The 72,089-nt window shown below is 39.1% G+C and overlaps 1 protein-coding gene and 1 long non-coding RNA gene across 2 annotated transcripts; one reads left to right on the top strand and one right to left on the bottom strand.

The window, feature by feature from the left end:
• Window positions 1-28,854: 28,854 nt before the first annotated feature.
• LOC130434767 (uncharacterized) lies at window positions 28,855-30,535 on the bottom strand. The gene is made up of 3 exons (XR_008908716.1): window positions 30,273-30,535; window positions 29,475-29,561; window positions 28,855-29,353 (listed from the first exon to the last, which is right to left on the bottom strand). It is a non-coding gene; the product is annotated as an uncharacterized LOC130434767 (long non-coding RNA).
• A 1,679-nt stretch (window positions 30,536-32,214) lies between these two features.
• Window positions 32,215-56,693, top strand: psmc6 (proteasome 26S subunit, ATPase 6). Its single transcript, XM_056764354.1, has 15 exons — window positions 32,215-32,355; window positions 32,626-32,787; window positions 33,209-33,288; window positions 33,400-33,439; window positions 33,518-33,570; window positions 36,823-36,890; window positions 38,743-38,857; window positions 38,950-39,037; window positions 40,616-40,677; window positions 40,857-40,980; window positions 41,081-41,142; window positions 51,788-51,908; window positions 51,989-52,069; window positions 55,143-55,214; window positions 55,403-56,693. The coding sequence occupies exons 2-15, from the start codon at window positions 32,703-32,705 to the stop codon at window positions 55,519-55,521; spliced, it is 1,170 nt and encodes a 389-aa protein (XP_056620332.1). The 5' UTR covers window positions 32,215-32,355; window positions 32,626-32,702; the 3' UTR covers window positions 55,522-56,693.
• Window positions 56,694-72,089: the final 15,396 nt, after the last annotated feature.

Raw genomic sequence — 72,089 nt, 5'->3', positions numbered from 1 at the left:
TGATAAATGAACGATTTGTTGTATTTTGTTGTAAAGGACGCGACAACTTTGTTTTTCCTACAACATTTCAAATGCTATTAGATTGTTAATGATAATCTTAAATCCTTAATTTTTATATTTTTATTAAACCTTGTTGTGCAAGCACTGTGGAGCTTGTGCAGAGGCAGCAGCTTTTGCCAGAGGGGAACTGGAATCCCCTGGTTGGGCCTGGGTTCCCCTGAGGTTTTTTTCTCGATGGGAGTTTTGGGTTTTTTCCTCACCGTTTGCATATTGGTTTCTGCCTGGCCGGGGGGGCTGCTTTAGAATTCATACTTGTATTCAATGTGTCTCATGTACAGCTGCTTTGTAACAATGAAAATTGTAAAAAGCGCTATATAAATAAAGTTGAGTTGAGTTGAGAGTTCAGTATTTTGTTGTATGTTCATTTTATTAAATAAACGAATTAAATAAAGGAATAAACAAATGATTTCTAGCGATTGAGCTTGGTTTCGCAGTCTAAATTCAAAATATTGGAGAGGCAAGTAGCCAAATATTGGTTCTTCTCTATTATTTGCGAATTTGTACTGGAAGTTAAGAGCATTTTAAAATTATTTTTAAGATCTATACTTATTTGTGAAATAATCACAAAATTAATCTATATTACTATTGCAATACATGTTAATTTATTCCATGTATTTGTTTGTTTGTCAATTGAAATTTTGCAAACAGCAGAAATAGAATTAGGATTAAAATTGCTTATCCTTACATCTGGTGGATAACCTTAGTAGTACAGCCTGTTTTACATTGATGTTGTTTAGATGTAAAAATAAGTTTCTGTACATTAATGGTTCATAAGATTGATGTTTGCTTTGGTATACACCGCAAGGGACTGTGGGTGAAAATGAGTGTTTATGCATTATTTTAACTATTTGAGTTTCCAGAAGGGTCTTATCGAATTGAAATATTCTATTTTGATTTATGTTTCAAAACTAATATTAAGATTTGTTTATGATAGAGAAGGGCAATGATAAACATAATAATTAAATGTATTTTGGGATAATAAGACAGATGAAAAGAAGAAGTAAGAACTTCATAAATCACTTGAACCCCATTCACACAGACCGTTGATCCCAGAAAATGCCTTCTGTGTGAACGCAAATGCATCCCGGATTGATCTGAAAAGTGATTCCGGAATTGGACCTAGTATTATTAACAGGATAAGTCCAGGACAGCACCCGGACTTGTGTGTGAACAAAAGGCAGAAACAATGCCATAAGAAGCCATGTACTGATGACACGCATTTATAGTAAAGTGTAAATAATATGGCTATGAAAACATATTTAAGTGAGCAATTATGTTCATAAATTAACCGAAAACTAAAAAATACTATTTGTCACAAAATCTGAGTATGGAACACCATATTGGCCTCACATAACTATCACACTGTCATGGATGAATGCAAGAGTCAAAACCACGAAATTTAAGCTTAAATGCAAGAATAGCGTTGTAACTTCTTTATAATCTTGCACTTTTGTACATTGTGGCAAGGGGGGCGTGGTTTAGCGCGGTCTGCGGCAGGGGGGCGTGTCGGGAGAACGCCGGTGAGTAAGCAGATCAACGCTATATTGAAAACACCTGCTTCTCGTTCTAGTAATTGGCGAGGAGACGCATTTAAGGCTCGAAGGAGGAAGCAGACAGTGAGAGAGAACCAGGCTGGGAAGACACGATACTCGGGAGGTACCCGAGCAGAAAGATTCATCAACAGAAGAGTTGTAGAACGGACAGAGAAAACGGGTCGTTGAACCCGGAAGTGTTATTATTTTGTGTGTATACGGAATTAAACTTATGTGCTTCCCAGCCAAACCGACCCCGCCTACTTTCTTCCTTCACAACGAACCTTGTTACATACATCATATTACTGAAAAATTATTATACCGTGCCTTTTGTATTGCAACTAGGCTATGTTGAAAAAATACTGGCAAATTTTTACTTCGCAGCGTTCTTTTATATTTTTTCATTAAGGCTCATGTAAATTTACAGCGAATAAACCTGATCAATTTGCTTTTATTTAGTTTCATATGACATTTTATATTTAATTTATATTTTCATTTATATTTTATTAAGCTGGTTTGGCTATATCCTACCTTGCATTCTTGTGCCTCAATGCAATACGTGGTTCTGCATTAACCAAAAAAGATCTAAATAAAAATGTTTGTTTTAAAACTGACGTCTTTGCAAAAACCAAATATATATGCTACAGAATAATAACCAAAAAGGAGAGATTATTTAGGCCTGTTTGGCACTAAATAAAGGAAGACAGTAATAATAACAAATTGCACTATTTAGCCACCTAAAAACACCTCAAGGAAATATCCTTTACTGTGATCTGCCCAAATGTCTACAAAGACATGCATTCAAACACACACTTGACATACATGCATTTCATCTACATTGATGCAAGTTTAGTGTAGTCTACTGAAAAGACTTTTTATATTGTTGTATGTTTGTAAGCTTTCCAAATGTTGATTTGGGTGTGGATGTGTAGTACACATGTGACATTGTATGTTGTATTGTTTGAAACACTATTTTCTACAAAATATATTCCTGAAATAATTGAAAAGTTAGTCTCATGTCAAGGGAAGTTAAACTAAACTTTAAATTTAGTTTTTGAATGGATTATGTACGTATATACCAATATGTCAATGTTTACATAATCTATTCAAAAACTAAACTTAAAGTTTAGTTAAACTTCAGTTCAAAACTAAACCACATTTAAAAAATGATTAAGACAGACAAATTTTACAGTAATACCATACCTAAACTACATTTCGTTACACTGTACTTGTATATGTGTAATGACAATAAAGTTGAATCTAATCTAAAAAAATATATGCTGCTTATATTCTGCACTTAGATCTAGATAAGTCTAGGATAAATGTTTTACTATAATTTAAACATGGACCATGTAACATATACGGCAGTGAATTATAAACAGAAGTAAGTGTTATTCATGTTTATAAAGAAATTTACAATAATGTAATGTTATATGTTGTTAGTGTTTTTCAGTCTGTGTTTTATAAGTGACAGCGTGTCTTTGATTGGGGGAAAACCTTTGCAACTGAATCCTGAAATCATCAGCCACATTATGTCGCATTACAGGAGCCAACGGGGAAGCCAATGTGTTCAACTATTTCATGTTATTTATACACAAGTTAAACTTAATTTCACATGTGAAATAAACAGTTAATGCAGAAACACAAATAAACATGTTACAGTTTAAGAAAAATGTAATTCTCTTCAATGCTATATTCACAAGTGGTTGAAGTTGACTGTTGTATTGAAAATGTTCAGTGTGTTAAACTGAAATTAAGTAATTCAGTTTAAATAATTTAACAGAATCCACTGAAAATCTTCATACATACCTCATACAATCTACCACATGAAATTTTCCATTTAGACCTACAAATTTTTTATGTATTTAATGTCTCATGTTACTTTACAGCAGCAAACTGGACAAAAGTCAATATGTTCAATGAAGGTGACTTTCATTTCATGTTATTTTTACACAAGTTGAACTGAATGTTTCATGTGAAAGAAACAGTTTATTTAGAAACAGACAGAAACATGTTAAACTAGAAAAATTGAGCATAAAATTTGTTGAACAAATTTACATTTTTGTCCCCTGTTAGATGGTGAAGCGGCATCTGTTCGACAGCTAAGTTACGTTCACTAAAGATTTATGAAGTCAATGTGTTCAATGAATTACAGTTGAAAGAAAAAGTATGTGAACCCTTTGGGCTTACTTGGATTTCTTCATAAATTGGTCATAAAATGTGTTCTGATCTTCATCTAAGTCACAACAATAGAGAAACACAGTCTGCTTAAACTAATACCGTACAAACATTATACGTTTTCATGTTTTTATTGAACACAACTGTGGCAAGGGGGGCGTTGTCATGATTCCGCTATCATATTATCTTTATTCTTATTCTTGCAGCGGAGTCATGACTAAGTCTAGGGTTTTGTGTGAGAAGGACATGGCATGGCTTAGATATTGGCTGTCATGCGCCTTCTCGTGTCTCGTCTATGGCCCCGCCCCTCTCGTCTCCTCGTTAGCTTCCCTTGAGTGTTTTATTACCCACACCTGCCTATTGTAATTATCCTTTGTTCGTCTCCCCATTTAATGCCCTGGTATTCTCTGTCTTGTGCTCGTTGGTTACTTGTAACTTTGCTCGTCTGTACTGCTGTACCCAGGATTTATACATACGCTGTGTCCCAGCGTTTCTGCTCCAGCACTCTGTTCCTGAGAGTTTTGTTACCCTACGTGAGTTTTTCGTTCCTGTTTGGCTGTCTTTGTTTATCCCCTGTATTTTACCCCATTGTGGGTTTTTGTTTTGTGTTTATTAAAATCTTTTGTTACCCCGTACCGCTGCCTGCATTTGGGTTCTCCTCTATCTCATTACGTTCCGTGACAGAACCAACGAGCCACTAATGAACCCAGCAGGCAGCAGCTCGTCCCAGACTTGGTGGCAGTCAACCACCAATGAGGTCAAGAAAGGCAACGGCCCTTTTCCTCCCCAGGGTGATCGGACCCTGGAGGATTATGCACGAGGATCTGTGGCTAGGCGGGGCTTTCTCCCAGAGGTCCTGTTGAACTCTTATTTCCTTGCTGGCCTCGTCAGTCCTCCTCCGCTGGAGGAACGGGAGAGGATGATCCGGGGGTCTTTCCAGGATCTGGTAAAGGATCTCGCTTTCAGCGGCCCCCAGGACTCCTCCCATTCACACCTGTATTCTATCCCGGAGGACCGGGTTCTCACCACTGGGATGGTAAGGCTCACTAGTCCCCCTATCGCTTCTCTGCAGCCGTCCACACGCCCTGTGGTCCGTTCAAGGAAGCATAGGAGGGGGCCGCCGCCGTCAAGCCCGGCTGCCCAGCCGGTCCCGTCCGGCACTCCCGGGCCTCCCCAGCCGGTCCCGTCCGGCACTCCCGGGCCTCTCCAGCCGGTCCCGTCCGGCACTCCCAGGCCTCTCCAGCCGGTCCCGTCCGGCACTCCCAGGCCTCTCCAGCCATGGTCCGTTCCGGCAGTCCAGCAGGGGACTAGGACAGTTCCTCCAAGGACTTCCCCTGTCAAGCCCTCTGGGGCTCCGCGCTCTGGCGTGACCCCACGGGCTAGGACTTCCCCACCCAGCCCCTACCCTTTTGGACTGCCCCCTAGGAACTCTTGTTTTGCCCCACCACCCCTCCCATGTCTGTTGTTTATATTATGCCACCCTAACCCAAGTGTGATATTTGCCTGTCTGCCCCTGATCATGTTTTCCATGTTCTGTTGGTTTTTGTCTGTTACCCAGTCTGTCTTGTCTTGTTAGTTACCCCTTGGTGAACACCTGGAGGTGTTCATTTGAGGGGGGGCTTATGTCATGATTCCGCTATCATATTATCTTTATCCTTATTCTTGCAGCGGAGTCATGACTAAGTCTAGGGTTTTGTGTGAGAAGGACATGGCATGGCTTAGATATTGGCTGTCATGCGCCTTCTCGTGTCTCGTCTATGGCCCCGCCCCTCTCGTCTCCTCGTTAGCTTCCCTTGAGTGTTTTATTACCCACACCTGCCTATTGTAATTATCCTTTGTTCGTCTCCCCATTTAATGCCCTGGTATTCTCTGTCTTGTGCTCGTTGGTTACTTGTAACTTTGCTCGTCTGTACTGCTGTACCCAGGATTTATACATACGCTGTGTCCCAGCGTTTCTGCTCCAGCACTCTGTTCCTGAGAGTTTTGTTACCCTACGTGAGTTTTTCGTTCCTGTTTGGCTGTCTTTGTTTATCCCCTGTATTTTACCCCATTGTGGGTTTTTGTTTTGTGTTTATTAAAATCTTTTGTTACCCCGTACCGCTGCCTGCATTTGGGTTCTCCTCTATCTCATTACGTTCCGTGACAGGCGTGGTCTGACACGGTCTGCGGCAGAGAGGCGTGTCGGGAGAACGACGGTAAGTAAGCAGATCAACGCTTTAGTGAAAACACCTGCTTCTTGTTCTAGTAATTGGCGAGGAGACGCTTATAAGGCGCGACGGAGGAAGCAAACGGAGAGAGAGAGACGGCCGAGAAACGTCTCCCAGGAGAAGCCTCGAGACGTTGTGTCCAGGACTAAAAGGAAGAGCTATAAATAGACAGTGTGAATGTTTGATGCCGGAAGTGAAACCGGAAGTAACCAAATAAAAAGATACTTGCGTTTCTCAGTCACGCCGACCCCGCCTCCTTTCTTCCTCAGAGCTTGAACTTTGTTACACTGGTGCCGAAAACCCGGGAAGAAAGGACCATGCAGTCCCCGCCAGGATCGCCGTTTGCGGAAGTAATATCCTCACTCGCTGGTCTCCACCTGGAACACCATCAGGCCCTGCTGCGTCTTCGAGAGGATCAAGAGACACGATTCCAGGCCCTCGTCCAGACTCAGCAGGAGGACCGCGAGTCATTCCGGAGCTGGTTGAGCCAGGAGAGAGGCTCATCACCATCCACGCTTTTTGGGACGGTACCGCTGCATAAGATGGGAACCCAGGACGAGCCGGAAGCTTTCTTGGACTTGTTCGAGAGGTCCGCGGAACTATCCGGATGGCAGCCGGACGCTTGGGCTTCCCGCCTTATCCCAGTCCTGTCTGGAGAAGCCCAGATGGCTGCCCAAAAACTCCCGGTGGCGAATCTCATGATCTACGCGGACCTCAAGAAGGCCATCCTCCAATGGGTTGGCCGGAGTCCGGAGCAGCATCGGCAGCGGTTCCGATCCCTGGAGTTCGGGGAACGTTCCCAACCTTTTGCCTTCGCTCACCAGCTCCGGGATGTCTGCCGCAGATGGCTGATGGCCGGGGCCACTACCGTCGATACCATCGTCGACCAGGTGACGCTGGAGCAGTTCGTGGCGCGGTTGCCCAAGAAAACCGCCCAATGGGTCCAGTGTCACCGCCCGACGACGCTGGCCCAGGCCATCCAGCTGGCGGAGGACCAATTGGTGGCGTGCCCAGGGGTCGGCGCGACCCCAACATCTTTTTTTTCTCTCTCTCCCTCTAGCTCTACCATCTCGCCTAGACCGGTGCCACTTCCCAGGTCCAGGGGGAGCTTCTATCCGCGTCCGGCGCCGCGAACCCGGTTCCCATCCGAGGTGGGACCATATGGAGCTCTAAGGTCCCAGGAGGGACACCCCCACCGGACGGGCAACGCTCCACAGAATTCTTCCCCTTCGTCAGCCTCTACTCGCCAATTCGGGGGTCTGCTTCCTGCCGCTGGGGCGGCGGGGACTCCTGGGCCGGCCTGTTGCCGTTGTTGAGACCCCGGACATTTTGTCGACCGATGTCCTATGATGGAGGTCGGCATGATGATCTGGGTTCCCGACAACCCTCAGGCTGCCCTCGGTCAGGATGGTCTGTACCATATACCTGTGAGTATTAGGGGGGGTATATATCAGGCGTTGGTGGATTCAGGGTGTAACCAAACCTCAATTCACCAAGGCCTGATTCAATTTGAGGCAATGGATACGAGCCGCGCGGTTAAAGTAAGTTGTGTACACGGGGACGTGTTGAACTACCCTTTGGTGCCTTTGACCATACAATTCAGGGGACAGAAACATAGTGTAGAGGTGGCTGTTAACAAGCACCTCCGGCATCCGCTAATTTTGGGAACAAATTGGCCTTCATTTTCGACATTGTTGGGACACTTATGTGCGGATGTTTCTGGGCGAAACCAAGAGCGATGGGGGGGGTGGTCGCGCAGTTGGGAGAGGTGGAGCCGGGACCTCTGACGACGGCCCCAGAGGAACGGAGCACTGTGGAGAGAAGAAATCTCTCCCAGGGCGATGATTTTCCTCTGGAGCAGTCTCAGGACGAGACGCTCAAACATGCGTTTGATCAGGTCCGCAAGATCGACGGACAACTTCTCAAATCCTTCTCAATTTTGCTATTTTGAAAGACCGGTTGTATAGAGTGACCCAGGACACTCAGTCAAAGCAGGATACAACCCAGTTGGTCATACCGAAGAGCCGTCGGGAAATGCTTTTCCAGGCGGCTCATTGTAATCCAATGGGGGGTCACCTGGGACATTCCTCAACTTTAAATCGCCTAACTGCCCGTTTTTTTTGGCCGGGCATTCACGAGAACGTGCGCAGGTGGTGCGCGTCTTGTCCTGAATGCCAGCTGGTAAACCCACCGGCCACCCCAAGGGCACCATTATGCCCGCTTCCGCTTATTCAGGTCCCCTTCGAGCGAATTGGTATGGACCTAATCGGGCCGTTAGAGCGATCTGCACGAGGACATCGATTTGCATTAGTCATTGTGGACTATGCAACCCGATATCCTGAGGCAGTGGCGCTGCGCAATATCTCAGCAACGAGTGTTACGGACGCCCTGTTTCGATTAATCTCCCGTGTGGGAATCCCTAAGGAGATTCTCACAGATCAAGGCACGGCGTTTATGTCACGAACACTTCGCGAACTGTACGGATTATTGGGGACTAAGACGATTCGGACCAGTGTCTATCACCCAAAAACAGACGGACTGGTCGAACGTTTTAATCGTACGTTAAAAACCATGATCCGGAAATTCGTACACGAAGACGCCAAAAATTGGGATAAGTGGTTGGAACCTCTGTTATTTGCGGTCCGCGAGATCCACCAAGCCTCTACGGGGTTTTCCCCCTTCGAGCTTCTCTATGGTCGTCAACCTCGCGGGGTTTTAGATCTCTTAAGAGAAGCTTGGGAGGACGGACCTTCCGCGAGTAAAAACGAAATTCAGTATGTCCTGGACCTGCGAACAAAACTCCATACACTGGGGCGGCTCTCTATGGAGAATTTGTTACAGGCACAAGACAGACAGAGCCGACATTATAACAGAGGCGCCAGACTATGAAAATTTTCACCGGGAGAGAAAGTGCTTGTATTACTCCCAACGTCCACTTCTAAACTACTCGCCAAGTGGCAAGGACCATTTGAGGTCACACGACGAATAGGAGATCTCAATTATGAGGTTGTACGATCGGACAGGAGTGGGGCACATCAGATTTATCATATCAACCTCCTCAAAAAATGGAGTGAGTTGAACTCCGTAATGCTGGCGACGACAGTGAGTAGAGTAGATGATCTCGGGCCAGAAGCGAACATAAAATTGCAATCTCTCGCTCTGACTCCAGGGGGAGATCATCTCTCGTCCTCCCAGTTTACAGATGTTGTAAAATTACAGGCAGAGTTTGCAGATGTGTTCTCACCCCTGCCTGGCCGCACGAACCTCATAGAGCACCACATTGAGACAAAACCGGGTGCGGTAGTGCGCAGTCGCCCATATAGGTTACCTGAACACAAAAAAATTGTAGTTCAGAAGGAATTAGAAGTTATGCTGGACATGGGGGTAATAGAAGAGTCCAATAGTGACTGGGCGAGCCCGATAGTCTTAGTACCAAAGACCGACGGCGCGGTCCGGTTCTGTGTGGACTATCGCAAGGTGAACGCTGTGTCGAAATTCGACGCATATCCAATGCCACGAATTGACGAATTACTTGACCGGCTAGGGACGGCTCGTTTTTATTCGACATTGGATTTGAAGAAAGGATATTGGCAGATCCCTCTATCTCCCTTATCCAAGGAGAAAACAGCCTTTACAACGCCGTTCGGCTTACACCAATTCGTCATACTTCCCTTCGGGTTATTCGGAGCCCCTGCTACTTTTCAGCGTCTCATGGACCGTATACTCAGACCCCACGCAGCATATGCTGCCGCTTACCTAAATGACATCATCATATATAGTAATGATTGGCAGCGGCATATGCAGCACTTGAGAGCGGTTCTGAGTTTGCTGAGGAGAGCGGGGCTGACGGCTAACCCGAAGAAGTGTGCGGTTGGGCGAGTAGAGGTAAGGTATCTGGGCTTCCACTTGGGTCACGGGGAAGTGCTTCCCCAAATTGATAAGACTGCAGCAATTGCAACCTCTCCGAGACCCAAGACCAAAAAGGAGGTGCGGCAGTTCCTGGGGCTGGCGGGATATTATAGACGGTTTGTACCCAATTATTCGGACCTCACCAGCCCGCTGACTGACCTCACTAAAAAGGGGGCACCAGATACCGTCCAATGGTCGGAGCAGTGCCAGCAGGGGTTTACCCAGGTGAAGGCTGCTCTATGTGGCGGGCCGTTATTGCACTCTCCCGATTTTTCACTCCCTTTTCTGTTGCAGACTGATGCCTCTGATAGGGGCGTGGGCGCGGTCCTGTCCCAGGAGATAGAGGGGGAGGATCGTCCGGTGCTGTACATCAGCCGCAAGCTGTCTTGGACTGAGATGAAGTACAGCACCATCGAGAAGGAGTGTTTGGCGATTCGGTGGACGGTCCTCACCCTCCGTTATTACCTCCTGGGACGGGAATTCACGCTTTGTTCGGACCACGCACCCCTCCAATGGCTCCAACGCATGAAGGACACCAACGCGCGGATCACTCGTTGGTACCTTGCTTTGCAACCATTTAAATTCCAGGTGATCCACAGGCCGGGGACTCAGATGGCGGTGGCCGACTTTCTCTCCCGGAGGGGGGGGGACGAGGCTACAGGCCGGATGGGGCCTCGGCCTGAGTCGGGCGGTGGGGGTATGTGGCAAGGGGAGCGTGTCGGGAGAACGACGGTAAGTAAGCAGATCAACGCTTTAGTGAAAACACCTGCTTCTTGTTCTAGTAATTGGCGAGGAGACGCTTATAAGGCGCGACGGAGGAAGCAAACGGAGAGAGAGAGACGGCTGAGAAACGTCTCCCAGGAGAAGCCTCGAGACGTTGTGTCCAGGACTAAAAGGAAGGAATCTTACTCAACGAAGAGCTATAAATAGACAGTGTGAATGTTTGATGCCGGAAGTGAAACCGGAAGTAACCAAATAAAAAGATTCTTGCGTTTCTCAGTCACACCGACCCCGCCTCCTTTCTTCCTCAGAGCTTGAACTTTGTTTCAACAACATGTAAACATTCATAGTGCAGGGTGGAAAAAGTATGTGAACCTTTGGGTTTAATAACTGGTTGACCCTCCTTTGGCAGCAATAACCTCAACCAAACGTTTTCTATAGTTCAGATCACACCTCCACAACGGTCAGGAGAAATTTTGGACCATTCCTCTTTACAAAAGTGTTTCAGTTCAGCAATATTCTTGGGATGTCTGGTGTGAATCGCTCTCTTGAGGTCATGCCACAGCATCTCAATCGGGTTGAGGTCAGGACTCTGACTGGGCCACTCCAGAAGGCGTATTTTCTTCTGTTGAAGCCATTCTGTTGTTGATTTACTTCTATGCTGTGGGTCGTTGTCCTGTTGCATTGTCCATCCTCTGTTAAGCTTCAGTTGGCGGACAGATGGTCTTAAGTTTTCCTGCAAAATGTCTTGATAAACTTTGGAATTCATTTTTCCATTGATGACAGTAATCCGTCCAGGGCCTGAGGCAGCAAAGCAGCCCCAAACCATGATGCCCCCTCCACCATATTTCACAGTTGGGATGAGGTTTTGATGTTGGTGTGCTGTGCCTTTTGTTCTCCACACATAGCGTTGTGTGTTCATTCCAAACAACTCAATGTTGGTTTCATCTGTCCACAGAATGTTTTGCCAGTAGTGCTGTGGAACATCCAGGTGCTCTTTTGCAAACTTCAAACGTGCTGCAATGTTTTTTTAGGACAGCAGTGGCTTCCTCCGTGGTGTCCTCCCATAAAGTCCATTCTTGTTTAAAGTTATCCTTATTGTAGATTTGTCAACAAAAATGTTAGCATGTGCCAGAGATTTCTGTAAGTGTTTAGCTGACACTCTAGGATTCTTCTTCACCTCATTGAGCATTCTGCGCTGTGCTCTTGCAGTCATCTTTACAGGACGACCACGCCTAGGGAGTGTAGCAAACACACCTGAGCAAGCTAATCAAGCTGTTCAGTATCGCTAGAAAATCACAGGTGTGCAAGTTTGATCAGGGTTGGATCTAAACTCTGCAGTGCTCCGGCCCTCCAGGGTAATATTTGAATAGCCCTGGCCTAGGGTTTCTCATACTTTTTCCACCCTGCACTATGAATGTTTACATGTTGATTTAAAAAAAACATGAAAACGTATAATGTTTGTGCGGTATTAGTTTAAGCAGACTGTGTTTCTCTATTGTTGTGACTTAGATGAAGATCAGAACACATTTTATGACCAATTTGTGAAGAAATCCAAGTAAGCCCAAAGGGTTCACATACTTTTTCTTTCAACTGTATTGTTCTGTTAAGTGTGTCTTTTACATTGTGCTTTCAATAAAAGGTTTGCGAAATCATCCAGCAAAATCATTAAAATGATTTCCTTGTGTAGTTTCTTACACCAATTAGACAAATGTCTAGCTTGAACTATGAATTTACTTGTTTATAAAGGACAAATCTGAGCGTAAGCACTGTTGGTAAATGAGGCCCATGGAGATCTGGAAAACATCTGCTGTGTAAAAACCTCTGCTCAACATCTTAGAAAGAGCTGTTGTACATCCTTTCTAAATCATACACATCTAACAGACGTCTTCTAGAAGTCTATGTGACATCTGACAGCGGACATCTTAGAGATGTAGGGCAGATGAAAAAGCAGACATCAAATAGATAAAACTCAGGCTGGTCAAGCAATAATTTAGGCTTAATAATTGTCTACACATGTGAAATAACTTAAAGTAGATTAAATGTACACGGTTAGAACACAGCTCATTCACTCATCATGCGAAAAATCTAAACAATCGTCTTTATGACTACTGCTATTTCATACGTAAAACAAATAACACTGCCGTGCCTAATATCACATACATCATGTTTTACTGCTGTAACGGGTTTACCAGATAAATAAAAGAACATCTTTTATGTTTTTATCGTCTAAAATTACTAAAGAAAATGCCATTTCCGCATTGAAAAACCCTTTTATATTAAACTATATTACCATGGGTGTTTTGTTCAATTATTCAATTAAATCTCAGTCTGTTTTATTCTGACCATTGTGGTTCTTTATTCTGTTGCTTGTCTTGTCTACAACATATCAGTGAACATGGTGCCATCTAGTGGATTCTCATGAGGAACAGTAACAAATAATGGATTTCACATTCCTCATGATGACAACCATTAATTTTAAAGTAGGCTATAACTATCGAGATATGAAGCAACTAGAGACATGATAAAGTTGTAATCCTGTTTTGGAGCGTCCACCACATTTTGGAGCTCCGGCCCCCATTTGGAACGCTCCGGGTTGCAGACATACCCCTTTCGCAGATCTCGAAACTTATGAGGCGCGGAAGTTGACAAAAGTGAAGCGAATGCCGAGAGAGGGGTTGAGTGTGCGCGAGATGGGTTGAGTGTGCGCGAGAGGGGTTGAATGTGCGCGAGAGGTGTTGAGTGTGCGCGAGATGATGTGAATACGCGCGAGAGGGTGCGAATACGCGCGAGAGGGTGCATACCATAAACGTGCGCAAGAGGGAGTCGAGAGTAAATTATTCTGAAAAAGTAATTAATTACTAGTTACTCATTACATATTCAATAGTGTAATTAGATTGCTGTCCAAAATTTTCTGTCCAAAAAGTATTTACTTACTACTGATTACTTTCTATATCCTACATCAACCTTGATAAGTTAAGTGATTCAAGGATAGACATGAAACGGCTTATTTAATTCATTCAAAATAATAATATTATTAACTGACCAAAGTATTACAAATATGAGCACAGATTTTAAAGTAAGACTTTGAATTTTGATGTCAATTACACCCAGTGGTGTAGTCTAGTTTTTTGTAGTGAGTATACTCTGATTCCCCCTAGCCTACTCATCCGTTCCAGGTCGACAACCCATGAGCACCACCACACTCACGAATGCAAGGATAGAGTATGCCTCTATATGTAATCAAGAAAGATTTATTGCAAGCAAGATTTCAATAGCCAATGACAGCTGTGGGACTTGCTGGTTTTAAATCAGTCAGTTAAGAGTTTTATTTATGTATACAGTCACTAAAGTACAGGTTTTATCAGCTGGCAATTTTCAATGCACATTAGTGATCGACAGGAAAAGCTATTAAGTATTTCTACATAAACCCATCCTGCTAAAAATAGTATTGCATACATTCTAGTGGTTTCAATTTAAATACCATTATGAAACACATTTCTTTATAATTTTTTATTTTATGCCTTTTCTATTGATTCCCATCTGCATCTCTTGTGTTTTGGGCAGGGTTCTATTGTTTTTTAAGCAGGGCAACTACATAATGTAAAGAATATCTTGTGAATGTATAAACTTTAGATTTTGATTTAGTTTGACTAAGGCCAAGTCAGAGACATACAGTAAATAATATTGAAAAAAAATGGTTAAAATCAAACTCTGATACTCGTCCCTAATAACTAGATTTTTCACACACTTGAAGTGTGAGAGTTGCATCTATTATTGACATTGATAGTTAACTATAATAATTAAGAATGAACATTTGTGCAGTTTTATCAAGCACCTGTTGCACCTATAGATTGCTGGCAGTGTCTCTAGCTTGACTTTCACAAGGCTTGTAAGGAGTTCTCATCTCTTATCATCTAAAACAATTATAAACAGTATCTCTGTAGTATAAGTTATCTCTCCCTTTCTCCCTCATGTATTGATTCAACACACAAACTAACGTTTGTGAAGTTGGCTAGTTAGATACAATTTAATATGCCGGCAGTGACACTATGACTTACAGTTATTTTAATGATAACAAATATGCTTGTTTTATTAAAGACTTTGCAGTGGTTTTAAAAGTGGGGTGAGTTAAAGGCAGAAAGTATAATACACGGGCGAACAGTGTGCGCATTGCGACCCCGGAACACTCAGCCTGGGTTATGGTCGACGCAGTCGCTAGTTCGCCTGGGTGCGCGCGCCAAATATGACGTCATCGCGGAGTTAGCGGAAGTTCGTATGGAAAGCCAAAGTATCCATAAACGCCTGGTAGGGCGTCTTCTTGCACAGTGGCACGTCAAAAGCGTACGTTTTGACCGCAAACGCGCGTCATTGACGTGTGATTTTCCATGTAAACGCACGTTCTCGACGTGCGCTTCGAGTTGTCGGGAAACGCGCGTCGAAAACGTGCGCTTTTTGTATCAAAACGCGCGTCCTTGACGTGTGATTTGCTATTGAAAACGCGCGTTCTCGACGTGCGCTTGGGAGCTACCGAAAACGCACGCTTTGAGTGCGCGTTTTAACCTGCCAAAAACGCGCGTTTTCGACGCCCGTTTTTGGACGGATAAACGCACGTTATGAACGTGTAGTCAGGTCAACAAAGCATGCAGTGAAAACGTGTATTTCAAGTGTCCAAACAGGCGAAAAGAACGTGCTCTCTTCATGTCGAAAGCGTGTGCTCATTTTTTAGCGATTCAGTGTGTCATGTTTTGTCCGCTAGGTGGCGTAAGGACTCTTGTTGAAGACAACCAAAATAACATGGAATTATCGAGGACAACTGAGTGTAATGATGTGAGCTATTATAATAAACGGAAAGTGGATCATGATTGTTCAGTTATTATAAGTGTAATTTAGCTCCACAAAAAAGACAGAGCCTAATGAGGCGCCGTATTGAGTTTAAATCAAACTGCGCTTATGAATACATATTTAACAGCGTGCATACACATATATACATTCCTCAGATTGACATGTATTCTTTTGGATGTTCAAGCAAACACATATGAAAAACATGTGCGCACTTATGAGAAATCCATACCAATACATCTTATGTTAGTAATGCATGCATATACACTTTTTCGCGCAAACATATAAATTCGATGCGTGAAAACACACATACAATACTCGCACATACATATAAACTCTGCGGACACACACGTCTATGCGTATATACACATCTTTTAAACACTCGCACATACTGTACATACAAAATATGACACGCTTTAGTTTGCATGCATAGTGTTTTCATTTATGGATGTGCGTGATATTTTCAGTGTAAACGGAAGGTAATTCAGTGTAAACGGAAGTCTTCTTCATTTAGATCAACATGAATCTGAGAGCGATAATAGCTTTAACGTTTATTAGTGCTTTGCTTGCTTTTGCACGTTGAAATGAAGATGATATAGCCGATTTCTTTAATAGCGTTTTAAAGTGCCAAACACCGTGTCCAATTTCAATTTTTTGACATTATAATGGGTTCTAATGCGTTTCTAATGTCTTTTGTGGTGTCGCGTGATTTTTTTGCAACCAGAAAATAACGTTCCCAGAACGTTGCAGGCTGTTTTTTTAATTACCAGAAAATAACGTTCCCTGATGGTTCTTTTTTAATGGTAAAAATATTCAAAGCTGGTAAATGTCAGTGACATGTGCAATACAGAAAATATAAGATGGCATTAACACATGTTATACTGACCAAATTAAATGAATAAATGAACTCTTTAATGGCTGAAAATAATAAACCAGTTAAGCTAAATGAAAATACAATTATATAAATGCATGTGTATTTCTTAAGTGTGGTTGTCTGTGTTACTGTGTCTGCGCTCGAGCACGTGCTTTCCGCGCACTCCCGCCATTTAAAAATAAGTGGTAATTTTACCTCACTCACTAACACATTAGTTTAGCGGTTTATTAATTCATTTAAAAAAACATCCCCATTTGAGAGTAAACTTATATTTTCGTGGTTTTCGATTTATTTGACATCTAAATCAACAGACCATGATTTAAGGACTAAAATTCGGGGCTTTTGATTGTTATTTCTAAAGACTTAGCCGCGCAATACTTCTCTGTTGAGACAAGAATATTGTTAGCGTGAAGATAATTAAATGTTTATTCTTTATTCTCAAAGAAATCTGCTATAAATATTCTGTTGAAGTCATTGGTTATTTTATTTAAATATCTAAAATGTCTGGTGTTGAGGTTGGCCAACACACAGTGTACTTTTATTATAAATTATATATACTGCGCTGTTTAAATCAGCTACTTCAGTAATGAGAACGGAATTAATAGGCGAAAAGAATTATATAATGCATTGATTTCATCCTCCATGTGTGTGATGATTTATTTTACTTATTTTAATTAGATTAGACAAGCGATGGATAAATGGATGTATTCATTACTGACATGTTGTTAGGCCAAACGGACCCGAGAAAAATATTTTAGGCTAACGTTCTGGGCTGGGTTTCCCCATAACGATTAGCTCTTAAGAGCCTTTTCTACGTGCAAACTTACGAACGCTCGCAGCAATTCCACGAGCGTTTCCCAAAAATGCGCTTAACATGAACGCGCGAGAACGCGCTCTACGTGCTACTTACGAGTCGCTGTCCATTCGCGAAGTGAATTTGAAATTTAACCTTATATGGAATCGTATTCTGAACGTTTAACCTAATAATTGTCATCTGTTTTGGATTACCAATCAAGACATTCAAGTCTATATAAAGCACCTACATACAGGCGGAGACACTAACAAAATGCCTGAACAAAAAAAAACAAGAAAAGATACCTTTCAAAAGGATGAAATTAATGTCCTCTTAGAGGAGATAGAGAAAAACAAAGATATGGATATAGTATGGATAGGACACCATACTAATAAAAACAAAACATCTCGGAGGACATTGCTACCAAACTAACTGCAACCAGGGGTGTTCAAAGGTCAGGGAAGGAGGTCCGCAAGAAGTGGCAGGATTTTGCAAGCCTGGCAAAAGGAAGAGGGCACTGCAGAGGACTGCAATTAAAAAAACAGGTGGTGGGACCAATGAGTCCCCCCTTCTTACAGCCGAGGAAGAAAAGGCATTGTCAATACTTGGCAAAAGTGCTTCAGATGGAATTAGTGGTGGTATTGACATCCATGGAGGAGTAGGGATAACTCAACCTGAGCCTGAGCCTGAACCTGAGTCAGGTCCTTCATGCTCAGAGGAACCATCAGTTTCATCTGCCATCTCCGAGCACCTACCATCTCCTAGTCCTCCAAAAAACCCTCCCAGGCCACAGCCTCCATTTTCAGTGGTCCAGACTGCAGCCACAACAACTCAGCAGTTTGAGATGTCTGTAGCTGTAGTCAGGACCTAGTGCAGCTGGAGAGAGAGAAACTAGATGTCTTGAAAGACATTAGGCAATGCCTTCAAGAAGCCAATGAGAGAGACAACAACTTCCAACAGCAGCTCATTGAGCTCAAGAAGGCCAAACTGGCCTTAGAAGAGAGGAGGCTTGCACTAGAGGAGATGAGTTTTGCAAGGCCCTCAATTTCTGTGCCAATTATCTTGCCAGAAGACACAGGTAATGTGATTTATTGTTTCAGTAATTTGTGCAATGTGAAATGTTTTCTATATGTAGTTATGACTCATCTCACTGTACAATGTATTTTGCAGGTTGTGGGGAACTGAATAACCCAAATTAATAAAACTATGCAATGTTTTCTATTAATAAAGCTATATGCAGTGTTTTTGATGTCCATGTCTTTGTTGAACCATGCACACGAGGCCTAAGACCATATGAAATAATATAATAATTGTTATGAGTTCTTCCAAATGTTGCTCAAGTAAATGGCTAATGGTTGATGATTTTTTTAGTTCATATATTTCATTTAGATGTGTTTTTTTATCTTGTTTTCCTCTTTTCATTTATTTCATTTATAAATTCATGTAAACAAAAAACGAGTACAATAAAGTGTACAATAAAGTACAATCAAAATATTATTATATTCCTCGCGTTGGAGTGTGTTGAATCTAGATAAAAGTGTAATCTGCCGGTTGTCCTGCAGGTGTCCTCATAAATCTGTCTTCTTACGATGCACTTGGGGATGTACGATTACTCCAGAGCACTCGTAGATCTACGAAGATTTTCAAGTGCTACTTAAGCTACGATGCTTTTGGGAAACAGACCGTAATATTAAGATCAATCGTACGATCGTTTTTACGATCAATTTAGGCTTACGATGCTTTTGGGAAACGCAGCCCTGGTCTCTTTCCCAGAAAGATTTTGGTTATCTTAACGGAAATAAAACGTTAGGTTCACGGTTTCTATAACGTTAGATTAACGTCCCAGAACGTTATGGGAACCAAAAACTAACGTTCTATTAACGTAAAGAAACTTTCCAGGAGAACCAAAAACGAACCTTAGAAAATAACGTTATGGGAACCAAAAACAAACGTTAGGGGAACGTTGGGAACCAAAAATTGTTAGCTGGGTTGCACAAGCAAAGTACTTATAAACGTCAAGGCAATTATCTCCCTCAGATTAAAGGTGATCTAAATGAAGAAGACTTCCATTTACACTGAAATGCCTTTTGTTTACACTGAGAAGTTCACCCACATATGACATATGTATGTATGCATTACTAACATAAGATGTATCGGTATGGATTTCACATTAGTGCGCACATGTTTTTCATATGTGTTTGCTTGAAAATCCAAAAGTATACATGTGACCAATGTATATATGTGTATGCACGCTTTTAAATATTCATAAGGGCAGTTTTATTTAAACCCAATACGACGCCTCACAGAGCCCGTCTTGCGTATGAAACATGAAACTTTTCTCTAAAACGGGCTTGGGGATAGCCAATGGATAAATATCTTTAATCAAACCCAACACTTTTTGTAATAGTTGTGAGGTCCAAATGTATAAGCCACATTTACCACATTTCTCCCTGAGATTCAGCCTCTTTGCTGTGGTGCTTCGGCTCATTATAAAATAATATTATAATGCAATGCGGTGGTTAATGCCATTTAACACAACACTCTAACATAAGCTAGAATGCGAGTCGCTTGTTACGTATGGTTCTCACGAGCAGGCGAGTATAATAATTGATAAAATATATATTAATTTTTATATTCTCACAATAATTACACATGTTCTTTATAAAATATTGAGAACATATTATGAAATGTTCGACAATCGAACATCCTTGCAGCATCTTTATATATTTTATTTTGGGAGGTGCGTTTGGAATATTCATAATCCACACATCAAACCACTTTGGAAATCCTAAAGGAAATTGTAATGTTAACTTCTAGTTCATTGATTAGATTAACCCAATTTAAAGCGATTTCTTCATCAGTCTGCTGTCCTGTGAAACTCCTCTTTGATAGATTTGTGACCAGAAAACAATACAATCTCTGAGAGAGCGTGAGAGCGAGGTACAGTTTCCTCCGCATATACATCACAATTACAATGTTCTCTGCATCCACTATGTTATATATGGATATAAATAAGTAAAACAATAAAAAATGTAAGTAAATATAAATAAACATAACAATATATATATAACATGGGCGCCGTAAAGGGGTGGAAGGTTAGGACGATTCTAAGGGCCCAGCCTGATTTAGGGCCCAGAGGAGCAGACCCCCTTTTTATTTTCCTATTTCTTTTCTCTTTTTTTAATACATACATTAAATATGCTAGGGCCCCTCGTGCACTAAATGTGTATTTTGTCCGTTTTGATCATAGATTTAATATTTAAAAAACAAATAATGTATTTACTGTTTCGGTCACAACCCTCCCTGCTCCCTCTCACAATGGTTCATTCCACCTGCGCTCGCTAGTGTAGCGTCTCTTGCTTATTGGACTTGCCGCAGACAGTGACACACGCAGACACGTCACATCAAAAGTCAGGGAAACAAAAACGGAAAGAAAAGAAGTCAAGAGAAGACAGAGAACGCCAAAGTCGACAGTATGTCACACAGTTTTTCAAAAAGAAAGGTAGCTTGCCATATTCCTGTATTCCAAAACTTATTTTTGTTGCTACATGACCTGCTTTTATCTAGCGAGCTTAGTAAAATAATTACTGAATTATGATTTACATCCAACAATAATAACATCTCTGCTGTCTCCGGGACGGGTTATCATGTCTCGTAGACACAGATTCAGCGGCTGCTGCACACCCACGTCCCCCACCCCCCGTCCCCGTCTCAGCCGAACAAGGTGAGCCTGAGCGCGAAACTTCGCGAAGATTGAAGCCTCTAAACACGTCTTATCTACTGTGTTCGCCACATGATGATAACTTCGCAAAACAAAAAGTAATCTACACGCTTCAAAAATTACAAAATTAGTTTGCCGTCTCGTGTGTTCTGTGAAGTGACAGTGCGGCTGCTAAGATCGATACTGTCAAACTTGACGTTCTTAATATGAATAAAATGCCCCAGAAAAATATAATATAAAATTGAATAAAACGTGTCTCTACTGTAGCTGATGTTTCCTGAATGAGCAGTTTGACCCAGCTAAAGCTTGTTCATGTTAAGTATATGTCAATACATAATGTTCTCTTGTGCTTGCAATTGCAATTGAGATAATAAATGTTCTCCCTTTTATGTAAACAAGTACATATTTCTAAAAAAAAATCTTGTTTTTGTAGGCTTTGTACTCATCTTTAGACATTTTAACTATGCAATGTGCTAAGTATCTTTTTTTAAGAATACAGGGCATGTTTATTGGGTTAAATTTTATCTGTAAAAAATGTAGGGGGCCCAGAAATTTTGGTTTCCATAGGGCCCAGAATTTCTGGCGGCACCCCTGTATATATATATATATATATATATATATATATATATATATATATATACACATTCATATATACAAATAAATATGGAGACGTGGAAAAATCCTCTCCCGACGTAAATTTCACTCCCTAAGAATTAATGCAGCCATACTCATCTAGGATCCAGTATAAAAAGCCATGCCAGTCCGTGTCTGCATGATGAAATGTTCAATAAATGAATGTACAAACAATTTCTAGACATGTAAAAGAATAAAAAACGAATAAAAGTGAATTTTTTATTTTGAAAATCATTTGACAAATCTTGTTTGCGTTTTCTCTCCACAGTTTTACTTGTTTTAAGTACCCTAAACTCCACAAGACTAAATATTTTTCATATAGAAAACGCATTGGTCTAAGAATTTTTGATATTTGTTCTTGAAATAAGACAAGAAAACTCAGCAAGTAAAGCATTTTTCAGCGTGAATTAATCTTACGCTTTAAAAGGAGGAGACCGAAAGATACTTTGGGTTTTCCGAAGAAAAACCTGCAAAGGACAAGGCCGGATTCTCGAAACTGTTTTTAAGATTATGTAAAAATGTTATTAAGATGAATCAATGAAAGTTTTGTCAGAATGTTCATAAGTGCGATTCTAGAACATTTCATGATAATTTCTCAATATTTTATAAAGAACATCTGTAATTATTGTAAGAATAGAAAAAGTAATTAATATTTTATCAATTATTATACTGGCCTGCTCGTGAGGACCACATGTGTAACAAGCGACTCTCATAGCTTATATCAGAGTGTTGTGTTAAATGGCATTAACCACCGCATTGCATTATAATATTATATTATAATGAGCCGAAGCACCACAGCAAAGAGGCTGAATCTCAGGGAGAAATACAAGAGGTCACATAAATGTGGCATATAAATAGTACCTCACATCTACCTTAGAAAGTTTTGGGTAAAATTAAAGATAATTATCCACTGCCTTCCTCCACGGCCATTTTAAAGAAAAGTGTCATGCTTCATACGAAAGGCAGGCTCTGTCTTTTTTGTGGAGCTAAATTACACTTATAATAACTGAACAATCATGATCCACTTTCCGTTTATTATAATAACTCACATCATTACACTCAGTTGTCCTCGATAATTCCATGTTATTTTGGTTGTCTTCAACAAGAGTCCTTACGCCACCTAGCGGACAAAACATGACACACTGGATCGCCAAAGAATGAGCACACGCTTTCGACATGAAGAGAGCACGTTCTTTTCGCCTGTTTGGACACTTGAAATACACGTTTTCACTGCATGCTTTGTTGACCTGACTACACGTTCATAACGTGCGTTTATCCGTCCAAAAACGGGCGTCGAAAACGCGCGTTTTTGGCAGGATAAAACGCGCGCTCAAAGCGTGCGTTTTCGGTAGCTCCCAAGCGCACGTCGAGAACGCGCGTTTTCAATAGCAAATCACACGTCAAGGACGCGCGTTTTGATACAAAAAGCGCACGTTTTCGACGCGCGTTTCCCGACAACTCGAAGCGCACGTCGAGAACGTGCGTTTACATGGAAAATCACACGTCAATGACGCGCGTTTGCGGTCAAAACGTACGCTTTTGACGCGCCACTGTGCAAGAAGACGCCCTACCAGGCATTTATGGATACTTTGGCTATCCATAAGTTCGCTTTGTGTCCGCGCGAACTCATTTCGCGTGGCGGCGTGCACAACTTTTTTTGTGACTCGAGGGAACAGTTCGCGCGGCGCCGCAGTCAACATGAAAGCTTTGAAGAGATTTTGGCTGAACATGTACGCCTGTACAGACATCTTTTATCATCAGTGTGTCTGTTTTTTATTGTATTCAGAATAAAACAATATTTATCAACATTGCTCTTTTGAACTGTTCTTATATCTTCTCATTTTATATAACATAAAGACATCAATGGGTTAATCTATGGCAATGTACATTTAGCAGTCCCTAACCAACAATATAGAACAATGTAGAAAATGTGTCTGCATTATGCACACATTATTTTTGATGTAAAAATGTATTAAATCACGAAACAATAGTTTGAAATGCATTTCCCCGTCCATCACACGCATCTACTTCACAAGAGCGATGTATTCTACATCTCCACGTTTTTTGGCATGCAGTGGGAGAGTCCTTCCATCTCCTTTTTAGCCCTTTGTTTTATAGTAGCAACAACACAAAATCTCCTACGTTTCGACGCCATTCTGAATTATCTGACGTAATTCCGGTAAAATTCCTACTTTTCTTCTACATCCTGCGGATTTACAGGACGATTATGTTTGTGCGCCCCCTGTCGGTCCAAAGAATATCTCAACGGCGAACGCGTCAAGCATAAACGTCTCGACCGCTTGGGGAGTTGCGCGCGCGGTCAGCGGAGGCTCGCGAAGCGGAGCCAGGCTCGACCATAAACAGGAGGAGTGGGGACCCCGCGTAAAGCATCGCATAAGCCTCGTCGGGCTCATTATCTGTAACACCTGCTGCAGCTGCACGAAGCGCCAGTAGCTTCGAGGGCAGGCTTACGATAACACTTTTAGTGTAAATGCTGCCTTTAATTATCTCCTTTGGTTTCATATCTCCTGGTTGCACCAAAAGTCAGTGCGTCGCACTTTTCTGACAAAAACGATGTGGTTACGTAACCTTGCGCTTTTTTTAAGTGGGTATACGGAAATTCTTGATCTTTTCTAGTGGGTATACGGCGTATACCTGCGTATCACGTAGACTACACCACTGATTACACCATTGCACACGCATATATTTCACAATGTATTTAGTTTAATTACATCAAAAGTAACAGTAATTAAATTGCAGAAAACATATGAGTAATCCCTTACTTTACTTTTCAAGGGGAAAGTAATTAAATTACAGTAACTAATTACTTAGTAACTAGTTACACCCAACACTCCAACACCCAAATATCTTTGAACATCATTGCACTGACAACAAGTGCACTTTAAAAGAATAGAAATAGAATTATAAAACGTGTCTTAAACATATTTAGAATTGCAGGATTCCTCCGTTGACCAATACCGTATGAGTTAGAATGGGAATTGGTCAACGGAGGTATCCTGCAATTCTAAATATGTTTAAGACACGTTTTATAATTCTATTTCTATTCTTTTACAGTGCACTTGTTGTCAGTGCAATGATGTTCAAAGATATTTTACAGAACTAAACACTTGCGTGACAATATATGATGAAAGTATGCGCTCCAGAAATTTGAACAGCATGGATCAGTGGCATAGGTTAATGGAGGAACACTGTTGTATACAGTGTTGGGTGTAACTAGTTACTAAGTAATTAGTTTCTGTAATTTAATTACTTTCCCCTTGAAAAGTAAAGTAAGGGATTACTCATATGTCTACTCATTAAGCTACATTGGCTTCCCGTAGTCGCTCGCATCAAATTCAAGACTCTGCTCCTGGCCTACAAGACTACTACTGGTTCGGCACCACCTTATCTTAAATCGTTAATGCAGACATATGTACCTGCCAGATCCCTACGCTCTGCAAACGAACGACGTCTTGTGGTGCCATCCCATAAAGGTAGAAAATCTCTCTCGCGCACCTTCTCCGGATCTGTTCCACCTATGTGGAATGATCTGCCCACTGCTACAAGATCTGCAGATTCTGTAGAAATCTTTAAGAAACGCCTGAAAACACATCTCTTCCGCCAACATCTGACTGATCTGTTCTGACTCTTTTCTTCTCTACTCTTTTCTTCTCTACTCTTAAAAAAAAAAAAAAAAAATGTATGAATGGTTCCGTATACTGTGTTAGGCTATATGAGACTAGTCTTTTTTTCGATTGCACTTATGCTTTTGTTGTACTTATGCTGTCCTAATTGCTTCCATTATCTACCCCACTTGTAAGTCGCTTTGGATAAAAGCGTCTGCTAAATGACTAAATGTAAATGTAAATATGTTTTCTGCAATTTAATTACAGTTACTTTTGATGTAATTAAACTAAATACATTGTGAAATATATGCGTGTGCAAAAGTGTAATTGACATCAAAATTCAAAGTCTTACTTTAAAATCTGTGCTCATATTTGTAATACTTTGGTCAGTTAATAATATTATTATTTTGAATGAATTAAATAAGCCGTTTCATGTCTATCCTTGAATCACTTAACTTATCAAGGTTGATGTAGGATATAGAAAGTAATCAGTAGTGAGTAAGTAAATACTTTTTGGACAGAATAATTTGGACAGCAATCTAATTACACTATTGAATATGTAATGAGTAACTAGTAATTAATTACTTTTTCAGAATAATTTACTCTCGACTCCCTCTTGCGCACATTTATGGTATGCACCCTCTCGCGCGTATTCGCACCCTCTCGCGCGTATTCGCACCCTCTCGCGCGTATTCACATCATCTCGCGCACACTCAACCCCTCTCGCGCACACTCTATGGCAAGCCAAGAGGGTCACAATTACGCCACAGATTAAACGCGTTTGTATCGGAACGCCGTTTTTGACGGCGTTTTAAACAGTATTTGCGCCGCAAAATACGGCGTCGCGATTCCAAACGCCGTAAAAAAACGCGCGAAAAGCCGTTCATAACGCCGTATTTGACGGCGTTTTAAGGCGGCCGAAAAGCGCCGCTTTTTGCGCCGCTATCTTGCCATATGACGGCGTAAAAAACGCCGTTTTGGTTGCACAGAGCGCGCGTCTTTTACGGCGTTTCGTCTGTTGTATAATGAGCCCCTCCCACCGATTTCCAAAGCCAGTAAATTTGAACCGTTGTCAACCAATCCCTGATGAACTGAGCCAGACCAGACCAATTTACCACTGATCATTTCACAGGATTTTATTATGTGCGCAGTGTTTGCTAACATTTGACAAATTATTGCTTGCTTTCTGAAGAAAATATTTATTCTAATAATCTAAGGTAATCTAAGGTTACATAATGTCGTCAACAATTATATAAAGGCCAACCAATCCCATTGTATGTATCTTGCTTATTACATAAGCTATAGCACGTATTGTCTACGTAAAATGCAAAAAAGCAATCGGTTGAAATATTGCATAATAGTATCATTGTACAATAAATCATTCTTGGTACAAGCGGTGTCAGACAGAGTAAAACCTAAACTGCCTTCCCTTTGTTAAATTGTAGGGTGTCACGTAGCATGCTGAGTAGCACCTTCGACCCGTAATATATATTGTTGTCTTTTTACGGTTCGAGTCCCGCTTGGATCACCGGTCATTTTTTACGTTGTTGGTCTTGATCTATTTATCTGTATCACCGGGTAGTTTTTAGATTTATATTTCAATACTTAATGTGTGGTCAGTATGAAATGAGAGTCTGGAATGAGAGATCTTTTTATAAAACGGATCTGTAGTTGATTTTGGCGCTGAACTCACACATCAGTGGACTTTCATGCTATAAACAGGACGAACGAACAGTAATAAATGTTGCATTCACGGATTTAGCAGACACCTTTATTCAAAGCGACTTACAGGGGTAAGTCCCCCTTTATGCCCATATAATTTACCTAGATATAGTTGCCAGTCATCCTCACTAAGATTAAGAAATTTACTGGCTGTTGAAATCAGCGGGAGGGGCTCATTATACAACAGACAAAACACCCTAAATGACGCGCGTAAAAAACGCCGTTTTGGTTGCACAGAGCGCGCGTTATTTACGCCGTCATAAAGCAAGACAGCGCGCAAAACACGGCGCTTTTCAGGGCGCAGTAAAACACCGTTAAATCCGGAGTTATTATGAAGGAAAATCAGTAGCAAAACTTTAGAGGAGGTAGATTTTAAGTTGTTCACTTGTTAAGTAAGTATTTCTACGGGTATACTAAAATGTACACTCACAGCCCCTATGTGAAAACGTGTAAAATAAAAAACTTAAATTGAATGTTAAAATTTTCACTCGTGGACAAAACTGACTTATCTGTCTTCTGAATTTGAAGTTGCAGAAAAATAGTCACAAATGTGTAAACTGGCATTTATAAAATACATTGGTAGATACAAATGTTTTGCACGTATTTACACGTTTTCCTATTCAGATCTGAATTGCCACCACAAATAGGCATCTACAACCTCGCCACCTGTCATTGCAGTTTCAAATCATCTCGCATTGACTTTTGCAACTACTTTCGCGATAAACCCTTTGCAGAATTAACTTTAAGCTAAGAGGCAAGAGAAGGACCGGCATTTGATGACGTCATGTGGCTGATCCACACTGCCCCCTAACGGCAGGAAATTCACAATGAAAGGATCTGGCAAATAATAGTTTAACATTTTTTTAAACTATAAGGTTTTGATATAAAGGTCCTACTATAGATAAATTATAGGAATGCTAGAGTGGTAAGCTATAGTTTTTGAAAACCATGGGAAAAGTATATAATATGAATTATACTATGCAATAAGGCTACGGTTATTTTTGGATTTACTGTGGTTTTACTACAGCTATGAAGTGTATAATTGTAGTACAACTATTTATTTTGTGTTGACCATTTAATATGGTCTCACTGGAAAGATGGAAAACTATATAAGTATGGAAATGTTATCTGCTTCTTTTTGTGTAACGTTGGTTAAAAAGCATTTGATAAAGGTAGTGCATATATGTATTTGATGTGTTAAAATAATAAATGTGCTGTTGCTATTAAACATGTTTGATCCAGTATTGTATTTAAGGACACATTGGTTTGCCTTATTTAACAATTATGAACGGCGGGTCGATCGTGGATAAACCAGCGGCTCATGGCGGACCACTAGCAGAAATGTGGCGACTGCCGCTGGTTGACCGCTGCAAAAATGATTAGCAAAACCCGGTGGACCACAGTCAGTTGACGCCGGTGGCACGCCAACTTTACCACTGGGCCGCTGGCCTTCTATTAGCTGGGGTAAGTCTGAATCATTTAACCATCTTCCCCCATGGATAATTCAATTCGATTTTATAGCGCTTTTCACAGTGTGTTTTGTTCAAAAGCAGCTTGACAGAAGAAATATATTTAAAAAAAAAAACACATAAGGTAAAACACAGTGCATGGTGTTTGTAGAACAAGCAGTTTCGTTTTAATAAAGCTATCTTAACGGAATTTAACGAAACTAAGCTAATTTAAGATATAATTTTATTATATTAATGCACTCTAAAAAAAGGCTGGGTTAAAACAACCCAATTTGGGTTATTTTGGTAACCCAACGTTGGGTCAAATATGGACAAACCCAGCGTTGGGTTATTTTAACCCAGCCAGTTGGGTTAAATCTTTGACCCAACATGCTGGGTTGTTTTATTTAAATCAACTTTTGCTTAAAAATTACATTGATGGTTTAAAACAAACCCGAAATGTTTAAAAATAATAATAACAAAATCACAGAGGAATACTCGAGGCATCAGTAAGAATCAAAAGTTTTATTAAGGATCAAAATGCAAGACAAAAGGAATTCATAAAAACATGCAATATGTTATGCTCAATGAACAATAAAATGGCATATAAAACACTTTGATGAAATGTATGTTTATACATATTTAAAGAAAATTAACTTCAATAAATTACATTAGTTTAGATTTTAACATATACATTTAACAAGGTTATTAAAGTGGCACAAGTAAATATAAATAGTTAGACAACTTAACACTTCAAAACACTATAAAAAGTATTTTACTAAACCCTTGTTGATAGAACCGCATTTATATGATAAAATATAAATCTATGCACAAGTTTTCTATAAAAAAAGAAATAAACAAGCGTTATGGATGTGAAAAAGGGACACCGTAACTTTCCTCTTCATATAAACTCACAAAACATTTTCAATAGTGTTAGTTCTTTCGGTTTCAGCACTGCTTAACCTAAAATATCCACGGAGCAGTCTTACTAAAGAGGATTCTTTTCCTGGGAGTTTGTAGAAAACAGTTTGGTGTGCACTTTTGGAAGTGGATGTCCAGCAGGAGGGTTTCTTTATCAATTTGTTCATCTATAAAGAGACAAGAAAAGAGACAAGAGAAGAATGTAAGGAAACTGGCCTAACCAGAGCACAATGGATTATAATAAACATATAAAGAAGTACATTAACATTTTACCTAAATAATGTTTACCTTTAAGCCTGTTATGAAAACATCCAAGTTCCAGTTGACATTCTCTTGAATAGAATGATCCATTAATATTAGCTGTTATTCTGCAACCTGTCAGTGGGGGAAAGAAGAAGAGTGGGATATAGTACAGAAAGTGAAATACAGTCTTAAAAAAATAATATTATAAACGTTAAAACAACCCTTCACTAATTCGACACACTCGGGAATAAGTAGAAGTCTAAAAAGAGCACCAATTGTTCGTCTCATATACCCAAAATTAATTATATCGCATTGTTAACCACTAACGTTATAAGAGCGGCTACTCCCGAAGCAATGGCCGAGATAGAGCTGCTCTCCACGGAGCCACGACCGCTGACAGCGTCTTAACAAAATCTCAAAGAGGCGTTATGTTTATATATAAATCACGTATTTGTGTTCTTAACAACTACATTCTCCTCTAAAAGACTCTTAAATCTAAGTTCCCTCACCGAACCTTAGCGGTATTTATAAAAAAAAATGAGCTGGATGTTTGCTTTTGGCACGACGCTCTCGTGTCGACCTTAAACTAATATCAAGATGCGTAAGTTACTGACTCACACAAGTCACACATTTCAGAGGAAATGTTGACCAAAAAGGAAGTTTAAATGATTAAAAAGCTGTAAATTAGAACAACGTGGGCATAACGTTACAGACTAGCTATACAAAGCTAACGAAGCTAGATTGTAACGTTACTTTCAAACCTAATGTGAACAGCCAAATTTTGCATACTTTTGCATTTTTTTTACAGTAATAGTTTTATACATTAAAAACTCGTAAACATACCTTTTATTCTCCGAATAACAGCTTTCCGAGATGAAGTGGATCAAAATGCCCGCGAAGGTAGAGTTTGTCTGATGCGTAGAGGAGTGGGAGGGGTTTAATCTCTCAACTGTCACTCAATTGGACCCGACTGGTAACCCAGCGTTTGGGTTACTCAAAAAATGACCCAACACTAAGAAAATAACCCAACAAAATGACCCAACAGGCTCAACCCAGCTGTTGGGTTAAACAAATAACCCAGCATTTTTTAGAGTGTAGGAACAAATATTTCCCCCGGCAGTTCACCAAGCATTCAGTTGAGACATAATTATGTTTGCGAGACACATACATTCTGATGTGCCCACTTTGGATGTTTCAGTCAGAGTAAGATCATTTTTGTGTATTAACATCTTGGAATAACCCTCAACATCGATCAAGTTCCTCACTTATACTTTCCTTAGTATACAGTATGTTAATGAGCATCCCCACTCAATTTCCCACGGTCTCGCATATGCTTGGCTGCATGCGTGGGTAACTGGGCCAGAATCCTATATCCATGTGCTGAAATTTAGAAAATATTGCATAATCTTTTTCCATTTCAAAAGGAAACGCGGCTGTTCATTGTATGCTTCTTTGCAGAGACGATATAGCGTCAGTCTCGTCACGGTGGTAAACGGCAAGGCATTTGGCATTGACTTGGGCTTTGTTAGCTATATTTAATAAATAAGTCCATGCTTGTTACATTACAATCATTGCGCAACATTATTGCACATCCTTATAGTCAATCAATGTTTGTAATATGGAAACCAAAATCACCTGGGCTACTGATAAAAGACATGCATAGACTTAAAGGCCCGTGTAAGTCGCTTTGAATAACTGTGTCTGCTAAATCCGTGAATGCAACATTTATTACTGTTCGTTCGTCCTGTTTATAGCATGAAAGTCCACTGATGTGTGAGTTCAGCGCCAAAATCAACTACAGATCCGTTTTATAAAAAGATCTCTCATTCCAGACTCTCATTTCATACTGACCACACATTAAGTATTGAAATATAAATCTAAATACTACCCGGTGATACAGATAAATAGATCAAGACCAACAACGTAAAAAATGACCGGTGATCCAAGCGGGACTCGAACCGTAAAAAGACCACAATATATATTACGGGTCGAAGGTGCTACTCAGCATGCTACGTGACACCCTACAATTTAACAAAGGGAAGGCAGTTTAGGTTTTACTCTGTCTGACACCGCTTGTACCAAGAATGATTTATTGTACAATGATACTATTATGCAATATTTCAACCGATTGCTTTTTTGCATTTTACGTAGACAATACGTGCTATAGCTTATGTAATAAGCAAGATACATACAATGGGATTGGTTGGCCTTTATATAATTGTTGACGACATTATGTAACCTTAGATTACCTTAGATTATTAGAATAAATATTTTCTTCAGAAAGCAAGCAATAATTTGTCAAATGTTAGCAAACACTGCGCACATAATAAAATCCTGTGAAATGATCAGTGGTAAATTGGTCTGGTCTGGCTCAGTTCATCAGGGATTGGTTGACAACGGTTCAAATTTACTGGCTTTGGAAATCGGTGGGAGGGGCTCATTATACAACAGACGAAACGCCGTAAAAGACGCGCGCTCTGTGCAACCAAAACGGCGTTTTTTACGCCGTCATATGGCAAGATAGCGGCGCAAAAAGCGGCGCTTTTCGGCCGCCTTAAAACGCCGTCAAATACGGCGTTATGAACGGCTTTTCGCGCGTTTTTTACGGCGTTTGGAATCGCGACGCCGTATTTTGCGGCGCAAATACTGTTTAAAACGCCGTCAAAAACGGCGTTCCGATACAAACGCGTTAAATCTGTGGCGTAATTGTGACCCTCTTGGCTTGCCATACACACTCAACCCATCTCGCGCACACTCAACCCCTCTCTCGGCATTCGCTTCACTTTTGTCAACTTCCGCGCCTCATACGAAACAGTCGGGGGCAGGCTAGTATGGGTCACCTCAAACAAGTCTTTGAAAACACATCCAGCCCGTGCCGCTGTCGCCCCGCACAAGTACTGCAATACGCATAGAAGTTTTACTAGGAGTTGAGTATACGTTTTTTAAATATATTACGAGGCGAGCTAATTTATGATCTTTCACTAAAGCCACATTAAAGGCTGTTAATCCCACAACAGGCTTTGTAATAAATCAAAAAAGGTTGAAATATGTGTCCGCCCTAAAAATATAAATAATCTGCCATTATCTCTGCATGTAGATTACCAGTGAGCAGCATTCAGTATAACGCATCCATTTATGTCATCTTTTAAGGATGTTTTTTACCATTGTAAGTGCGCTTCACTGTTCAATCCAATAGGTGGCGAGAATGCACCGTTTCATTTGGTTTGCCATCCGCCATAAAACATCTGAAGAAGCGGCATCGCGGCGGTAAACATGGCGGAAAACAGGGAGAAAGGTTTACAAGACTACAGAAAAAAATTATTGGAACACAAAGAGATCGATGGACGTCTTAAAGAATGTAAGTATGTTTTGTAGCTGGGCTTCGGTTAGCTCACACTGTTTTTGATCAGCTTGGTAGCTTATCTACCGTTTAGTTTCCGCTGACTTCCCTGTAAGTCGCTTAGTCATGCAGTACCGAGATTCACTTACGTTAGCTGCTAATGATAACGGCTTGAATGAACAAATAATACGCATGTTCTGTTCTTTTCTGTTCTGTTCTGTTACATTACATTACATTACATAGCATACGTTTATGGATTCGACAGATTTTATTAGGATCTGAGTGGGAAAAGAACAGTTGATTTATTCAGTTAAAAAATAAAACTAGCTTACAATGACTATTTAGCATATCTGTATTTTGATTGTGTTCGCAACTTTTAATATATTTAAGTAACTCAAAATGTCGTCTCGTTTACGATGCCGTGAAATGTCTGTTCCAGTACGAGAGCAGTTGAAGGAGCTCACAAAACAGTACGAGAAGTCTGAAAACGATCTGAAGGCTTTACAAAGTGTGGGGCAGGTAACGTTAAGGATTTTTTTAGGATCTAACCTAACGGTAGATGTTTTATTTAGCAACAATAAACGTGACACTTTGCGTTTTTTGTGCCATGATATTTTATTGTCTTTGTAGATTGTGGGTGAGGTGCTGAAGCAACTAACAGAGGAGAAATGTAAGTAATGTTCCTCTGGTGTGCAGCTGAAAGTGAATTTGCCACAGCTCTGATCTTATTGTTTTGTTATTTTTACAGTTATTGTGAAAGCTACCAATGGCCCCCGCTACGTTGTTGGATGTCGTAGACAGGTACTTAACAATTCATTATATTTTTTTTATGGTCAGAGTTTTTATTGGGTCAAAAATGGTCTTTGTGGTAACAGACGGTCATCCACTGGTAAAAGTGGCTTGCTCTTGAACTCTGAGCTCAACACTGACAATGAATCAAAACCATATTCGTTGCCACGACGTACAAATAACGTTTAAATGATGTTACCTTGTCATTCCCATATTCCTCATGATAAAACAACAGACATTGCTGGGACGTGGTGATTACCTCCTTAAGATGTAAATGGAATAGACCATATATGTCACAGCAACGTACCAAACAACGTTAAAAAAGCTTTTTTATAATTTTATAAATTATACACATGGAAACTAACTTTATATTAATTTGTCTGTGCACCGCTGTATCGGCCGCCGATATTAATATGCCGATATTGGATTAATTTAACACCATCGTCATATAAGCAAAAGCATGGAAAAGGCAGATACCGATGTTTTATTAGGGCCCTTTGATTTCCGTGAAGCGGAAAACACAGAAGGAATGAAGCAAACACACCAGAAAGTACCGCTTTACAGCTTATTAATTTTTTTTATTGCTTTTATTTGCTATTAATAGCGCTAAAAATTTACAGCTGCTGTTTAAATATGTGATCTACTTGTTCTACGTGTAAATGAGTGGTGTGGTTTTGTGTAACTTACTGTATTGGATTTTTTAGCGTCTGGTGGACGTGAACACAAACTGAATCAGCGCTGCTATAAAAGAGTTTACCTCAGACGCCTTTACAGTTTCATTTAAGTGTAGCTACTGTCAAACTTTGCAGCAAGCCGGCAAGCCCTCATAATTAAATTTCGTGAAATAATAGTCCAGTTAACCTCATAACAAACCTGCTACTAAAAATGTACATAACTAGAAATTAAATGTTAGTAGACTTAAAAAAGCAAAATAAAAAACATAAGATGTAAGATACTGGTATACTTATTTATATTGTTAAACACCAAAAAAAAGAAAAAATCGAACGGAATTTAGGAAGAAAATCGAACGGATTTAATAGGTCCCTGGTTTATTAATGAACTGCATGGAGGCAATGAGTTGGATGTTTGAATGTACTATTATTATCTCTGAGCAAAATAATTACTGTAAATAGCAACAGCATAGACTTTTTTTAAAGGGGTCATATGGCGCGAATACGTGTTTTTATGTGTCTTTGGTGTGTTAAAGTTGCCCATGCATGTATTAGACACATTTAATTGTATTATAATTGCAAAAATCAATGAGTTGAAACAAAAGATCAATTCTATCTAAAAGCGATTGCTCAACCAGACCTACCTGAAACGCCTCGTGTAACCACACCCCCACGAATGTACGTCATTTCGTGGTATGACTTGACTAAGTCCACCCAAATGTAAACTCAAGTTATGTGGGCGTACTTGTAAATCTCATTGTATCGTCGCTGCCACAGCTATGTCGTGGAGACGCTATGTGTTTCGTTGCGAAAGGAAAGCCTCTTTGTTTGCCCTTTCAAAAGATGAGACCAATAAAAATGAATCGTTACATTATATTTACAACACTGTTCCAGAAAAGTACAATCCAAATATTACAGTTTGTGCAGCGCATTTCACCGAAGATTGCGTCACAAACCTGAAAGATATCAAGACCGGCTATGCACGAAAGCTGTGGTTATAAAGTGGGGCCTTTCCAACCATTACAACTTCGCATTACAGGCGCTTCAGATTCTCAGCCTGTAAATATATTGTCATTGTTAAAGGATTTGCTAAGGACTAACCCCGATTGAGTTGTCGTGTTTTTGTGATCTGCAAATCCAAACAAGTGCAACTTGAAAAAAGTAAACATAAATCCTAATTACCAGTAATAATTTTCCAACTTGAGGCAACAAATGTGTTGTTTATAACAGGATTTATTGTCTTTGCTGAGTCGCGACGAGATGTAGCGTAACACTGGTTGATCAAGAAGGCCAACGCACTCTCGTTATATATTATGTTATCATTCCCTGCTGTAATGTGAGCTTGTTTCTATCTCACACAAACTCTGTAGGATGTATATGGTTGTTTGTTTATAGTCTTCATAACGTCGTATATAAAAGGTAAAACAGTAAGTTATTGTTTTTAATTATTTAACATAATATATTTGTAATAAAACCTTATGAATCCTTTACATCCTGCTCAAGTCGCACCATCAAAGTTGATATATTGGCTTGATCATCTTCATTTTCCGTATAAGATTCGGGCTCAAATTGTTATAAGGAAGTACCGATGACATTTTATCACCTGTTAGTACAATTGGTTTGGAACCTGATGTTCCAAATATTGTAAGAGGCGTTACATTTCCGTGAAATGCTCTAGTATTCGACAAATCACTATGCACTAACAAACTGGCCAATAAAGCACACCTCGCTTTTCATAGCGATAAGCTTTTTAAAAAATCAGCGCGTTTCAGAGAGGCGGGTTAAAGAGGAGATACAAACACATTACATTAAATCTTAAACAAACGATAATATTTATTTTAACCATGTCATTTGACCCCTTTAAATATATTCAAGAAATTATACATTTTAAGTCAAATTTGAGCTAATCTTTTTAATAAAAGAAATATTGGATAGCAAAAATAAGCTTTGAAGATTGTCATGTTGTCTTGCTGTAATTATATCTTAACTTGCATTTAGGCACATTTACAATTGTGGCTCTCTTAAAATGTTAAATGTATCTAATTCATGTTCACTAAATTAGATTGAACGCAGAAAAACTAGCTAGTATTAGATAGTACTGCATGCAATTGACCCATATCGTTATCGGAATCGGCGAATAGTTGTTTGTTAAAATCTTTATCGGCCCAAAAAATTCTATCGGTGCATCCGTATTAATATGTGATTTAATCTGTGCATTAAAGATTACATTTTATGCATAGTGTGAATAATTTTCTATTTAAATATGTATTATTCAAATTAAAACAATTAATAAGCTAAAACTCAACACAGCACTGTACATCAGCATCAGACATTTTATTTAGATATTCACTAAAATTACATAAATAACCAAAGAATTAAACACGGTATAGAGGATTCAAAGCAGATATTTTTTGACCAAGATGAATAAACATGATCTTGAAGCTTAACAAATATATTCTTGTCTTACCCCACGTTTAGCTGGATGTTCTTTTTTTCTTTTTGATACAACCATCAAAAGCTTCGATAGTCACAATCACAAAAAATTCTCTGAATTATCGATGCAAAAAGAACTTTATCATGTGTTTTGCTACAGCTGGATAAAACCAAGCTAAAACCTGGTACCAGAGTGGCCCTGGACATGACAACTCTTACTATAATGAGGTGAGTCCTTCTGTTTCTAATTCTATGCTGCTTTAAATGATAATTACTGCAAAGGTACTCTTTGCCAAAACTTAAAACTTTGCCAAGCGCTACAGAAATCGACTTCAATTTTAGTCCCTGTTTACACCTGGTATTATGATGCATTTTGGTCAATTGGATCACAAGTGGATGATGCTAAATACAGGTGTAAATGGGATGCGAAACGTTTTGAGCTTGTCCACTTTCTTTTTAAACCACTTCCAGATGTAGTGGAAAAATGACTTGTGTTCATGGTGTGGCCACTCTTGTGGATGATTGCGTTCAACTAGCCACAAAAGACTGCCTACGAACATACGGAAAACAACAAGCACGCTAGCCAGACAGCCAGACAGGCAGTGTTTCCGCTATATTCGTTTTGCCACACAAAAAATCCTCCCCACCATGACTACAGTGTCAGTGATTCACTGTTTCCCATGCTGTGTGAAAGAATATAGCCAAAATCTACACTGTTTAAGGTGTGATGATTTACCGGATGACTTGTCTTGGTTATAAAACAGAACAGACAGAAGAAACAGAAAAGATGTAAATGAGAACAGCTTTTTTGGGAAATAAGCTGTATGTAATGTTTAAAGATTAGAATCCAAACAAGTCTGAATTTGCAACTTAAAACTACATGATGATGTCACAAATATGTTCAAACCTCGTGGACTGTCCGGTGTTTTTCTCTTAATTTTTGGGGTTATACCATGGGAAAGTTGGCTAAATGGTCAAGTTTGTCTGGTTTATTGTGGTGTTCTTTCCTATAAGCCTATGTCTAGGGTTGGGAAGATAGACGGTGACATTGGCCGAGGGCTGACACCCATCATGATGTTTGGCTAGCATCCCACAGTTGACTTGTCACACACACACAGCCTACACTGGTGGGCTTAAGATCTATTCGTCTTTCCATGTGAAAAAATTTGAAATGTGAAGGTCGCACATGCGCAAATACTTGTTGTAAAGTTAGCTGTCTTGAAAACTGGTCGCATAATGCCATTTGGTGGCAGTCTGGAGCCCTTATATAATTGTTTTTTTAATGTTTTGGAAGATTGCAATCCAGCAAACTAATATAACTCCGCCCCCTCGCCCCTCCCCCCTAGGTCATCGTCCATCACAATGTTTCACTTTGGGCATTAACTAAGGTTTTACTACACTTAAAACAAAACACACAATTGTTATAGTTGAACAGTATTTTACCACAAAATAGCCATGAACCTCTCGTTGTCCATTTTCTGGTCTCATGTCAAGGATATGTGATGTGAAATCAAAATGGAAGGACTTTTGTTTGGACATAAAACTGTGCAGCTTGGACGCGTGTCTGTCAAAAATAGACTATGCTTGTATCTTTAGCGGTGCGTAAAGGGCGCATATTGCGACACATCATTGACATGCTGCTATGCGGCTGGTTTAAACAAAGCATTGATTAGAGTGGTTGCAATCAGCTCAGGCTGCACACTCGTGCAGTGTAAACGAGGGGTTACAGTACTTGGCTCAGTCTCTGTTATGAGCAGTAAGAAAAGCACTGCTATAGATATTTTTCTGCCATCTCTGGTTGTCTTCATATGTAAATTGTACGCTCTTATTTTGTCCATTTGATCCAAAAATGAAGAAAAAGTGCATATGTTTTCCCGCCAATAAACCTACCCCTCGAAGAAATCACAAAAGAAGTGGTTAAAAGTGGACGAAAGAGAAATGTATTGTAATAGCAAGTGTAAACGGAGCTTAACTTTCTTATGGGTTTGCAAAAGCGTTTTTTTTTCTGTGTAACCTTTATTTTTCTGATGTTTTTTTAAGAAGGTACTTTTGTCGAAACATGTTTTTCTAACACTTTAAGGTATTTGCCACGTGAGGTGGACCCACTTGTGTACAACATGTCCCATGAAGATCCTGGCAGTGTTTCTTACTCCGAGATTGGTGGATTGTCTGAGCAGATCCGTGAGCTGAGAGAGGTTGGCTTACAGTTTCACTCAAGCAGTTTATAATTGTCAACAAAGAAAAGAGCTGTCTGACTGCTGTATTACTGTACAAACTTTTTCTAAAGGTCATTGAGCTACCTCTGACCAATCCTGAGCTGTTCCAGCGGGTAGGCATAATCCCTCCTAAAGGCTGCCTCCTTTATGGACCTCCAGGTGAGTTTTCTTATTATGGTTTGGTGACAAATGTATTTACTTTGTTCAGTTAGTTGTGGAGATGTGCTTGAAATCCATTTTAATTTTCATTGAATTGTTATTGTGGAAGTGCACATACAGTCAAGTAAACAATTTGTTAAATCTGCCGGCAGGCCAATAGAAAAGAACATCATAAAATAGGCATTTCTGTAACTCTAACTCTAAAGCTTAGAGTCTCTATTTTCTGGATAAGTACACCATTTTGGCATTTATTGTACATAAAATTACTTAAGGCTGAAATTCATCCCATCCCAATGTCATAGCCCCTTAAATCAATTACAACCCGCAACAACTGAAGGCATTTAGAGATTTTTCTTAATAAAAGCTGCATTGATACTTATGTTTGGCTTTTATCAAAAGCGACTCGCAAATAAAGAGTTTTTAACATTATGTCTAAGATTTTGTATGTTGGAGAGCTTTATACAATGGTGTAGTGCTTAAAGATTTAAAAAAATTCCTGCATTAGCTACACACGGCATACAACACATCTCATTATCGTTGCTGTTTTGTTCCTTAGCCGGAGAAATGTTGTATTCTGTAGGCAGAACATATTTAAATTTCAAGAGTGAGCTCTTAACTCTGTCAGTCCTTCCCCTTCATTGTAGCTTTGAATGCACCTATTTTACACCCACCCATTACATCTTGCGGGGGTGGGGGCACTGATACGAATGGATGACAACGCATCAGGAGGGGAGGGGAAATGAAACGGAGTGACTGGATGAGCCGCTCTCGCAACATTTCTACATTTATAATGTGCAAAAATTTAATATTGATCAGTTTGGCACTTCCACCTGGAAAAATAGTCGCAAAATGCCACCATTAGGTTGCAGTCTAGAGTCCTGTGTTTATTAGTGATGAATGGGAAACACGCATCCCTTCCCCAAAAACGCGTTCAAGGCAGGGGTGGTGCCTCCGGTCACTCACAGTCACCTTGGCAACAGAAAGGAAAGGATTGGATGCTACCAACTCGACAAAACTAGAAATATGGCCACAACATGCCCTTATTGTATCAAAATGACAGATGGTCTTCAGATTTTTCCCTCAATGGTAAAACTTAATCATCAATGTTAACCTCTTATCTTATACAACTAGTAAGCCAACTATGCTTTGTTGCATCTGCCACATGTTGCTAAAACAGTCGTGGGAAATAATTACATCCCAATATAACAATCTGTTATAAAATGCAAATGTACAAACATTAATAGCAGTGATACTAAGAGTATCCTCTAAATCAGGGGTGTCCAATGTCGGTCCTGGAGGGCCACAGTCCTGCAGAGTTTAGCTCCAACTTGGTTTAACAAACCTGTTTTGAAGTTTCTAGTATGTTTTGTGAGACCTTGATTGGCTGTTCAGGTGTGTTTGATTAGAGTTGAAGCGAAACTTTGCAGGAAACAGGCCCTCCAGGACTGACTTTGGACACCCCTGCTCTAAATAGAGGTCTAAACATGTAAAAATGCAAATTTAAAGGTCTACTCTTTTCACCCAAATTTTGACAGGACGTATGTTGTAACAAATAGTTTTAATTTATATATTTTAAAGGCACTGGAAAGACTCTACTTGCCAGAGCTGTGGCCAGCCAACTAGACTGTAATTTCCTTAAGGTAAGTTTGTTTGACCTCTAATAAAAAAAAATCCTGCAATTTTTATTTAATTTTAAATGTGATTATATGATGTGAACAAAGAACAGTTGGAGGTTGTTGAATCATTGAACCATGCTTTTAATGCATGTACATTTTACACAAGATCCTTTAATAAAACTGAACAATTTGTTGTTGACCAGGTTGTGTCCAGCTCCATTGTGGATAAGTACATTGGAGAAAGTGCTAGACTTATCAGAGAGATGTTCAACTATGCCAGAGACCATCAGCCTTGCATTATATTCATGGATGAGATTGATGCAATTGGTAATACTATTATCAATCGTGTAATCCAAACTTTTCTTATAAAGGGAAAAAAATTAATGATTCATTGAAATTGAATGGGAAATGTGGTTTGTCTTTAAAGGTGGCCGTAGGTTTTCTGAAGGAACATCAGCGGATAGAGAGATACAGAGGACACTAATGGAGGTAAAGGAACTTTCTCGATCCTTCCAATGAATATTTACTATCGGTCACATTTATAAAGTCAAATAATTAAAGGGCCGCTCAGATGCTATTTTACTTTTTTAACCCCTTTTAGTGTGTTACATTGCCGTTTAGGCATAAAAACGATCTGCGAAGTTATAACGCTCAAAAGTCAACTCTAGAGAGATATTCTCTTTAACAGAAATCACTTTCCAGAAACGTCTGAGCTCTGTAATGTGAGTTACATCCATGACATGTCTACTAAGACATGTGTTCAGTGTTTTCTTGACTCCGACTACAGGATATTTTAAATCCTGGATGGTTATGAATTTGGGTTGCATCATTAGCGCAAAAACTTTGCATAATCTCTTATCTAAAATCTTCAACATGCTTACACCATGACATGAAACATGTGGAAACATACATTGCAATATTTTATAATCATTATGGAGCGCTTCTCACGCGGTATTGTATGCAATCAAAGTAGATATTGGACACATTTATTTCTTATTACAGCCGGCTGGTAATAATGCAGGCGACAGCACAGTGAGCAGCATGAAAGAAAAGTTTTATTTACTCTTATTTTGAATTATGGCAGGTGTAATATCAAGTAATCATGCCATGAAGTATAAATAAATTATCCCCCCAAACCCCACTCAGTTCATCTTATGTGTAGCTGAGCTCAGCTCTTCATCTCATTGCAGCTAAAAAAAATGCTTTGCCTCAAAGAAGCATTCACATAGATAATTTACCATTAAATTGCAGTTTTATGGAGAAAATAATATAGTTTACCAAAGACAGTTTAAAGGGGTCATATGGTGCGAATATGTGTTTTTCTGTCTTTGGTGGGTTATAAGTTGCCAATATATGTATTAGACATGTAAAACTGCAAAAATTAAGTAGACAGAAAAAATCCATTCTATCTAAAAGCGAATGCTCACCCAATCCTGCTTGAAATGGCTTGTGTATCCACACCCCCACAAATCCACGTCAGTTTGTGTTATATTTGACTAAAACCCCCCAAATGTATGCATAAGTGAGGTGGGCATACCTGTCAGTAAAATTGCTTTGGACCTGATGATCCAAATATGGTATGAGGCGTTACATTTCCGTCTCACGATTTATTCAACCAATCACTACGCACTGGTTAACTGGCCAATCATAGCACACCTCGCTTTTCACAGCGATAAGTTTTGTTCAAAATCTGGGCGTTTCATATTAATAAATATAAATACTAACAATCATCATCATCGGTGGTCATTCGAAGACCGTCATCTCTTTTGGGTCTACTTGTGGGGCATCTGATGGCTGTAAAGGCGAGTATAGGATCCGCATACTTTGGTGCAATGTGGACAGGACAGAGTAGTGATGGTTAATGATGGTTGAGCCTTTTTATCTTTCTCCATGCGAAGCTGTTACTTTATCTCTGCGGTAGAGGTCTGCATTCGCAGGACCTGATACAGATTCTTTAAGAGAAGAGGCCTTACATTTCCAGCAGGTTTCGTTTATTCATATTTTGCTTATAGTTTGAGTGAAATACGTTGTATTTAATGCTTTTAATTAATTTTTCTCTGTGACATTTTGTCTACTGTATTGAGAGTAAAATGTAAGAACAGTGTTGTATATTGACAAGACAAATAAAATAACCTATATCTTTTTGTAAAACGTATTGTATATTTGAAATGGAGAAATTTAAATGTGAGATCTTAAATGTGAGATCTTAAATGTGAGATCTTAAATGTGAATTTCTCCATTTCAAATATACAATACGTTTTACAAAAAGATTGACTGTAATATCACATGCTCATACTAGGTAGGGCTGGGCGGTATGACCAAAAATATATATAACTTGTTTTCCAGATTTATACTGGTTTCCCTATGGCGTTTTAAAACAAGATGGTAACAATTGTACCATTATAACATGCATGTGATGTCTGTTGTGTTTTACATAGTCACAAGGGATTCATGATTTCCTGACATCATAATTTTTAATCATAAACCAAAGGCTTAAATTAGATTTGTGAGAGAAAAGCGATCGGATCATGCTGTCAATCCTCCTTACTGACCCTTATTTCTCATCATAGCATATAGAGAAACAGTTCCAACTAAAAAAACATCATATTATATGCTTTTATTGAGCAGATATGAGGGGAACACTATCGTTTTTTGAAAATGTTTGTTTGTGAGTTTATTTAATGTAACATAACTTGCAATTGCTATACTTGTGCAGCTGTTCAGCCACGAGGTGCGCGCTCCTATTGCGACTGGAAAGAAGTATGTATGTTTCTGTGGCATAGAAAGACGAATTCTGTGTAATGGCTGGTCACAGTGCAACAGTGAAAAGAGACACCATTGAAACAGTGTCGCGCTGAGTTACGTTCCGCACGTTGTTTAAGCGGCATACACCGATAATGCGGTATATAAAAATTCATGTAATTTTTCAAATTCCAATATGCTGTATGTATTGTACACAAGCATAATCTCCCCATTAACAGTCTTGGCCAAAAGTATTGGCGGTGACATAAATTTTGTGTTTTGCAAAGTTTGCTGCATTATGGTATAATGGAAAACATTGATAAGCAGATCTTAAATTTTAAAGGCGTTTATTGTCAAAAACATAAAATATGCAAAGATTTGACATTAACAGTGTTCAGCCTTGTTTTTTCATAACTTCAGCATTTTTCCTGGGTCAAATTGGTCTTCGGTGGTGGCTGAGGAACATGGTCATACACTGCGAGTCTAATACTGATAAATAAATGCAAAGAAACCGTTCTTGTTTTCGCAACATAAAATTCAATATAATTTAATTAGCAGCTATCTAACAATAACTTGTGATTATGTTCTGGCATGCACCTCTCTCCTGTCTAAACTAAATTATTTTATAGGTAATTTTCTAAACATGTCATAAATCAACTGTAAAAAGGTAGATTTATTTAGACTAAATCTATTAACCATTCTTGTAGGGCTGGGCGATAAAACGATATCGATATTTATCGACAGTACAGCATTGTCGATATCAATATAAAAAGAAGTTCGTTATAGCTCTAGATAATTTCCTTAAAATGTGCGCACCCCTGACTTCCGAAGATCTTAAACAGCCTATAAGATGTTTTGTTACATGAGCGTGCTACGATTGACGATCAAACAATCTAACATCTAATTTGCTGGGTTGCGTTAGTCTTAGTTTGGTTGCGTCATCGCCATGTTGACATTAGAACACGTGCAAGATGAGTGCCGTGCCTGCCGTCAGCAAGGAAATTGTGAACTAAAAGGGAAATGTCAGCTCCCCAGTTTGGCAGTTTTTGTGGCGCTATAGCAATACCAAACGCGTTTGCGCTTGTTACTCCGAAACCGTTTCTCGCACACCCAAGTGTCTTATATCAGTGTAATCACTGGCTCAAAACTTAAAAAACGTATATCTCCGATTTCATTTCCGCCATTATAGATTTTTCGCTAATTAGCATTTTATGAAAAAAAAAAAAAATGAACTAGTCCCTGGATTTTTGCCCTATTGGAACCAAACCAACGCTGATGAGTTCTGTGGAGTGTGAATATGAATAATTATTAAAAAAAAGTTCAATTTTCAATTCACGGTCGCTAGGTGGCGCTAAACCATCCAAACCGGAAGTAACATATTTAGCTAAAATGGCCATAACTCCTGAACTGTTTGAGATATCTTCATGGGGCTTGGAACACATGTGTAGACCCTCAGTCCGGGGTTACAATAAAAAAACAGTGGCGTTTGGCTGCTAGATGGCGCTATAATTTGAATGAGCTAGAAAATGTCTATAACTACGCAACAGTTTGCCCGATTGACTTATTATTTGGTATGGTGTGTCTTTGTCTCATTCTACATAAATATCTAAATGGACATTGGCGTATATCAAAAAACATGGCCGCCATTGGTCGATGAAGTTTGAGCACTCATTACGCCGGGTTAACGGAGGCCGATCAAAACGCCACTCACTGGGCTTATTTGTCTCATGGTCCTGACGGTGTGTAAGAAACATGAACTTATTCGGCCACCGGGGGGCGTAATAGCGCTTTTGGAGTGCATGCACAACTGTGTATCACGTGATATTTGACATTTACCCAAACTATGGTTATAATATGATAGTACTCTTCATTCTGAGCAACTTTGCCTCTGGAACAACTTCAATCGATCAAACGGTTCGTGAGTTATCGCTGATGATGTCAAAAACCTACTTTCGCGAACTAGTTCCTGGTTTTTCAACCGATCGGAACCAAACCAATGCAGATGACTTCTGTGGAGTGTGAATGTAAATAATCATTGAAAAAAAGTTGAAATTTTTCTTTCACCGCTGCTTAGGGACGCCAAAACTTAAAATGGTCTGAGCCTATCACATTAAAATGGCCATAAATCCAGAACGGCTTAACATATCATCATGGGGCTCAGATGATATGTGTAGACCATCACTCCAAGGTCACATACAAAGGAAGGTGGCGTTTGGATACTAGGTGGCGCTAAAACATTAAAAAAGGCAAAATGTACATGTATTTTGGTGGCCTGGACAACTTTGTGTCATGTGACATTTGACTAATACACAAACTATTGATATCAAACGATAGATCTCCTCATTCATAACAACTTTGCCTCTTGAACCATTGATGTCTATCAAATGGTTTGTGAGTTATTGGTGATGATGTATAAAACCTACTTTTGCAAACTTGTTCAAAGATTTTCAAGCAATTACAAAATTTCCACCACAGTACATTTCTCTGGACTCTCTAGGTCAATAATCATCAAAAACATGTTGAGTTTTTTTGTTTTGTGACCATAACAGGGTCCTTTATTATATTAGCGTGAAACGAGTGTGGTGAAGGTCACCACTCCTTAATAATTAATCCAACTGACTTGCCATTAAGTACTATTATACATATTATGACACAAAACAAGCATGCAACATGTGATTCTTATCGGAAGAGGCATGCCTTCACAACAGTCAAAAAGGTGAAATATCATACATTTAAAATTACTATTTTAAACTTGTCTTTAATAAATACATCATTTGCTAGTCAAATTGCTAATCAGCCAGTCACATAGCATAAACTCAATCCATTTTGGCTTCTAGACGTGGTAAACACACTTGCTGAAGTTCAAACCGAGCATCAAAATGGAGAAACAATTGGATATATGGTATGGGATATATTAGATAACACATACCACCTGAGGATTGTTGCCAACCATGTCCATGTTTTGATGGCTACTTCCAGCAGTAAAAAAATCGACCATGTCAGAAAGCTCAAATGATCTCAAACTGGTTTCTTGAACATGACAATGAGCTCACTGTACTCCAATGGCCTTCAGAGTCACCAGACTCAACCAAATAAGCATCACTTAAATGGCAAGGTCTTCTGGAATATTGTTGCAGACCATGAATGTGAATCAATTATCTATTTAAATTGGTCGTATTTTTTTATCAATTCTTCAGAACACAAAATAAGCTATTTTGAAGAATGTGCATTGTATTAAAAAAAAGACCTATATATGTGCAATAGAATGTTTTAGAGACACAGGAGTTGCTTTGTTTTGCTAATGGCTTCATTCTTTATCAATTGACAGCTGCCAAGCCACGCCCTTAGCAACCAAACAGATTATTTTTTGCAATCGTCTAGCCAGACCTACATCTCTGCAGTAGAATATTATAAAGACACGGGGCTTGGTTCGTTTGACTTGTGGTTTGATGTGTTATTAATTGACAGGTATTAATTGACACCCATGGCAACCGAACAGGTTAGCTTAGCAACCGTTTAGCAAGATCTCTATCTCTGCAACAAATCATCATAGAGACATGAGAAATGGTTTATTGCACTCGTCCCTTAGGTATTATCGGTTTACGCCCGTTTTTGCATACGAGTGTACGCATGCATGGTCTGTGTTAAAAGTTACCAACCGTTTCTGTCATATTTCTTGGTGTGGAAGAGTGTCATTCATTGTGGATTTGTTACGGTGCCATTCCTGAGCCTAGTTGACAATGGCAAGGCCAATAGAGGCCTTAGACTGCTCGAACCCGCTAAATGCTGCTTGCAGCTTTAATTTTTATTTATTTTCTTCCGACCAACATCATTAGAACGTAGTGTGTAAGCGATGTAAAAAAAAAAGTCCCGGCTAAGCATGGAAACACAAGCAATTTATTCCACCATCTAAACCGCTGCCATGGAATATACATCATGTCGCCCATCTACCTCAAGTCAACAAACAACCCACAAGCAGTCCACGATGGAGAGGTACTCTGTAACAATGCCATATGATAAATCTTCAAAGCGATATAATGACATGCAATAGCATACTTTATTGCAAAAGAAATGCTGCCGTTCAGCATGGTGGAGAAGTCAGGGTTTTGTTTACAGTTATAAAGGTTTGTTGGAATTACCTCTAATAGATGCTGTTGTTGATCTACCTCAAGGTTTGCCTTGATTGTTCCATGTTTACATTAAATTGAAGTGAACACATTTTGTAACATTTTAAGTTCAAAGTTAAAGTTTGTTTAAACTTTTATCTTACTATAAGTAGAGTAAGACATTACATTTTTTTGTTTTAGTTTTTTTTTACTGCCAAAACTAATTTTATTTGCTGTATGCCTTTATAATGTGGATCAGTTAAAATACTGTGTTTAAATACTAACTGTTCTACTTGTCATTTGTACTTCAAAAAAAGGTAAATAATTATCGATATCGAACGATATGAAGCATCATATCGTTGATATATTTTTTAGCCATATCGCCGAGCCCTACATTCTTGCATAATGGCCTAAGCAAACTTACATTCTGAGGTGTTTTGAGTAACTGAGTGAGTTCAGTGTTTGAACAGATTAATTTTAATGAACTGATATGTCAAAGGAGTCATTTGGTCGCGAATCGGACATTAGCAGACACACTGTGTGTTAATCACAGCTGTTAGGAAATTGCAAAAGTTAGAAGTTAACACATAAAAACTTAATCACTGGATAGGATTTGTTTCATTTGTTTGTCAGTTGTATAAGCAGAACCCTAATGTCAGAGAAAAGGGAACCTTTTTTTTGAGCACAGTTCACGCAGCTTTAATTCAGGTAGAATATTCATCGAATGCACCAGGTGATGCATGGATTTGGTCTTCTGACTTTTTTGTTGTCATGTTAGTTGCTATTGATTAAAATGTTTGAGGGACAGATACGCGCATGTTCAACCTCATTCAGCACTGCACAGAGATCGGCATCTGATATTAAACTTCTGCGAGTACTACATGTCATATGCCGGACGGTGTGTGCAACAAAAAATGAGGTTGAAAACACACAGTTTGGAAACCAAGTGAGTGCATGAGCTCTCTGATGCTGCAGTCATAACAAGGGCGGCAGTCATCTTTATTCCTCATAAATCACATTCAATGATCAAATAACCCTTGGCAAGGCAAAACATTGCCTCTTGGCCGAATCCTGATTGAAGGTGATCCTTTCTTGCCTTATTAGTTCTCGGAGTTGATCACAATTGTTCTCTTCTGCTTATCCATTCGCTTTTTGAGGATTGACAATTGACTGGGGAGTTGTTTTTTTGGCAAATATAATCTAAAAACAATGTGAATGAACACCCCACCACTTAAGCAAAAACTTATAACATCTTGTAACAGCTTGAGCTTCTGGTCTGGAGACGCAAGTGATCTTGGGTATATATATTGGCTTATTATAAGCTTGTTTCTCTGTTTTTCTCATTCACTTTTATTTAACTAAACCAATAATAACCAATGCTTTATCATTGCTAAAATACTGTTTAAAGTATTGCATACTGCATTTTCGAGACATATTAAAGCAAAAATGTTAAAAAGAAAAGAAAATACAATTTGTCCAAAGTAAAACCCCATACAATATTATGCAGGTTACACACCTGGGTCCAAAGTTGCCTGTTGGCCAAGTAGCACATTCGTAATGTGCCTGCTTGAGAGCAAATAACTCCGTACCAGCCGGTGGCAAAGGAAGACGTTTGAAAGAATGTCAGTAACCAAACAGATGCTTCTTTGTTTCTAGGATCAACGGTTCAAAAGTTATAGGCAAAAGAGTATGTGGAAGTTTGGACTGTTGATGGTGCTATGGAGCTTGGGTTAGAGACTCCATATTTGCCATGGTTAGAGATCAGACTTTCTGCTATGTGTGTACTAAATTTCACAACTTTCCCATGTTCGGTTCTTTGGCTGCCATAGACTTCCATGGCATCAGAAGAAGAACCGGTAGAATAATAATTATAGGAACACTAACGGAAGCAATAGGTGTCTATGCCACTTCGTGGCTAAGTAATAAGAACACTTATGGAAGCAACAGGTGTTTACGCAACATTTGGGCTTGACCCCTAATAAGAATACTAACGTAAACAATAGGTGTCTATGCCACTTCGTTGCTAGACCCCTGCAAGCAGCAATTACAGGGTATATCCCTACAAGGGCACAGATAGAAATACATGTGGACATTTTGATGAATAGTTTCAGCACAGCAGTTTAAAAAAAACATGTAAATGCATAAATGGCAAAATAAAATTGCGTATAACTTTTGACCACTAGGGGGCACTGTCACCAAACTTGAGTGAGGGAACAAGAAGTGGCAGTGATGATACAAACCAAGTTGTCAATCCACAAAAGTTTTGCAGAGATAGGTGTTACGTCTGTAGTAATTTAGCTGTTAATTGGTCTAGGATTTTAGCAGACATAACATATAGTTGTACGTATGGGTCAATGGTAGTAACGGAAAAGCAACAAAAAAAAGACAGACAACTAGCCAGCAATTCAGTTACACAAATTTAATTATAACTCGTAAGATAAAGTAATAGAATGATAAAGTAGATATATGCAATGTATACAAAGTAAAGAAAATTTTGATAATAATTAATTTTAATCAATAAACAATCTGGTGGAGAGGAGAGAGTTAAAGAGTGGTGCTTAAATCAAAGAACAAAATATACCCAAAAGTAAGCTAAATAATATCAAGGATCTAACTGACTAACAACAGAAAATGTAGAAAGAAACATCTTCAGCGTACAAGACGCTATAACTAAATAAAACTCAATAACAAAACTAAACATACATTTTTGCACCACTCCTACTTCTAGCGTGTCTAATATATTGATGTTTAATCTACGTGCATAAATGTAGGTCGCGGCCTGCTTACCTGACTCACAACCTCTCCAGCCATGATAATTGATTTAAAGCCGGTACAATGGCTGAAGCTTCCACGCGTAGATCCATGGCGAAATTGTCAAACGCACGAGCACACAAACAAACACCAACAGGAACAATGAAACAAGAGAGCATTGATCCGACTACAAACAGCACCGTAAAGCCCAAAGCACGGAACAATCTCTCAGACTGGTCTCAAATGAGAAAACAGTCGTCAAAGAGCATGCACTCTGCCCAAACCAGAGTGTACTTTAACTCTGTCGCCATCCATATTTAAACCCCTCGTAAGCCGCTCTGTAACTGGCAATTGGTGGAGCGATCTCTGACATCAGAACCCCACGCCCGCAGATTGACAAACGGATCAGCCAATGGATTCCCAAATCTGAAACAGAGTACAGACACACAAACGCAACTATACATTGCAAACAAAAGTACATATAAGAGCGTTCGTTACATAGGCTACAAAAACATGACCTTTTGGTATGCTTGCCTTTGAATATGTTGATACGCTACATGCAAATTGTGTGTATCTAGATACTATATACCAACTTTCATACAAATCGGACAAATTTTGTCGGAGCAGTTCCAAAAAGTATGTTTTGAATAAAATGCCACATGGTGGTCAAGAAGTATGGTGGAATATGACAAATTTGGTATCAAAGAACTCCGCTAGAGGCAACAACTCTAGTAATGTATATGAAATGACAGACACTGAATTTTTCATGTTATAAGCATTTTCATTAATTGTGTTATATCTCTTGACCACAAGGGGGCGCTGGCCTAAAACATTACAGGTCTTCTCAGAACACTGTTATGACGAACCATGGCAAGTTTCATAGCACTATGAAATTGTCTTTGTAAAATACAAAATTTTATGACAAAATTTGAAATGAGTGGCGCCCCAATGGCAGCCTTAAGAACATGGGGTATTGTTCGACACACCATGACTCGAGGAATCAAACAAGACCACTCTCTTTTTGTTTTAGAGCAAAGTTTTCAAAAGTTTATATGCAAAACAGCCATTTTTCATATCTCTGGACCACTAGGTGTTGCTGTGCCAAAACACTGCATGTCACCTCAGGTCGGGCTTGTGAAGAACTACAAGTTTCGTGTTGATGCATTAAAAACTGGCAAATATACAGCATCAAATGCATTTTGCCAAGTTCTTTGTCGAATGTGTTGATGCATTATATGAAAACGCATTGACTAATCGAAAATCTTTAAACTTTTTGACAGTACCGTCTCTAGATGCTGCATACCAAATTTCGTGCAAGTCGGTCAAAAGCTCTAGGACAAGTTTTTTTTTTAATTCAAAATAAAATTTGTCGTCCAAATTTCATTAGATATCCATATTTGTGTCAGTCAACACAGTAATTATTTCATTGTGTCTCTATTTAGATTCTTTCCAAATAATGTTTTTATCTTTTAGTACTACTTGACAAATATTTTTAAAGAACTTGGAGCAAATTTTATTTTGTCTGTTAATATTAGTTGCTGAATCAGATGGATGGATTTGACACTCTGCATAGAGTCAAGATGATCATGGCCACCAACCGACCAGACACCTTAGATCCTGCTCTTCTGCGTCCTGGCCGACTGGACAGAAAGATCCGTACGTTTTTTTCTTTCCTCTTTCTTTCCTCCTTCAAATGCTGTTGGGAGTAATCATGCTTTTCATTTTCTCTTGCCCAGATATTGAGTTGCCCAATGAGCAGGCTCGGCTGGATATTCTGAAGATCCACTCAGGGCCCATCACAAAGCATGGTGATATAGGTACGTCTTTATTAATGCACCATAGTCATTCTGTTTTGGGAGTGTTAACGAAACGCTCTGCTCACAACACGAGGTTCACGATTGTTTGGATCACAATATTGTAATCAAAATGTTGAAAAAAGAAAAGACAATTAAGAGGAGATGTCCTAAACATGAACAAAATGTTAACATTAAAGTTTTTAATTTTTTTTCATTTGGTACAGTAGTCCCACCCTCAATATGAGACATGCATCATATAGAGGAGATTTGTCGTTTAGAGGGGGAGTGGGAAATTTCTGATTTTGATGAAAGATTATGAAGAGGATGAATGTTGAAAGTTCTCCTCTGGCACATTAACATAACACTGCTGTGACTAGAGGGAGGATGAATACGGTTTATATGCTGTGTGATCCTTTAGAAGCAAGCACCAAGGCAGGTAAGTGTAAAGAAAAATTGTGGGGTAAAAAAATATTAGGTTCAATGTTTGTCTGCGAAAAAAAAAAAAAAAACGTTAAAAAAAAGTCTCAAAATGTTCTTGATATCAGTTTGAGTTCTTAAGTTCGCATTCCAATGGTATAAGAGGATCGCAGCTATCACTCTCAACCAAACAAACATTCCTAGCCAGTCAGTAGTAAAATGTGGTGGGTCTTGGAGTGAGTTATTTACTTTACATGGGTTGTGCTTTGGCAATGCTGCTAAGTGCAGATAAATGATTTAAACATCCGCAACAGTCATCTTACTTGTTACTAGTATCTTGTTTTGAAGAATATTACTGAATATTAAAGTGCAGTAATAATATTAACTTCTCCATTGTTGTGTCCTCTACTAAGGATTTAGTAGCTTGTTTGTATCATGCAGCGCAAAGTTCAGTCTAAGTAACAAACCACGCGCATTTACAGACAGTGTTATTTCATATTTAAATGCCCAAACATTCAGTAAGTGACAAATGTTTGGAAACTGTGTAAAGGGGTGGGAATCCTTGGTCCCTCACTATTCGATTCAGGATCGATTTTGGACATGCTAATTTGCATATGTGTGACATCATTACATCGCATTTACCCTCAGAGTCAGATCTGAAAACAGACACCACACTTAAAGGGGCCACTTTCTTAAGTGGTGTTCTGTGACTCCTGTCACTAATGTTATCAAAGAACAGAAGAGAAGGGGAAATCAATGTGATTTTGTAGCTTTAATGTTAAATTATAAATTAAATCCAGAAGAATTCTCATTAAAGACTGTAAAGTGTTTGAGAACTTTCATCATTTCTGTATATTTCCTACATGATAGCTCTAACTTATACTGTTGAATGGCTATAATTAATGATAAATAATCTATTTAATAGAGACATCAGTTACAGTACTAATATCAGTGAAGTGTGTGCACTCTAAATTGTACACACTCAACGAATGGCTTCTGCCTTTTTGTTCCGCTAACATCTCGTTATTAATGCATTTAAAAATAGATTTTTGGACTTTTGTGAATCGATTCAGAATCGTCTGAATCGCTATGCATCTTAAAATCAAAATGTTCCCGCTCCCCTACTGTGCACATTCATCTGCGTGTGTGCGCAGAACTTACTGTTTCTCTATACCAGTCTCACAGCACAGAAGACGCCGAGAGACGCAATCTTGAGCTGGGTCATAGCCAGACCTCCTGCTCATATACCCAACCATAAAAATGTCCCATTTCTTTACATCATAAACAATATTATACAAAGATTTGATTGTGAGATTTGTAGTCGAATCAGGCTCTACCTGTCCAATCTTTGACTAACTGCCTAAACCCATCAAATCAGTCACTCAAAACACCTCAGAACACAAGCGTGCTTCGACCATTTAACAAAACTGTAAGATTAATAAGATTTAGTTATTTAAAATGTATTTGACAATGTGTAGTAAAGTACATATATGGTAATTCAGTTCCAAGTTGCTTTAGATTTTTGAGCTACATAATTTAATTTAGTTTTATGTGGTAAAAATAAAGAAAAAATAAAGGAGCTTAAAAATAAGAGCTGGCAAATGAAGGCCAAAGAGGGCAATAAAGGAGGGTTGTGAAAAGTGACGGGTTATAGTTGTGTCAGATCATATCATAGCCAATATATAACATTAAAGAGGTTATAAAACTATAAAAAATAACAGCTTTAAAAAATAACAAATACTCGCAGGTCACGAGTAGGGTACTTTTTTACTGTGGATTACCATGGTCGTCACCCACCACCTAGGGTCATTTTTGACCTACGCAAAACCCTACATGTTAACCAATCAGGTTTGATTCTCCCCTCCCTACAAGCGTGTAGTGCATATATATTAAACCCGTGTTAAAGCACAAAATGAAGCTGTCTATAGCTGCCAATTCTTTTTAAAAAGGGTTTGACAAATTAACTGTATGATTCATCAACGGAGTTCATTATGCAAGGTCATTATGATTACTATTAAAAAGGGTGCAACCAAATTGTGAGTTGGTGCATCCAAATAAGTATATCCAAATACTTAACAATTAAAGGCGTTTATTGGCCAAAACATTATATATGCTTATCATTGTTTTCCAGTAAACCATACAAACATGTGGAAAAATAATCTAAATATATAATATCTAAATATATTTAAAAAAATCTCATTGTATTTGTTACTTTCCATCCTTTTTGTGGAATGTCTAACATTTATTTATTGTTTGCATATGTGGATTTGAAAATAGTTTGTGAAATTTACATTTATTTACGGATCATAGTAAATTTATTTAGAATAATCCAACAATTTTGACCCCACAGCCCTTCACTCTTTGTCTCGATGAGTGTTCACATTGTATGTTAATTGTTAAAAACACAAAATAAATGGGACATCATCTAATGGTAGTAAATTATGGCATAAATTAAATTTCCGGGTCAACTTTTAATGTAGTTGAACTACATTACTTGGATCTTGGACTTGCAAAAACTTCTCGGATGTGATTTTCTTACATGTTAATGTGACACAGTTTTCAGTTTTTATGAAACAAAATTGTATTTTTATGCTAACACTTTATATTCCACCTTTGACTTCTTTCCCGGTGTGGTTCCTTTTTTTTAATAAACATATTTTTTTCTTCTGGTTCCCAGATTATGAAGCCATTGTCAAACTCTCAGATGGTTTTAATGGAGCTGATTTGAGGAATGTGTGTACTGAGGCTGGTGAGACATACCTAAAACATTGGAATAGCATTTCACATTTGTCTTGACACTTGCTGAATTTGGACAACATTAAGTGTGCAGTGCATGCTGTGTAGCATGCAGTTAGCTAGTATTTCCAAACACACATAATTTGTCAACTTTGAATCCCCAGAATTCTAACATATGACCTTGTCCGTTACATCCAACAGGAATGTTTGCCATTCGTGCGGATCGTGATTTTGTGACTCAAGAGGATTTCATGAAGGCTGTTAGGAAGGTGGCAGATTCTAAGAAGCTTGAGTCCAAGTTGGACTACAAACCAGTATAAAACCACATTTTTTGTCAAGTAAAAACGTCAGGGTTTTTGTTCGGTAATCAATATACTGACCATGGACACATTTTTTCCAACATTTACGCACATTCTGATGTTATATTTCCATTTTTACCTTTGCTTAACAGTTGTTTAATTGCATAGCTCCAATTTGATTAAAATTTTCACCTGTTGGCCATGTTTGTTAAACAAAAAATGATATGATATTAGAAATCTTTGAGAAGATTTGTTTAAAACACTGTGTGCCTGGTCTGCTTCTTGCATTGTAAAAGACAATAACAGATGAAGCACTTCCATGTTGTTTCTAAGAAGGCTGTCCTATTTTAAATTCAGTTTTTGGCTTTCAACATAATGATGTTTTCCTAGGGCTGTTTTTTTTAAATGGTGTTAACACTATCTTTTTCCAAATTTTAGACCAATCATGCCATCCATTGGGAAAATAAATTCTAGGAGGTCATTTATAACATTTATAAACCCTGGTTTAATGATAATTGTATGAAAACAGCACGCAATCTTCAACACCTGCATGACCATTTAAAAGTCACATGAAAGTTGTCTTCGGTTTTCCAAAAAATAATATAAAAGCTAAAACCAAGAACTAAAAACAAGAGTTTGAGTTAAATGGAAAAGGATGGCTAAATTGAGGATTGTGTGCCATCGCTAATTGTATTGAACTATCTGCATCATACTGAAAATCAAGGATTATTTAAAAAAAGTTTTGGATGAGCACAATGTAATCATGTTATACACACATATATATTACACAGAGCCAAGTATATTACTTACGAAATTAAATCAGTTACAGATTACATGACACAATTTGTAGTCATTAATGTAATCTCTTAGATTACACATTTTTGGTCATGAATCTGACTACTTGGATTACATTTATATTACTTGTTAGTTCCATTTTATTGGATGTTACATAACAGCCCCGTTCCACACAGAGATCCTGGAAAATACACAGGAAATCGTTATATTTTGTTCATTCATACTGACAGAGATTTTCACACACATCCCGTGAAGATCCCCTTTCATATATTGCAATGTAAAAATAGGGTTGATCTTGTTGAAAAATATTTCCTTGCTGTGTTTTTAGGTGGATAAATAGTGCAATTTGTTATTAATACTGCCTTCCTTTATTAAGTGATAAAGAGGCCTAAATAATCTCTCTTTTTTTTGGTTATTATTCTGTACCACATATTGTTGCCTTTTTCAAATAACAAAGACGTACATTTTAAAGCAAACTTTATTATATTTATATTTTATTGGTAAAAGAAGAGGAATGATGCACTAGAACAAAAGGTAGGCTGTAGCCCAACGAGCTTGATATAAGATACATATAAAATGTCGTATTAAAATCAATCGAAAGCAAATTGTTCAGGCTTGTTCGGTCCAAATTTACAAAGCCTTAATGATAAAAATATATATCGGAATGCTGTGAAGTAAATAGTAGTCGGTAACACATCCTAACTGCAATACAAAAGGCATGGTATAATGATTATTCAGTAATATGATGAACAAAAATGTGAGTTTGAAAATAAATGTATGTTTTTTTAGCATTTAGATTTTGTAATCATTTCGGAATAAGCTCACATATCGAAAGAAAAACCTTTTGTTCACATACGGCGCTTTCCGGTACTGATCCAGTTAATGTTACCATTGGTCCCCTTTCCGGAATCACTTTTTTGATCAAGCCGGAATGCGTTTGTATTCGCACAGAAGGCACTTTGTCCGTTTTCTGGGATCCGTGGTTTGTGTAATGGGTTTATATATTGATGCAGGATCATTTTGTACTACAGACGGATGAGTCATTCTACGAAACGGATGTCATTTCGACTTTGCCATTTTCCACATTTTCTTTAAGGACAAACATTTTGTTTTTTACTTACAACTTTAAATATATGTTAATCCTCAAAAAAATCATATTTTCCCACCTCAGGCACAAAATCCTTAATAATATTAATTTTATTCTGGCAAGAGAGTCTTTCTTTTACCACCCCGTCACGGACAATGTGTATGGCATTAGAGTAGTAAAACAAGATATACTTTTAAAATCTAACGTTTTCCTAATAGTAAAATGTCCCTTTTTTGGAAACCATCAATAAAAAGTCTGTAATTTAATTGAAATAATTATTTTTTTAATCTTGAAATATGAATTTGACATTTCAATGGCCTCATTGTTTGTACTAAAAAAAACGAATACACTTAAAAAATACAAATAAAGTTACATTTATTTGATTAGTCCACACAACAAGAACATCATTTAACATTAATTTATGTAAAATGTCTTTTCTTTTACATACATTTTTTAACAAAAATGACCCCGTGACAGGGTGGTAACTGATGTCACGGGGTGGTTCACTGTGACAGGGTGGTATGGACAAAGTGTGTGTGTATATGGTATGTTTGTTTTAAACTTTAAACTATAAAACTGGGGGAGGGGAAACATTAACATTGGACATTTAATGAAGAACTTTGGTCATGCTCTGAAAAACTAAAAAAAGAGAATCATTACAGTGACTGGGAGAGTCGCATCTACACATCCCTCTGGATTTCCATGTGGCGGGATGTCACAGGCTGTGGTGCTTGAATGATTTCGAGCACATCATCAAAGAGATACCGCAGGAAGTCATCTCTTGGAGGCCATAAGAACTTGTTTACACCAAAACGGTGCATACACTTTATCAGGGCATGAGTTTCATTCGTCTCCATGATGATCCCAGAATAAAGGTCACTGTCATACTTAAGCACGAACCACTACCCAATGAGATCTCCACTTTCCCAAGCAATTGCTTCTGTTGGCACCTTTTGGGCTGGCTTATTAAAAGTGAAATGCTGTGTGTGACATCTCAGCTCCTTTTGCGTGGAACACATGCAGCAAATTTCCCGGTAAAGGATTTCTACTGGAGTGAATGTGACCACTTGGTGGGTTTTCATTGTGGATGGCACTGGTGGAATCTGGCCTGGCATCTTTTCCATTGCCTGCTCAACTGCTTCAGATGCTACATAAAACAACTTAACAGTTGTAGATGTTTCACTTAGGGCTTTATATAGCTCATGGGCATCGGGTATGTCGCGACCGTTGGTCACCAGCTTATCCACTGTTCTTTTCAAGGTTCCCCTCAAAAAAGTTCCACGTTCCACCTATCAGACCTCGTCTTGCGAGCTCTGTGCTGAAACGGAATAAATTCCCTTTCTGTTTGTATTGGGTAAAAGGTCCATCATTCAAAAAGTGTAGAACAGATACATCTGGGTATGTGGTTTGTAGATAATTCAGCACTGGATTCATGTGTTCCCATATAGCTTGGGGGCTTTTGTGTTTGGAGGGTGACACTGTGCTAAAACAGATGGGCTCTTTTTCACCACCTATGTTCAAAACACCAGTGTGCAGAGTACCTTGTTAGTGCGAGGAGCCAAAGTGGACAGCTTGGATCTCTGAGCCTTATTTGCATGTATAGTTTTCAGAGAAGATAATGTGGATCACTGCCTCCTCTTTTGACAGGTTCTTCTTCAACTTTCTGCAGTATGAGTATTGTTGATTTATGTTGAATGTGTGTCTTTTAAATTTATGGAGAAGAGTGTGCAATAACTCCACAAGATTGTCTTGTGTGTCCTCCATTATTTTCTTCACAGTGATCTTGACAGTGGTTGGACCCTCCCACGCATCTTCCCTTTCTTTCTCTGCTGTGACCCATTGAGTGAATGCAACCTTTGCTGATCCATCAAATCATGGAGAGCTGAACAGTTTTGTCTTTGCATTCCTCACACTCATCATACATGCACATTTTCCTGGAGGTTTCACAGGCTATCATTTTAGTCAAACTCTCGAGATCTGAAGTATCTATGAGCCTCAAATTATGCAACTTCTCAATGAAAAATCTGAGATTTTCATGGATTTTGCACAGACACGTGTTCTGGTCAGAGAGAGTGGTATGTACAACCAAAAATGGGCGAAGCTTATAGAAAAGGGAGTATGCTATGTTGTTTGTGTTTTCAGTGAGAATTTTTTTGTGAAGATTTTTCATTGTGTCAGCCAGAAACCTTTTCTGCTTCTTCACCTTTTTCTTGGTGATTGTTTGTTTTCGTCCAGTCGTTTTCCGACTGTTGTCATCTCGGGTGAAGAAGGTTTTGACTTTGGACTTGAAAGCAGCAGTGGACCTGTTTGTGGAATTTCTGTTGGTGGAACAGAGGTGTTCACTCTGAACACTGCGACGCTTCTTTGAAAATCCAAGGGCATTTTCGGCAAAACCTTGCAGCCTGTACTTCTTCACAATCCTCCCCGCTGTTATCTTTGCTATTAGTTGTTTTTCTTTTCTTGCTCTACTGTACATATTCTTTATGTCTTCAATCAAGGCTTCATGATAGAGTAGAGTTTTTCTGATTTTGAATAAACAAAACAGGGTTAAATTAACAGAAAAAAAATGATTAGCCTATATTAGAATCCTTGATTTCACACATCTTCACATTCAACTGGGAAGCAGAACCACCCTGTCACATCCCTTACCACCACGTCACAATAAAACATGTGCCGGGGTGGTATGTGACAGGGTGGTAAATATCATCCCAAAATGGCCGCAGATCTCCCATGTGGTCAAGTTCCTCACCTAGCATACATGTATTCTATCTGAAATATCATTTTATTTGCATTAATAATGTAAAAATTGATATAAAAATTAGTTTTCCCTCTCTAGCTTGTGTGCCGGGGTGGTTGGTTTGAGTTTGACAGAACCTGCCTAACATGAAAAATCAACAAATAAAAAATGTAGAAGAATGTCACAATTTGCCTGTTTTGTTCTTGGCGGCAAAAAGGCTCCAATGATGTCACTTATGCTTTGTGATGTCATTTAAAGCAACAGTACATTATTTATAGATAAAACAAGTTAATGTGACGGGGTGGTAAGTCAAATTGAGGGATGCACAAAATCATAAAATATTTACAAAAAATATGATTTATTTTAAATAAAATATATCTTATGTAAAAAGGGACATAAATATATCCTGAAAATACATAACTTATTTGGTGATATTTTAGATACAAATGTCATGTTGGTCAACACGGACATGTGAAAATGGCTATGTGCTAATGCAAAATTATAAAAAAATAGTATGTTATTCTTTAAAAAAAATATTTTTATCATATATCATGTTAACAAGAACACTTAAATGAATAGCTTTAAGCTTTGTAAGCACATTTTGGGAAATTTTTGTGCCTTATGCATCTCATCAAATGTTGCAGACTAAAATGGCACCCGTTTCGTAGAATGACTCAGATACAATGAGGGAAAATACCAACAAGAGCCTTAACATCATATAGGCTAACTAGTTGTTAGTGTTTACTGATAGTAAGTAACACGGAATAGTTTTCCCATGAGTTTCCTTACAAATGAATGGGTGTCTACTAGATGTGTGGAAAGATCTCTGCTACAATATCTTGCAAAATTAAAATGTGACAAGATTTCTCGTTAAGGTCTCATGATGTCAGCATGATGAAGTTTGATGGTGAAATTAGTACTGAAGATGCCCTGCCACTTTTAAAGCATATTATAATTCTTAAATAGATGTAAAATTTCAATAATTTAAGATACATTTTCAAAATGCACATATTTTGCGATTCTCGGTTGAATAAAATACATTTTCTTCAGATATTTCTTGTTCTCAAATCTTGTCTCATCTCGTGGGATAAGTGACTCTATTGTCTAAATCCAGCCATCTGAGTGCCGCTCCATTTCGCATATCTGTGCGATTCCAACCCCTCCTGCTGGAAAAGATCGAATAATCACATTTTAATATATAAATGGTAGGTATGTTTATTATAAAAAAATGAAAAAAATATTAGAATGAACAGGAAACAATTGAATTTCATTCTGTGAATAATATGTAATCATGATATACATAAAAAAACAAGTCTGATTACGTGTACTTTAAAATTGAGTTTACTTTAATTACAAGAATTTGATTTTTGGAATCGGATTACGTAATCCAGATTACATGTAATCTGCTGCTACCAGTTTTGCATATCCTGTATATATATGTATATAGAGTGCCATCCACTACTATTGGCATCCTTGGTAAAAATAAGCAAAGAGGGCTGCAAAAATAAATCTGCATTGTTTCTCGTTTTGATCTTTTATGTTTAAAAAAATCTTCAATATTCCAACATTTATTTGAAGGAAAACAATTTGAAGTAAAAAAAAATATTACGTATGTTGCCCACAATTATTGGCACCCCTTGTGTGTATTACACTCCGCAACCTCAATTTATAAGAAAAACATCTCTGAGTGTTTTCCACCAGTCTGATGAGGTTTGAGAATACATTGAGAGTCATCCGAGTCCATTCCTCCATAAATAATTTCTCCAGAGCCTTCAAATGTTGGGGCTCCCTCTTCTTCAGTTCATCACACTCATTTTCAACAGAGTTCAGGTATGGGACCGGGATACCAATGGCAGGATTTGATTTTGTGTTCAGTGACCCATTTTTTTGTTGATTTGTATGTTTATTTTGAACCAATCTGCTGATGGAAGATCTAACCCACACCCTTTTTAATATTCAAGTCAGGTTTTGATTTTTATATCTGTTGGTATTTGATATAATACATGGTGCCATGTATCGGATCAAGATGTCCAGAACCTTTGGTAGGCCCACAACAATGAAGATGTGGTGACATATGCAACTGTGGACATCAATTACTTTTTTTTATCCCTGTGTGCACCAAACCTCATGTTATTGCTGCCAAAAACTATTTTACATATGGGGATAGAACTCAATCCTGGTTCAAACTCCTGTTTGGCAGATTAATATGGGGGAGTTTATTTTTCATGAGAGCAGAAGATTTGTTTCTTGAACAGTGTCCCAAACAACTTGTGGTGATGGAGGTGAAGTTTTCCTTTATTTTATTTATTTTGACACTAAAATGTAACAATCCCCATCTGTGATCTTTGAAAAGTCTTTGGCCACTAAAAATATATTTTAAATCCACTTTCTATTTTGTTTAGCTCAACAATCTTTTGCTGAACATCAGAACTATATTCTTTGGTTTTACGCATTGTGATGATTGATTAAGGAGGTTTGAGCTTTGTGTTACTTAAAATTTTCTCCTGTGAAACAAGAAGTCATGACTGACAGCATCATGCGTTTAGTCACCTTGGTGTGTTCAGAAAATTTTCATATTATTGGGAATATACTGGGAAGATATTTCACTCATAAGATTTTCTATTGGTGTCAATAATTGTGGCCAGGGTGTATTATTTTTTCACAATGTGATATTGCCCCACTACAAATTGCTTTACTTACATGAAATGTCGGAATTTTGTAGATTTTTTAAAATAAATGATCAACGATGCAGATTTATTTTTACAGACTTCTATTTACCATATTTACCAAGTGTGCCAAAGGGGCGTAGTTTATGGGGGGGATGGTGGGGAGGACACCCCCCAATATTCAAATCCATCAATTACAACCCCTCCAATATTTCAACATGAAAATCACAGTAGATCAAATGAAAAATATAGAATTACTTTATTTTGTGACAATAATTTTGTTCCTTATCAAATATGAGTTTGTCATAATAAATTAGACAAAAAATACCCCCCTCCATTGAACCGATTGGTAACACCCAACCAATGAGTCGCACTTTCACCAAAACAACGCGAGTGGTGTTTGAATGGGAGAGCACACGGGTAATTTAACGTACGCCAAAAATGAAGAGAAGCGCTGCACAGCGGACTATATTTAACAGCTGGTCAGAGAGGGATGCAAAAAAAAAAGAAAGCAGGAACTGAGAATGAGGTATGAGAATATTGTGTAATAATAGCTAAGTACACACCATATATGTTTGCTAGCTAATCTATTGCAATGTATTTAGCTATAACTATCAGTATAACAAGTTACCAAAGCAGCCATCTGTTTTGCTAGATCATAGTTCAATAGTGTCTGTAATTATCAATGACAAAAGTATTCACATTGATGTTTGTTTTCGTCCTAAAATAATCTGACTTTTGAACGAATTGGATGAATGAATAATTTAAGTGGCTCACTCATTAAAACACTGAATCGCTGCCGCCAATTTGCGCTTTCAATACTTAATTTCTTTCTTTTTATAATCTCTTCTATGTTAGAATTTTATGAATGAGGATTATACACGAATTTCATTACGTTATGAGGTGTATAATCTCTTAAATTTTTAGACAGATTAGAGGTAAATATAGTAGCAGGGTAGAAAAGTCAGCAGAGGGAGAGGAGGAGCAGGTGATCAGGGAAAGAAGATGCCATTCAATCAATAAAATAAAATAGGAAACGGTATAGAAAAACAGCAGCTTTGTAAAGTTAGACTATACATTAATGTCTTTAATGTTTTAAATACTCCAGTAAGCAGCTTTATACTAAATCAAGTTTTAAATTCCGGCTTTTCTCTATCACAGTGAGGAACAGGGAGAAGACAACAGACAGGCAGATCTTTCAGACAAAAGGGTAAGAAAACAGGGAGGGGTACAGAAATGTTCAAAAACGTTTGATCATCAGAATAATATACATCTTTAAAAGTATGCTGTGATTTTTATCAGTTTTATTTAATGAGGATTACTTGGTCAATTAATAATAGTCAAATATATTTTTTTAAATAGATATTTAGAATAGATGGTATACAGTGTGCTTTAATAATTTGTTAGTTTTTGGTGTTTTAGTTGTATGTCTTAGTGGTTTTGTTCTTATATCTGATCCAATGTGAAAAGCATATAGATAGATAGATAGATAGATAGATAGATAGATAGATAGATAGATAGATAGATAGATAGATAGATAGATAGTGAAAATCTGGATTTCATCTGTGTCCTCGACAATATTTTGGCTGTGTCTAATACAATATTTACCTATCATATGCATTCATTTATTTTATTATTAGCATATTACTTGTTCCTTTTTTTCCTGTTGTTTAACCTCGTTGAAAGTTGTATCATGTCTTCTGCTGTCTTATGCTGATATGAGTATCCGTTGGTCTCCATCTCAAGGTTCCTAATGATGTCAAGGGAAAATTGTTTTGATACTGTAATATTGAGTACGTATATTGAATACGTACTTTGTGATATCATATCTGATTGTTCGCAGGAGGAATAAGAAGGTCTGATGATTTTCCATGACCAATGTTACCTCCTGTTTCAAATATATAAATATTAGTCCTTAATACAATAAACTTGGGACTCTGATTGAACTGCACTTCTGTGTCTGTGTCATTCTTGGTCTCCAGGATCCTGAAACTCTGTGTGTTCCGTCGACCAGACTCTTCAACCTTAGTATAATACTTAGACAAGGGGACAAAATAAATAATATTCTAACAGATAGATAGATAGATAGATAGATAGATAGATAGATAGATAGATAGATAGATAGATAGATAGATTGATATAGATATAGAAATAAATTATCCAATAACAATACACATTAAAAATAAAAATAAATAACAGGCAGCATACAACCCCAGATAGCACACGTACGTCTGCAAGATGTCTGTTAAAGATCACTTCATCTGGATAGCAACTGCTGTTTACTAACATCTGATAGACATCTATAAGATGTCAGTTTAACATACATTCTAAATCATTACATCTTAAAGACATCTTCAAACAGGAAACGTCCTATAGACGTATTGCAGATGAGCAAACACTCTAAAATATACGTCTTCCAGATGTAAACACACACATCAAATAGACGTCTCCGTGATGTTCGTGTGCTTTCTGGGACGTTCAATCTACCCCCCCAATGTTCAAACCAAATCTACACCCTTGGTGCCAATAATAGTGGATGCCCATCTAACAATTTTTGGTTCCCAGAACGTTCCTCGAACGTCAGTTTTTGGTTGCCAGAACGTTACACTTTAAAAAATGCTGGGTTATTTGTTTAACACAACAGCTGGGTTGAGCCTGTTTGGTCATTTTGTTGGGTTATTTTCTTAGTGTTGGGTTGTTTTTTGAGGAACCCAAACGCTGGGTTACCATTTGGGTCCAATTGGGTGACAGTTGAGAGAGTAAACCACTCCCACTCCTCGACGCCTCAGACAAACTCTACATCTGCGTGCATTTTGATCCACCGCATCTCGGAAAGCTGTTATTCGGAGAAAAAAAGGTATGGTTTATACGTTTTTAATGTATAAAACTATTACTGTACATCAAATAAATGCAAAAGTATGCAAAATTCGGATGTTCGCATTAAGTTTGAAAAGTAACGTTACAATCTAGCTTCGTTAGTGTAACCAAGCGTTTGTGTAGGTTTGCCTTAAACTTGAACTAAATAAAATAAGAAATGGATGCTTTGGGTCTGGTACATAACTTTTCTGATTTTATTAGGAGATCGCACATGTAAAACCAGCCGCACTCTAGTTCCTGGTGCGCATGCCCACACCCCGCCAACTACGGCGAGCCCCGAGGGGAAAACGGTATTGCACACACACACTTAATACAATGCAACTGCACTCAGTATTACAAAATAAGAAACACTCAAATAAAATCTGTTACATATGTCCCCCCTCCAGAATAAACGTCCTTGTTTATATTCCAGAACAATAAAGCATAGAAACATACATGGCCTCTAACAATAACAACTCAATACACGTTTTATAAGTAGTACACATTACATGGACCAAACACAGCAGTGCAACATGACACCACGAAAATTATGAAATGCACTCTTTCATCTTCAACTGGAAAACACAGTCTAAACAGTCCTGTGCATAGAACAAACCCTGAATGTGAACACATACAAGGAGCATAACGTTTACCTCAATACATAACAAAGTCACTGAAACGGCTAGGAGGTTTTAAAATCCTCCAAGTCCTACCCACATGTGGTTCTAACCTCTTTAATGAACAGAGGTCATCAGGTGAAACCCTAAGGTCTCTCTGAGGAGACACACACTCAAGTCCATCAGATGTGCCAGCCTCCAGGGAGGAGGATGTTGGCAGAGAACTGGGCAAGTTAGAGAAAGTCTGGTTTTGCGGCAGCGATGGGACAGGCAAAGTATAAGGCCGCAGCCTATTATAATGCACTACCTGCGCTCGCTCCCCAGAGTCCAAAGAATTGACAATCTGATACGTTAGTCCCAGTTCACCACATGAACCCATAACTTTCAAAATTTTGTACGGTCCCTTCCAATGGGGTGCCAGTTTCATGCGACTTTCCACAGGATTGTTCAGCCACACCATAGCACCCACAGTATACGGCTGGTGACGCACTCCTTCGTCATGGTACATCTTCTGACGGTCATGAGCAGCCTCGCTATGCATGCGGGTACCACTAAAGGCAGAGTCCAGCTTTTTCAGCAATGCATCAAAAAAGTCAGCATGAGATACAGTTGAAAGAAAAAGTATGTGAACCCTTTGGGCTTACTTGGATTTCTTCATAAATTGGTCATAAAATGTGTTCTGATCTTTATCTAAGTCACAACAATAGAGAAACACAGTCTGCTTAAACTAATAACGCACAAACATTATACGTTTTCATGTTTTTATTGAACACAACATGTTAACATTCATAGTGCAGGGTGGAAAAAGTATGTGAACCTTTGGGTTTAATAACTGGTTGACCCTCCTTTGGCAGCAATAACCTCAACCAAACGTTTCCTATAGTTGCAGGTCAGACCTGCACAACGGTTAGGAGAAATTTTGGACCATTCCTCTTTACAAAAGTGTTTCAGTTCAGCAATATTCTTGGGATGTCTGGTGTGAATCGCTCTCTTGAGGTCATGCCACAGCATCTCAATCAGGTTGAGGTCAGGACTCTGACTGGGCCACTCCAGAAGGCGTATTTTCTTCTGTTGAAGACATTCTGTTGTTGATTTACTTCTATGCTTTGGGTCGTTGTCCTGTTGCATCGTCCATCCTCTGTTAAGCTTCAGTTGGCGGACAGATGGTCTTAAGTTTTCCTGCAAAATGTTTTGATAAACTTTGGAATTCATTTTTCCATCGATGACAGTAATCCGTCCAGGGCCTGAGGCAGCAAAGCAGCCCCAAACCATGATGCCCCCTCCACCATATTTCACAGTTGGGATGAGGTTTTCATGTTGGTGTGCTGTGCCTTTTGTTCTCCACACATAGCGTTGTGTGTTCTTTCCAAACAACTCAAATTTGGTTTCATCTGTCCACAGAATGTTTTGCCAGTAGTGCTGTGGAACATCCAGGTGCTCTTGTGCAAACTTCAAACGTGCCGCAATGTTTTTTTTGGACAGCTTTGGCTTCCTCCGTGGTGTCCTCCCATGAAGTCCATTCTTGTTTAATGTTTTCCTTATTGTAGATTTGTCAACAAAAATGTTAGCATGTGCCAGAGATTTCTGTAAGTGTTTAGCTGACACTCTAGGATTCTTCTTCACCTCATTGAGCATTCTGCGCTGTGCTCTTGCAGTCATCTTTACAGGACGACCACGCCTAGGGAGTGTAGCAACAGTGCTGAACTTTCTCCATTTGTAGACAATCTGTCTTACCGTGGACACATGGACATCAAGGCTTTTAGATATACTTTTGTAGCCCTTTCCAGCTTTATGTAAGTCAACAATTCTTGATCGAAGGTCTTCTGAGAGCTCTTTTGTGCGAGGCATGGTTCACATCAGACAACGCTTCTTCAGAGCAGCAAACTCAAAACTGATGTGTGTTTTTTATTGGACAGGCCAGCTTTAATCAACACATCCAATCTCATCACATTGATTGGACCCCAGGTTGGCTGACTCCTGGCTCCAATTAGCTCTTGGAAGTCATTAAGAGCTAATTGAAAGTCATTAGCCTAGGGTTTCACATACTTTTTCCACCCTGCACTATGAATGTTTACATGTTGTGTTCAATAAAAATATGAAAACGTATAATTTTTGTGCGTTATTAGTTTAAGCAGACTGTGTTTCTCTATTGTTGTGACTTAGATAAAGATCAGAACACATTTTATGACCAATTTATGAAGAAATCCAAGTAAGCCCAAAGGGTTCACATACTTTTTCTTTCAACTGTACCAACATCTGCGAGTCAAGAGCAAGGTAACAGAACATCAGCGGGGACCCGTGCTTCCCGACCGTGAACCAAAAAGTATGGTGTGAAATGAGTGCTGGAGTGTCGTGACGTGTTATAAGCAATCGCAACATGTTTCACATACTCATCCCATTCTCCACCATGGGTCAGAAGTGTCTTAGCCAAATGATCAATTAGTGTCCGATTGAAGCGTTCAACCATACCATCCGATTTTGGGTTGTAGGGAGTGGTACGAGTTTTGCTGATGTTCATCAAATGGCAAAGGCTCTGGATCACCTGCGCCTCAAACTGGCGACCTTGGTCTAAATGCAAAGTCTCTGGAACACCGTGAATAAGAACATAGTCCTCAAACAGGCAGTGTGCAACAGTCTGTGCGGTCTGATTCTGCAATGCATACAAATTGTAAAATTTAGTGAAGTAGTCCTCCACAACCAGGACATAACGATTACCTTTAGAGGTTGTAGGCAGCTCTAAAATATCCATAGCCACCCTCTCAAATGGCCGCACAGTTTGTGAACCGGCCAGAGGAGCTCGGTGGGACGGAACTGGACCTCGACAAGTCTGGCATGCCTTGCACTGCTCACATCATGCTCTGATGTCCTTGTACATAGAAGGCCAGTAGCTGAAATTTCTTGCCCGCTCCCACACACGTTCAGCTGAGAAATGTCCAGAGGCTGGGGCCCCATGCAACTGCAAGAGCATGTCAGAAATCATAGCAGCAGGAACAACAATTTGGATCCTCGGCTCACCCGTAAGAAAACAGATGACAGAGCAACACAAGAGTCCATCAATGACGGTGAGACGACTGAACTCAGTACAAAGTTTTCTTAAGCACTGAGAGGCTCCTTTTATCTGTCTTCTTGTCGGTCTTTGCAAAAGCTCCACCCAGCTCAACACAGTTCTGATCTCAGAATCGGCCTGCTGCAAACCCCTTATGTCAGATGTGGTGAAGGACAAGGATTTTAGAGCAACCATGCAACCAGAAATGTCAGTTGAGTTTGCCATAGTCCGTCCCTCAGGAGGATCAACACCATCAGAGGAACATGGAATGTCAGTACTTGGTTAATTTGAACTCACCACATTCATTTCCACCACCGCTTCGCCACCAGATTCCCCTGCACCCCAATCAGGTGTTAAAGGGCACCGTGAGAGGGCGTCTGCATTCTAAAGCTGATTCCCCTCCTTGTGCACGATGACTCAATTCAGTGGATCGAGCTCCATAATCCATCGCCCTCTTCTTCCTTTCGGGTAATCTTCAATAGACATACGCCGCAGAGCTAACAGGAGTCGGTGGTCTGTGATAATAGTGAAAGAAGAAAGTCCAATGTAGTGTCAGAACTCTCTCACAGCCCACACAATGGCCCACAGCTCCCGATCAAAAGTAGACCAACACCTCTGTGTGCAATTCAATGCCCGGCTGGCATATGCTACCACATGTTCGAGGCCGTCCCTATCCTGGGCCAGCACTGCACCAACGGCCACGTTGGATGCATCAGTAAAGATTTTGAATGGCACATGAAAGTCAGGTAGTGTCACTACAGGCTCAGATGTCAACACAATTTTCAGAAAGTTGAAAGACTGGTCACATGCAGAAGTCCATACAAAGGGAACATTCTTCCCAACAAGTTGGTTCAATGGAGCTGCGTGCTTAGAGAAGTCTCTGACAAAAAGTCTGTAATAGGAACTTAGTCCCACAAATGCCCTGACCTCCGATGGAGATTGGGGAACTGGCCAATTTAAGACCTTCTCCGTGTTCCGAGGATCAGGTTGAAGTCCCTTTCGAGAAATAACATGGCCCAGAAAAACAACATGATCTCTGGCAAGGTGGCATTTTTTTGGTTTCAGTCTTAATCCGGCAGACTGAATTCTTGAAAACACCTCCGTAAGGCTAGCCAAGTGTTCCTCGAATGATTTGCTATAAATTAAAATATCGTCAAGATATACCATGCAGACGTGCCAAGGGAGCCCCCTCAGGACCAGCTCCATTAGACGTTGGAACGTAGCAGGGGAATTAGAGAGGCCCATTGGAATGGATCACCACTGATAGAGCCCCTGTCCCGTCGTGAATGCGTCTTTTCTCTGTCGTCTTCGGCAACTTCCACCTGCCAGTAGCCGTTAGAAAAATCCAGTGTGCTGAACCACACAGCGCCTTACAATGCATCCAGAGTATCGTCCACGCGGGGTAGGGGGTGAGAATCTTTCACAGTAACACTGTTCAAGGGTCTATAGTCAATACAAAATCACCACGCGCCACATTTCTTATTCACCAAGACCACTGGCGACGCCCAAGGGCTGCAGCCCTCCTCAATGACACCCTCTTCCAGCAGAATAGCCACTTGTCTCCCTATTTCAATACGTTTTTCAGGAGACACCCGATACGCTCGTTGCTTGATAGGAGTCTGCTCTCCAGTTCTGATGTTATGTTTAATTAAGTTGCATTTGCCGGTATTTTGCTCAGAGGAGCTGAAGATATCATTGTATTCCAGCAGCAATGCTGACAGTTCCGCTTTTTCGGTTTCTGAAATTGGTGAGTTTTCCAACGATACAAGGGGGGTGACGCCAGATGCAGTTGTTGCAGCTAAATCAACTGCGGCATGAAGCAGCTGAATGTCAGTGTCATCAACAGTCATCAAAATACGTGCTTTTGTCAGTCCATCGTGAACAGTGGTTACTGTGTGAGCCACCACTAAGCCGGAAGAATCTGCCACATTAGGTTCCAAATAGCCATCAAAGTCGCTAGACCACTGCGTGACATAAGTGGAGGATACCTTAACGGGGACAACTGACTCACTGAGGGGAGGTTAGATCATTGTGGTCGCCAGTGCACATGCAGACACATTGCAGCAAAGTGGAACAACGTCTTTGTTGGTGAGGAGAGGAACTGAGATGTCCCAGAGTTTTAACTTAGCTCGGCTGAGTTCTAACGAGGCATGATTTTTCAACAGGAAGTCCCACCCCAACAACACAGATTGTGTGGTTTCTCTCAATAGTGAAATACATGCTGCCATGACTCAGTCCCCAGCTGAAATGTTATTTTGTCATGGTGCCCAGCGTATCCAGAATCTGTCCATTCACGTCTCGAGCCGCCTCATAATCCTTTTTCAGAGGGCGAATGCGAAGTGCTGTTACTGACATGCGAAAATCTTCACTAATGAGTGACACACTGGAACCAGAATCTACTAACATCTGAACCTCCACGCCTTGAATTACTCCTCTCACATAAGACACCAGTAGTCATCCTCCGTGTGTGCTCTGACAGCGACCTTGAACTGACGAGCCCAGCATAGTCTACAACTCTGTCTCTCATCACCGGAGAACGGCGGTGGCAGATCAATACTAATGTGTCTGCTGTTTTTGTCACCATCCCGTCTCGGGTGGAAATCAAACTCCTCTTTTCACCACATCCTTGAAGCTAAGACCACGCGTACCCTCACTTTCTAAAACTTTTAGATTTAAATAACTAGTTAAACACCCGTCGCGCCACTCTCACTCATTAAAACTACAAAAAAACCCGCTGCCACCAATGTAACCGAGCGTTTGTGTAGGTTCGCCTTAAACTTGAACT

This window comes from Triplophysa dalaica, chromosome 13 (assembly GCF_015846415.1).
Source record: "Triplophysa dalaica isolate WHDGS20190420 chromosome 13, ASM1584641v1, whole genome shotgun sequence".
Taxonomy (NCBI): Eukaryota; Metazoa; Chordata; class Actinopteri; order Cypriniformes; family Nemacheilidae; genus Triplophysa; species Triplophysa dalaica.
The sequence above is the reverse complement of the archived record's forward strand: the minus strand, read 5'-3'. Positions and strand labels throughout refer to the sequence as shown.

Bases quoted from the DNA above. Each gene is read 5' to 3' on its own strand.
- psmc6 (XM_056764354.1), top strand. From the start codon at position 32,703: ATGGCGGAAAACAGGGAGAAAGGTTTACAAGACTACAGAAAAAAATTA. The intron at 36,891-38,742 runs GTGAGTCCTTCT...TAACACTTTAAG, and splicing joins ACAACTCTTACTATAATGAG to GTATTTGCCACGTGAGGTGG. The intron at 52,070-55,142 runs GTACGTCTTTAT...TCTGGTTCCCAG, and splicing joins CACAAAGCATGGTGATATAG to ATTATGAAGCCATTGTCAAA.